This window comes from Marmota monax, unplaced genomic scaffold (genome assembly GCF_021218885.2).
Source record: "Marmota monax isolate L192 unplaced genomic scaffold, Marmota_monax_Labrador192_F-V1.1 WCK01_AAM20220418_F8-fsc00008, whole genome shotgun sequence".
NCBI lineage: Eukaryota > Metazoa > Chordata > Mammalia > Rodentia > Sciuridae > Marmota > Marmota monax.
This window is the reverse complement of record NW_026694432.1, coordinates 25,415,685-25,485,393: the sequence shown is the minus strand read 5'-3', so window position 1 is coordinate 25,485,393 and position 69,709 is coordinate 25,415,685. Positions and strand designations below refer to the sequence as shown.

General features: G+C 52.9%; 1 protein-coding gene and 2 long non-coding RNA genes across 6 annotated transcripts in view; 1 reads left to right on the top strand and 2 right to left on the bottom strand.

Moving 5' to 3' along the window:
• The first annotated feature begins 27,281 nt into the window (after positions 1-27,281).
• On the top strand, positions 27,282-60,452 carry Vwa5b1 (von Willebrand factor A domain containing 5B1). 4 transcript variants are annotated; one of them, XM_046469387.2, is made up of 19 exons: positions 27,282-27,542; positions 28,933-29,078; positions 29,869-30,000; positions 30,476-30,600; positions 34,541-34,717; positions 38,784-38,894; positions 40,570-40,772; positions 41,233-41,347; positions 42,767-42,952; positions 44,816-44,981; positions 46,216-46,406; positions 50,026-50,218; positions 50,620-50,934; positions 52,904-53,041; positions 55,140-55,262; positions 56,901-56,975; positions 57,577-57,646; positions 58,326-58,443; positions 59,945-60,452. In XM_046469387.2, the coding sequence occupies exons 1-19, from the start codon at positions 27,391-27,393 to the stop codon at positions 60,449-60,451; spliced, it is 3,243 nt and encodes a 1,080-aa protein (XP_046325343.1). In that variant the 5' UTR covers positions 27,282-27,390; the 3' UTR covers position 60,452. The 4 variants fall into 4 exon arrangements, with proteins under 4 accessions (XP_046325343.1, XP_046325345.1, XP_046325344.1 ...); XM_046469389.2 differs by lacking the exon at positions 27,282-27,542 and adding an exon at positions 28,403-28,550; XM_046469388.2 differs by lacking the exon at positions 27,282-27,542 and adding an exon at positions 28,557-28,757.
• Positions 44,766-50,946, bottom strand: LOC124110210 (uncharacterized). The gene is made up of 4 exons (XR_009224372.1): positions 46,700-50,946; positions 46,007-46,435; positions 45,786-45,891; positions 44,766-45,212 (listed from the first exon to the last, which is right to left on the bottom strand). It is a non-coding gene; the product is annotated as an uncharacterized LOC124110210 (long non-coding RNA).
• An 8,999-nt stretch (positions 60,453-69,451) lies between the features above and the next one.
• LOC131423187 (uncharacterized) overlaps positions 69,452-69,709 on the bottom strand; it is a 7,588-nt gene continuing 7,330 nt past the window's right edge. Inside the window, exon 3 of the long non-coding RNA XR_009224272.1 lies at positions 69,452-69,709. This exon is cut by the window's right edge and continues 456 nt beyond it. This is a non-coding gene — a long non-coding RNA (uncharacterized LOC131423187).

Below are 69,709 nucleotides of genomic sequence, written 5' to 3'. Positions count from 1 at the left end.
TCTATGCTCAGGATGGATACTCCCCCTCGGGTGCAGGGCACTCTTCCCCGGCAGAGGCTGGAACACCCCGTGGCTCAGCCAGGAGCAGAGCCCCGCCTGATAAACAGGTACATTCACACATGCCCCACGCAACGGGAAACAGGCCTTGCAGACCATTTCTAGGCCCATAGAGGCCAAGAGACTTACTCCAGGTCTCACAGCTACCATGAGTTTTAAAACCACAAATACAGTTTTATTGCCGTTAGATCGAATGTAGTAATTCCAAGCAGCATTACCTAAGAGCTATCCTCAGAGCATTTCTTTTAATAAATAGCTAAGAATTTATGTATTCAATAAACACATTAAGTTTCTATTATCCGTTGATGGGCATCAGTTGTCTGGTATCCCCCCGTTACAACGCAAAGCGCCCAGCCAGTCTCTGCAGTTAGGGAGATGAAATGAGAGAAGGTCCCCAATCCTTACAAAGCTTGAAGATGGGCAGATAGGTGTGGAGGGGGCCAGGGAGAGGAAGGGGTCAGAATATCTCCAAACCAAAGGACTGCGATGGAGTCAGAGATGCCACATGCTACAGGAAAGCAAAGCAAATTGTGTGTGAACTCATGGAACGTGTATCTGACCCAGAGCATATCATAGATACCTCTCAAGGATTTGAAAATAGTTCTCAGACTCCTTAGGTTTTTTTCCTCATCAGCACACTTTGCCAATTCATTTGGACCACTCACCAATGGAAGTTTCTGTGAGGCTAAGGTAAATGTCAACCCTGGCTCATACAAATAAATGGTCCCTGAGTCCAAAATGGTCACATGACTCTGTTCTGTGTATTCGTTTCTGGGTGGCCTTGCATCCTATAAGCTCTGTGAGGAAGGGGACTATGCCCCTGGTCTTTGCCTCTTCTCCCTTGGTCTATAATGATGACTTAGAAAATGCCACCAAGGGCCAGTTTGCAAGGTGCTGGGTAGTGAACAAGACAGGCCTGGTGCCTGCCCCTGTGGAGCCTGCAGCTGGTGTTCAGCCAGCTCTCAGCTCACAGGGGATCCTGATGGAGAATACTAATTACCACACACAGCTCTGTGCCTCCTGAATGGTATCTCCAGCTGGGTGTCCTCTGTGTTGTAACTCGTGAGCCAGCTACAAACTCTACCTCAATGTGTGCTTAACCATACACTTGTTAGGTCCCAAACAGATTTCTAGATTCCCACCAATGCCACCACCCAACCTGGCCATCCCCCTGCCTTACCCATCTCCACAATGGCACCTTCACCCTCCAACTGCACAATCCTATACCCTAGGACGCACCCTTGATTCTTCCCCTACCCTGCCACCCAACCACCCGCTGCTCTCACCACCGCCACCATCACCATTCCGCCATCTTTCCCCCACAGACCTCTCAGCCGATGTCCACTCTGGTGTGCTCTCGACACAGTGGCCAGGACGAGCTCATGAAACACAAACAAAGGCACATGTTTCTCCTTCTTATATGCTTTCAGTGACTGTCCATTGCTCCCCAAGTAAAACTCCAACTCTCCTGGTGACCCACACCCCTCCCCTGCACCTCTCACCTGCCCCTCTCCTCTGTGGACCACTCACTTTGGCCAATCTCGCCGCCTTTGTCTTTGGGGGTCTGCAGAGCCCTTTCCCATCCTTGGGCTTTTTGCTCCCTCTGCCTCCTTGGCCCTGTTCTTTGAAGAGCTGGGAGCTGGTTCTCCCACCATCCTTTATCTTTTACCTCCATGTCACCTCCTCTGACTCTTCAACCCAGCGTACCCCCCAGTGGCTCTGTAGCTTATCACCCAGATGACTCCCTGTAGAGCATTTATCAGACCTCTCACAGTCTCCCCGCTGTAGACTGTCGGGGTCATGATGGTGGAACACTGTCTAACCTGTTGACCACTGTGGCCCAGTGTCCAGAGCGGAGGAAACACTCTGATATTTGTTGAATTAAAACAAACAACAAAGTATAACCTTCCGGGGCTATTTTGAGGGTGGCAGGAGTCAGAGTGTCCTGTGCTGGGTACACGGTGGGTCCTAGGGCACTCGAGCTGTGCCCTGAGCTGGCTGAAGTCTTCGAGAACTGAAAATGCACATCCCTTCCTCTGGGGAAGAAAACAGGAGGGGTAAGAGGGCAAGAAGCAGAGGGAAGGGCTCCAACCACACTCGAAAGGATTGATTTTCCTTCTTTCCCTTTTGCAATGTGTCTATTTTTATGGAGCAGGAAGAGCATAGGACAAGATGGATCAGCCTCCAAGATCTGCCCTTCCCTGCCCCCTGAGAGGCCCTCCCCTGCCCACTCCCATTGCTCTCCAGAAGCCACCTGTTCCAAGGCACCTTCATCTGTTCCAGCCCCACCTCTTCTTGCCAGGAGAGCTGCATGGGGGACCTTGGCCAGGCTGTGTTCCTGTCCCCAGGAGAGTTTTGAAGTCTGGAGCTGTCACTGCCTATTTGTGCTAAAGCACCATGAAGAGCAGCAGATCACAAATAAGAAACGGGGACCCCGTGGCAGAACAGCCATTTCCCCACAGCACTGACCCCTGAAGCAGCCATCTGCGGCCCCGGGCAGCCTGCCTCCTGGAGAGAAAGCAAGGTGCAGCCAACAGGGCGCTGAGTTGGAGGCAGAGCCCGCTCAGCCCTTGGGTGTACCAGGAGCCAGGCCTGGCCCTGCCACGAAGCCAGGAAACCTGAAAGCCAGCACAGGCTTCTTTCCTAAGGCCATTGCAGCTGAAGGTGACAACAGCCCCCTCGGCACATGTCAGGTCCTCAGCCACAACCCTGAGGTGCTACAGTAGCCAACAAGACACCCAGCGGGAGGGCCACCGGAGCCAGAGGTGAAGCACATGAATTTGGGCAGCACACAGACTGAGCTGCCCTGGACGTGAGAATTTCTCAGTGACATTGTTTTAACTTACCAGTGTGTGGTGACAACAAAATACACACCGGCTTTTAGTCAGCTTGACTGTTTGTGCATTCTCCACGGACAATGTGTCTCTTGCTGCCTGGACCCAGAGCACGCAGAGCCCCTCACCCACATGGCCCAATCTGGCTTCCTACTTTTCCAGCTGTCCCAGGTGCCAATATCCCATCTCCCACTGCAACCTTCTCCAGGGGACAGTAGCTTGCCATGACTTTCTGGGGACACTGAGGTGATAGGGTCACGTGCTCATTTGTTCAGCAGATATTCATGAAGCCCCCTATGAATCAGAATCAGCACACCTGTGAAAACAGATGTGTGTGTTAGATGTGATGCTGCCCTTGAGTGATGCCTAGTCATTCATTCTCTCATTCACTTATTCAGCCAATGTTCTTTTAGCTGAGCACCTACTGCATGCCAGGCCTTGTGCTGAGCAGAGGATACTGTGGCCCCCTATCTAACTGGGGGTGGCCAGGCTTCCTGGAGGAGATGATACTGCAGCTGTCCTTCGCAGGACAAGTAGAAAATAACTAGATGGAGGAGGGAAGGGAGTCTTCAGGACCGAGGGGTCAGTGTGGATAAACTGCAGAGGTCTGAGACAACTTTTGATGCGGAGTGAAGAGTCCACTGGGGGATGGGCAGGAGCAGTGCCAAAGAAGGGACAGGGACAGATGTCCGCAGGCCTTGGATGCTATATTAATGAACATCCATGGGAGAGCCACTGAAGGATTTGGGGTGGGTTAAAAAGGGGGTCAGCAAATGGGGACAACTGTCACCAGTTACTACAGAGATCTGGGCACAGCTCCGGGGATGGATTAGAATTCATGAGACCAGAGACACCGAGGCCAGGCAGGAAACTGTTAGGAGGCTAAACAGAGGCCAGGGGATGAAGAGGAAGATGGACAAAAGTTATCGGGAAGGTGAGATCTACAAGAGGTGGCATCAGTTAGCTGTCACCAGAAAATGCTGAACTCCAAACCGCTCCAAACCCAGTAACTTAAAACAACAGTCGCTTATTCTGGATCTCTGGGTCCGCTGGGCACTGGCTGATCTTGGCTGGCTCCCCTGGGCTGGCTGGGCTGAAGCTGCCTATGCATCTGCGGTTGGCTGGTCTCAGCCAGGTCTGCTCTGAATACCTTACCCTCCTCCTGGGACCAGCGGCCAATCAGGCACAACCTTATGGCAACAGGGCCAGAGGCACAGGAGAACAAGCCCAATCGGGCAAGTGCTTTATCAACCCTGAGTTACACCATGCTCACCAATACACCATGAGTTAAGTCACATGGCTGGACCCAAGAAGTGCCAAGTCACCCAGCCAGGGGCATGGATGGTGTGTGTGTGTGTGTGTGTGTGTGTGTGTGTGAGAGAGATGAATCGGGGACTTTGATACAATTCCCTGCTCTAGATGAGGGATTGAAACAGGAAAGTAAAAAAAGAAAAAAAATTCATGAGGATTTGGGGGCCAAGAATGTGACATTTACCAGTTCACCTGTCCCCAAAGCCTGACTCTGGCCCATAGACCCTGCAGCCACACTCGGTGGGGCTCCTCTCCGGAACCGAGACTGGGACAGGGGTCCTCAGCTCTGATTCCTGTGCAGCCCTGCTCAGGATGTTCTGGGGAAGAGCTCCCCCCAGTCCCCGTGTCCCCTCTAGACCTTCCCTGATCTTGCCACCGGCCCTGGCTGGTTGGGTCCCTGGAGACAGGCCTTTGCTTCTCCCCCAGCCTGAGAGGCAGAAATAGTCCCTCAACCACTTCCGATCCTGCAAACAGAGGGTGAGTGGGAAAGAGGTGTGTGTCTCGGGGAGGGAGGAGGCATCACCTCTGTCCCCCAGGATCCCTGCTTACCCTCTGTGCCCACCTCCTCCACTCTTGCTGCCCCTCCAGACCACCTACCACCACCAACTGCAGAATAAATGGGAAGGAGACTTCATTTCCCCAGAGGGCAACTCTGGGAGGAAAGAAAGAGAAATAGCCTTGCACGCCCAACTGGGTGACCTGGGGGAACTCACTCGGCTTTGTGGATCTGTTTCCACACCTATGAAACAGTAATTCTGGTCCATTTCGTACTTTTTTTTTAGCAAACACTCAGGGTACTCACTAAGTGTCCTGCTATCTTATGTGCTTTACAAACATTAACTCATTTCATGATCATAGTACTCTTTCAAGGCATCGACATTTTAAAGAGGGGAGCCTGGGATCCAGAGAGGGCAAGCCATTTCCCCAAAGACACACAGAGTCATGGTTGGAATCCCAGAAATCCAGCACCAGAGTCTACATTTAACCACCAGATTATGGGGCTGCTTGTTTCCTGTCCCCTGCAGATGTCTACAAATCCAGCTATCTTATCTTCTTGGATTCATGCCTGTCCCATGTCATTTGTCTCCTTTGAATGGGTGTTATGGGTTGAATTTTGTCCCCCTAAAATGAGATCTTCAGGTCTTAACCCCTGGTACCTGTGAATGTGGACTTACTTGGAAGTAGGGCCTTTACAGTTCTCTGTTAGACAAGATCATGCTATGAGGATGGGTCCTGATTGACATCTTCATGACAGAAACGTAGCACAGATTTGGAGACAAACACCCAGGGACACAGGAAAGGAGATACACCTGAAAACAGAGGTGGAAATCGGCGCGGTGCATCTCCAAGCCAAGGAATGGCAAGGGTCGCTGGTGAACACCAGCAGACAGGAGGGACCAGGAGGGACTCTTTGGCAGAATCTTAGAAGGAGCTCTGCCCCCTGATGCCTGTGAGAGAGTAAATGCTCCCTGTCTGAGCACCCCGCTTGTGGTCCTCTGTTATGGCAGCCCCAGGAAATGAGCGTGCTGGGGTAAGAAAATCTCAGAGACTCCAAGAAGAGGCAGCTCTGGAAAACAGCTCCAAGCCAGCATCCTACCGTCGCCACCCAGTACCCCTCCCCAGTCCTCTCCACGGTCCTATAGCCACTCAAGCAGGCTGACATACTGTCCCACACAGTCCTGGTCCTAAAATGCAAACTCTGGGATGGTGGAGGAGAGAGGCCCATCAGTGGACGTGGAGCCTGGACGGAGGGCTGGTTGAGGATCAGAGATCTTGAACTTCTCAGGGTCTGAGGCTTTGGGAGCTTTGGGGTGGGGGAGGGCTTTTTTAAGAGGCTAGGTCTAAAATTCCTGGTCCCTTGCCTCCTGGGGCCTCTGAGCCCACAAGCTGCCCAGGCCTCCCTAGGGTGCATGAGGCCCTGCGACAGGCTTGCAAGGGCGCTGGACTTGGAGTCCAACCCACAGGCGATCAGGGTCGAAACCCAGCACTGTTCCTTCTTGGCTGTGATTTCATGTCAGACGCTGCACCTCTCAGTCTCGGTCCCTGTCCTCTGGACCTACCCCTCACACTGGGCGACAGTATGGTTGAATCAGAACTCAGGTCACGCTCTCGGCAAGACCTCCCAGAGTCCAGAGTCATGAGTGGAAGGAGGGCTGCCTCCCCCCTGTTCTCCCTGTTGCCACCCCACCCCCACCCCCACCCCCACCCCCGGGACTCAGCTCACTTTCCCAAGCTCTAACCTGAGCCTGGTTGGTGGCGGGTCACAGGAAGACCTGCCCGGAAGCAAGCTTTGCCCAGCGCCTTGCTCAGTCCCCTGAGAACAAGGGCAGCCTCCGTTCTCCGGACCCTGCGTTTCCACTCCTTCTCTGACAGCGAGTTTGCTTCTCTCTGGAAGCTGCTCCCACATCCCCCAGGCCCTCCCTCCAAGCCGCTCTCCAGAGTTCTGCCCCGACTTCCCTCCCAGCTGGCCGGCCCCTACAGAGACCTCAGGGCCTCAGCCCCCCACCCCGTGTTTAATGAAGGTCTGAGGTGCAGGTGGGGTGCGGGTACTTGAAACTGGAGGTGGGAATCCTCAGGTTGGCTCCCTAATGGTGGAATCATTTGTCTGTGGGCTTCTAGCTACGATCAGATCACATGTCGTCTGTCACCCCATGGGGGAGTTCTTGAACCCATGTACCACCTCAGCTCCTTTCCTGCTAGCATCCACACACTATCCCTAGCGTACCCTCAGTGTCCACCCTCTAGGAAGAGAAGCCAGAAAAGGGGTGGCTCATCCATCCTGGATATAGCCTGGAATATGGTGAAGGAGGCAGGATAGAGAGGTAGAGTCAGACGGACCAAGGTTGTTGAATCTTGGTTCTTCCACTTGCTGTGTGCCCTTGGACAAGTCACTTCACCCCTCTGAGTTCATTTGTAAAATAAGCAGATCACCTACTTCCTGGTGTTTGGTATAGAACAGTGGGAATGGAATATCTGGCACACAAGGGCCTCAATAAAAGGCGAAAGGGATAGAATGGACCCTGTCTAAGGTTGGAATCAGGTACCTGTGAGTTCAAATCCCTGCCGTGCTGTTGAGCAAGCCACTCCCCCTCTCTGAACTGCAATTCTCTGTAAACGTGGGATGACACCCTCTTCTTTTTTTTTGTTTTTGTTTTTAATAACGGTTGAGTGAGATGTGTAAGCAGCGGTCATTAGCCCCCTCCTGTACTCTGAGGCATCTGTCTTCTCAATCTTGAACACTCTTAGACTTCAGATTCAGGTTTGCGGCCCCACCTGTCTGGCCCTGTGCCTCCAAATGTACTTGTCCTTGATCATAGAAAGGCCCTGGGCAGGCTTCCAGGAGCTACTCCTAAACACCTAGACATTTCCCTTTCAACTTTGGCATGACTCGGGCAGCGAGCTGGGGTTGGGACTTGAAGTTTTGGCAGGCGTGGCCCAAGGAGGACCACCTGCTTGGCCGCATCATGACCTCTGGGGGGCGGGGAATGGATTGACAGCTTGGCTCAACAATGGACTTGCAGGGGAACAGGAGGAGCTGGTGGGGGAAGGAGGGGAGGACCCTGAGAGCCCTGCAGGGTGGGGATCACCTGGAGGCAGACCCATATCACAGGCGTGGCCCTGGCCATCCTTCCTATTCACTGGGCAGGAGTTAGCAGGGGCTGCTAGGTGACCTCGGCTTCCTCCTGTGCTCTGAGAGGGGGGAGGGGAGGGGGACAGACAGCACCAGTAGTGTGTGCGCAGGGGGTGATTGTCATGGTTACGCTCTGACAAAACAAATGTCTCTGCTTCCTGCAGGCCACCTCAGCAGCCATCGCAATGTGGGCATTGGTCAGGCCAGCCGGCAGGGCAGCGGCCTGGGCTTGGGCACTGGAGCCTGGCCCCTGGTGGCCCCTCCAGCAGCCCTGGGTGCAGGGAGGCGGCGCGGCTGTGCAGAGAGGGGGCACTGGCCCACACACATGTTGCTTCTGGGGCAAGGTAAGGGGAGGAGGGCTGGGCCCTGGGCTGTCCTGAGCTCCTGAGGATGTGTGTGAGCGTGCACGGTGCGGAGTTAGTGTGCTTCTGTATCCAAGTGTGTACACGGTGCGCTCACACCACGGGAGGGGCTGGGGATGCTCCAGCTACAAGTGGGAGAAGGCGACCACATGTTGCGCTCCCTCTCTCTTCCTCTCTTTCTCTCTCTCTCTCTCTCTCTCTCTCTCTCTCTCTCTCTCTCTCCCCCCCCTCCTTTCTGTCCCTCTTCCTCTGTTTGCTCTGTGAGTCTGTCTGCATCTTCTTCTCCGGGTGTCTCTCTGTCTCTCTCTCCTGTCTCTGCCTCCCTACTCCTCCCTCTCAGCCTCCCCTCCTGCCACCTGTTTCCATCATCTCCCTGTCCCCATCACCTCCGCTCGGTCCTCTGGGGCCCTGGGGGCGCTCAGGAGCTCTGTGGGCTGCCCACCCCAGCTGCCAGGCTCCTGCCGGCTGCCCTCCGGTGTCGGAGTGACGGTCTCCGAGCCTCTGGCTGAGCGCGCACTTCTCTCTGAGCCCCGCATCCCAGGCGCCCGCACGCACGGTAAGGAGGCTGGGCACCCACCGGGGTCCGCGGGCGGAGGGAAGTGGCGGGGGAAGGGGGACTTGGCGCCGGGCACAGTGTGGTGTCTGCTAACCTCGAGCCCCTGCTGGAAGTCCCGTCATAATGTCCCTGCGGCAGCCCCAACAGTTCCATCCCGGTGCTCCTGCCGGCCCGACGCAGGACCAGGCGCGGGAGGGGGCGGCGGCCAGAACCTTCCCTGCCCTCCTCCTCCACTCTGAGGAGCAATGGCCACCTTCCTGCTCGTTCTGCTCTGGGCTTTCCCCCCCCCCCCCCCCCCCCCGCTCCCCACCACAAGCCTGTCCCTGCGCCACACTCACAACCACCCTCCCGCGCCGACTTAGCAGACAGAGCCCCTCCTCACTTTTTCTGCCAGGACGGGAGCCTGTTCCCTGAGTTCACCTGCCTGAACCCAGCCAGGTCATGGGAACAGGGCAGAGGCCAAAGGGCACGGGTGAGCTGCAGGCTTATCCTGGCCCAGAGCTCAAGGGCACAAGGCTCCTGCGTTTGGCAGGGTTGGGAGTGAGAGCTGAACACACGTGTGTGCGCGTGTAGATGTGTTCTTGAGAAGTATATGGGGGCATCTGGGAGTGTCCCTAGAGGATAGTGTGACATATATGGAGCGGGTGGTAGGGGGCTGAGGTGCATGTATAGACACTTTTGCATGTTTGGGGATGCGTGGGATGCCCGTGACCTACCGACGGGCTTGCAGAGTGTGGGTGTACGCATGTGTGTGCCTGCATGTGTTATGTGTGCATACATGGACACCTGTGCAGAAGATTGTGGGTTGAAACTGACCCCAAGGCTGCCGGGTGAGGCCTGACATGTGACTGCAGTGTCACCCAGCCTTGGCTTGCCTCCACGTCCAGGGAGAGTGCTTTGGCCATTTCTAATCCTGCTCACGTGATGGTCCAGGGCCCAAGGTGGGGGACATTGTGCCAAGTTCCTGGACTGGGGATGGCTTGGGCTCTGAGCCTCCTCCCCAGCCCTAGCTTCAGGAGCTGAGAAGCTCAGGGGGCTGTGGCCTCCCAGAATGTGTGACAGCAGCCCAAACCTGGACCATGTAAAGCCGGCAGAAGGTTCTCCTCCAGCCATCAGCCGCCAGGTGGTTGCTAAAGTTGTCAGGGTTGGGGGGTGAGGGGTGAAAGACTGGGAGGCCTACCAGGACGATGACACAGGTGCCCTGCCCAGAGAGACTGGGGTGTCCACTTAGTGCTCCCCAACTAGCCTGACCACCCCTTGGGCCCAGGAACGAACCTCTGGCCCTCCCTGGCCCCACCCTGCTGCTTCTCCCTGAGCACCTTCCCCGCCGGCTGGCCTCTTGCTACCATGACCACTGGCTGAGGTTCTGTGCAGACTGGATGCTCGGGAGAGGGGACACGCTGGGGAAGAGGATCGCTGGAAGAGGCTCCCAGGGGCTCAGGGCAGGACCCTGGCCTTGGGCTCTTGCTCAACCCCTCCCTCTGACTCCCTCTACCTCAGCCTCCAGTTACCCCAGGCCTCGCTGGGCTGATTTGGTTTCTCCTGGTCTCATCCCTGCTCCAGGCAGACTGGGAAAGGGATGCGGGCATTGTCAACAGACATCCCAGGTGGCCGAGAGCAGCCCAGTGGGGTCAGTGGGCTGAGCATGACTCTGGGTCACCGGGGGTGCCCAGAGCCTCTCATCCCATTGTCTCCCTGTAAGTGAAAGTGACTGTTGTGTCCCTACCCAGAGCTCTCGCCCAGCAGCAGGGCCAACACACAAAACCCTCTGGGTTCTTGGATTTCTTAGGGAGAGGAGATTGAGATCAGGGTGTTCAGTGGCGAGCTGAGAAGGCTTCCCGGAGGAGGTGGTGTCAACCTGGAGACTTGGAGGAAACAGTGGATGCACGTGGCCATGGGGACGGACAGAAAGGAGCTGGGCCAGGCTGGGTGTGAGCACAGGCAGAGCGGGGAGGGACAAGAGGTCTTGGTCAGCAGGTGTCCAGCAAGTCAGTTGGACTGAAGAGATAGGCTGGGATGAACACCATGTGGTCACTGGGTGCCACTTGATGCCAGGCGCTGGGCAGGGTGTGTGGTCTGCCCTTGAGGAGCTTGCAGTCTCACGTGGGGCAGGACAGATGGGTTTCCAAGCTCATGCCAGCCAGTGCCCATGCGAAGGGCTATTGGATTTGAGATCCAAGAGGTGAGTGCCCAGGCTCTGAGATGGTCTGGGGCACAGAGGCGAGGGCCCCGCCAGAGGTTCACATTCACCAACCACCTGCCGGTGCACTGGGGCAGGGCGAGGGTAAACCACCTTGGGAGAGAGCAGAGAGTTGGCAGAGGAGGAAGTCTCAAGACGGACCCTGGAGTCCTGTCTCTTGTCTCTGAGGAAGTGATCAAAAACGCACAACTGGACAGGAACAAGAACCTGGTGTGTCCCCTGCCTTGTGCCTCCCCTTCCCATGGTGTTTACTTTAATCCCCACTCTACAGAAGACTAAGGGGCTCCTGGAGGTTGCCAAGAGCTAGGTTTAAGGGCACAGAGAGAACGGCAGAGCCCTTTCACCAGGGGACAAGGTAGACATGCTGGAAGGCTCTCCCAGCGTCCCCCAGCTACAGGAGAGGAGTGAAAACAAGAAGGACCTTTGTGGCTCCCCTAGAGGAGACAGTAGGCATTGCAGCTGGGCAAGGCTGAGTGACGCTCTGTCCCAGGGGCTCAGAGGACCCATCAGGAAAGACTCCAGGGAGTAGGCAAGACTTGAAAGGACACAGCAGAATAGGTAGGCCTGGGCACAGGGCGAGGGTGCAGGACGGCCTCGGCCAGGACAAGAAACGGGAGATCCCCGGGGGAGGGTGGGGTTGGGCTGCGAGAGTGGGCTGGGGTGGAGTCTGGCTCTAGTGAAGGCTCCCGGGGGTCCTGGAGCAGGGGGGCTGTCAGCACCCCAGGAAGACAAATCAGCGAGCCTGGGCAAGTTCAGCTCTTGCAACTTCCCTGGGGCCTGGGGAGTCTAGAGGGACCCCAATTCCATCTCCCATCTGAAAACCCTCTGCTAGAGCCTGGGCTATGAATGACAATACCAAGCTCTTCCCCACTTCCTAATGCCACCCTGGTACCACCAGCCAAGAGGCTCCTTACCTGGGACCACTATGGAGACAGTGACAGGCACAGGACCAAATCAGGCCCCTAGAGCACATGGTCCCAGAAAAGCCTAGAATGGGGCCATGGCTAGGAGCAGCTGCAGGGCAGGGTAGGTCCACCTGTTCACCCATGTACGCATCCTTGCTCGGCCCCTGGGCAGGGGTCTGCCTAGTCCATAGCAGGGCGGCACAGATGGGAGGCGGGAGGCTTTTCAAGTAGCCCCCAGGACAGAAGAACGTTAGTGAACTGGCCACTTATACAAGTGGTTCCCGCATAAATATCTGTTTGCTCAAGGCCAGTGCCAGTCCCGGCCGGTCACTCACCAGGGGTGTCCATTGCCCTCTCTGTGAATCCAAGTCAAAGAACTGCACGGTGGGACTGAAATCTTGTGAAAGTGGTGGGACTTAATGAGGCCACGCAAAGGGGACATTGGAGGGTTCCTTGGATCCCACTCCATGGCTTAGCTGAATGAGCACCTGGCCGCCAATCAATGAAACAAGAGGAAACTGACTACAGTGAGTTCGCGCTGGGCACTTCCGGCTCTAGGCTGTGATGGGGAAGAATGAAATTAAAAGTCCATCTTGCCAACATATAATTTTGTCCAAAAAAACCCATCCCCCCGCACCCTTCACCCAGTCCATACTCCACTTGTTCTTCGTTCATTGAAAGTCTTTGCCCGTGATTATTATTACAGTCTTATTCTGGTCCCATATAAGATTCTATCTTCATGGTTCTAGTTTCATGTTTTAAAATAAATTCCCAATTGAAAGCTTTTCTTCCCCATTTCCTGTGAAAATGGTTCCTGTCCTGATCCTGGGGCTCTCCCTAGAGTGTCCTTTGTCCACTCTAGTTATTGGAGGGAGATAGGCTGGGATGAACACTTCCAAGCACTGAGGGTTGAGTATTTGCAGTTCATAAAGGAGTGAGTGAGGAGTGGTCCTGGAGACCTTCAGGTCCCTTGCCTCTGCGGTGCCTCCCTCACCTCAGGTCATTCGTTCATTTATTCAACATTTAATGAGCACCTGTCAATTCTCAGGTGCTCTCCTGAGCTCTGGGATGAAATTGTTGGCAAACTATCCACCCGCCTCTGCCTCTGGGCAGCTTGTATTCTTGCGGACCACTGGCCAACCTCCCTTCGGCCACCTCTTGCTCTCCTCCTAGGATTGTGGCTCCTGCGGCCATCACCTTAGCTCAGAGAACCGAGCCTTCACGACTCTGCTAGCCAAGTTTGATTCTGCTGCAGTGACAATACAGCATCATTCCTGCCTGTGCTGCATGTCCCAGCAGGTCACCCACGTCATCATGTAACCCCATCGCTCTAGATCCAGGCCAACAGAGGCTCCTGGTGATGGTAGGCCTCGTCGCTGGGACGTTTCCTGTCACAGTGGTGGCAGGAAACAGAACAAGGCCAAGAACCCCTGCTTTTAAAACTTCCACCCATTTCAGTGGCTGAAGTAAGATACCCGTGAGGCCTTCAAGGGGACAGTGGCACGCAGCCCACTGTGTGCTCAGAGGAGAATCTGGGAAATCTAGCCAACAGCGTGGTGATGACATGCAGGCCTAATCAAGAGAGGGGCATCGAAGCCCTTATCAGAATATTAACAGGAAATAAGAGAGAGAAAAAAGGTCATCTTGGGTTCTGTCCCTGCCATGATCTCAGCCTCTAGCCCGGGCCGCCAGGACTTGGTTCCAAGCAGCAAATCAGAATCCCTTGTGGCCAGCAGACTCGCTCTGCCTCTCCCAAACCCCAGCTTAGCAAAGCAGCAGATTCGTTTTAACAGAGAAAGTTCTGGGAGCTCCGATCCCTTCGCTTCACTTCCCTCTGGGCCTCAACCTCCTGGTCCTTAAAATGGGGATGGCATTCTTTATCTGGCCCCTGCTCCTGAGCTCTGATTCATTCATGGGTGAAAGTGCCTCGGTCGTAAGTAGCTCTGTGCGAGGCCTGGGTGCTCCTTGTTCTTGCTTTGTGACGCATCGTGGACTTGAAAGCATTAATGGTCAGGGGCTCAGCCCCTCCCATGGCTTTTAACCCAGTTATTTTCCGTTCTTTGACTGTGCAAAGATATCGTGTTTCTAAGACAGTCCTCACAAGCCTTCTGGGAGGCCTGGCCTGACCAGCTTGGTCCCCAGCCCACATCCTCCCCTCAGGACAGAGCCGCCCACGCCCCTGTAAGTCAGCCAGGCCCGCCCCATTCATTGTGTGGTGCTGTGTGGCAGGAGCCACAGCTGTGCCCGTGTCATTCAGTGGCGCAAAGTGGAGCTTGGCCTTAAGCCTAACTCTGCTGGGGCTCCAGGGCCTGAGCAGGTGGCCTCTGCGGCAGCCTTCCCTCTCAGCCTACTTGTCCCTGCTTGCTTTAGGCTCTGTTGCTGACCCATTTATACCTGGGCCTCTCTGAGAGGCCTTTTCTCCTGCTCATGTGAATAAGAGGCAGTGCTGCTAGAGCACCATGGTACATGCAGAGGCACGGGAATGACACTGCCAGCCTTCAATTCCCAGGACAGCTTTCTTAAATAAAATGAAAATAAAAGTTTTGCTTATATGGTCCCGAGGAGTCAGTGTAGTACCCACAGGAACTGCTCAGCACCTGACTCCATGACAAAATCTGTCCAAAATATCGGGAGCCTCTCACTCCTAACGTGTTACCTCCTTGACCCCGATGGCAGAGGGCATTCGCATCCTGAAGGCAGCTGCTCTGGGGTCTCCCCTTTCTGATAAACCTTTGGCTGGCTCTGCACCAGCAAGGGGACACTGCAACCCTTGTCTGAGGTTTTCCTACAGATAAGGTTTTCCGTGCGCCATGACACCCTCTTTGAGGGCCTTTGTGTGCCCACCATGTTTCAGTCACCTCTTTGTTGAGACCATTTCCCAGTGGGGGTTACCCCTCATGGGCTCATTCTGAGGGAGAGCACCCGTGTGATGGCCACCTCTGCTGGACGCTCCTACCACCGCACCCCTCTTGTAAGATACAATGGAAGGACAGGAAGCAGGAGATGCAGAACCCTGGGGGTCACTCCAGCCAGTGTCAAGGGAAACGCCTCTAGCTCATAGGTGTACTGACTGAGTCTTGGCACCTGCACTGGCTGGAGGGAGCAGGCAGCAGATGACCATGTCACAGCCCAGGTTCTGGGGCCAGACTGTTTGTATCCAAATCCTGCCTTTACCAGCAGCTGGCCCTGTGGACGTGAGATTTTCCTAACCTCTCTGAGTCTTGGTTTTCTCCCCTATAAAGTGGGGATAATTGGTCCTAAATGGTCAGAGCAGTAATTAAATGAGATAATGTTCCTAGCTCTTCAGAACAGCGCCCCTCTGAGGGTAGACGAGGTAGTCAACATGCAGGCCCGTTACCATGGATGAGATGGGGAGCAGCCCCGGGCTGCGTTCTCAGGGTGTCTCTCTTGCATTCCCTTGGACCCTGGGCTGTTGGCTTCGGAGGGTGCAGTGGGTTCATCCTCCAGGCTCACCACCTCTGGTCATTAGGAAAAGATGCCAAGGCCCCATGCACAGCTGGGGAGTCACCCTCTCCCAGTCACTCATTGTGCATGTGGGTGGCAAAGGGCTCTGGACAGGAATTAAGGTCCCCAGGCCCGCCAACTCTGTCACCCATTCTATGTGGACCCCAGATTGATGCTAGAGCAGCACTACCCCTTATTCACATATAAACCTTGAGGGAACAACAGAGCCTGGAGTCTAACAGCTCCATATCTGAGTCCACTTGTGAGGTATCACACTAAGCCTCAGTTCCCCATCTGCAAAATGGGGGTATTAGTCATATATACTTCATAGGGCCGTCCTGAGGGCTGCCTGAACTAATTCATGAAGATTTAGGACAACAACTGGCATATAATAATTGCTTAATATATGTTAGCTTGTTTGAGGGTGGGGTTGTTTTGTAGCTGCCCTTAGGGCTTACACTCTCAGGGGCATTGGACAAACACTAACCCAGCAACTCACCCATCTCTAAGCCCCACTCTCTGTGCTGTGTGCCAGGCCTGAGAGGCAGGGGCACTGCAATATGTGTGATAGCAGGGTCCCAATCTGGAGTCCACATAGATTGGGTGGCAGACCTTAATTCCCTGTCCAGAGCCCTTTGCCACCCACATGGCCTCTCTGTGCCCTATGAAGGGACAGCATGTGAAGGGAACAGTCTCACAGCTTGGCACAAACAGATCCGAGGCCTAGAGGGAAGCTAAGGCAATGACCATATTCTTCTGCCGGCACCTGGGCTGGGGCCCTGGGGTGCCTGGGTGAAGATGTGAGGGCCTTGGGCAGCACCGGCACTCTGGGGAAATGCCAAAACCCCAGTGTCCAGATACTGCCTAAGTGAGGGGGAGAGGAAGACAGGAGGGCATCCCAAAGAGATGGGACAACAACGCAGCAGTCAGTGGCCACTGAGGACCAGACACGGGGCCCAGAGTCCCATGAGCAGCATGTCACCTGCAAGCTCCACAGTCACCTGTCAAAGAAGCCAACTTTGTACCTGCCCATTACCCAGAGGGTGAAACTGAGCTTCAGGGGCGTTCCCAGCACTGGAAAGGGAAGAGAAATGCAGGTTCCAGGAGCAGAAATCAGCTCTCCAATCTGCCATTGCCCAACATGGGGGCCTTAGGGGAGGACACAGGGCAAGGGTCACTCTTCAGTTCCCTAGGCACCCCAGCGTGCGAGGTCAGCTCTAGCCGCTGTTCCAGAATGGCCTCCGCCCCATCAGGCAGGGACGGGCCAGAGAAGGGACCAGGCTGGAAGCCACAAGGGGACTCCATCAGAGCCTTTCAAGAGGCTGCAGGGGTGCTGGCAGCTCAGCAGGTGAGGACCCCTTTAACGGCCCCTGGAAAGGGGAGTAAACGGAAGTCGCAGTGAATGGGTCCCGTTTCCCATCAACCTGTGGGATCATTGCTGAGAGCCCTTCATGAGCAGAGGCTCTGGAGTGTAGTGTCAGGGCGCCCACAGGGGACAGCAATCCTTCCCGCTGCCTGCCTGCACCCTTCATCTGCCCTCCCCAATCTGTAAACCAGAAGCCCTCCCCCGGCCCTCGTATGTGGGCCTATTCCTTCCTCCTCAGCAGGTCCCCATGAAGCTCTTAACTAGAAACCTCCGAAAACAGGGGCAGCCGAGGCCTCGACCTCCTTGGGGCGGACTGGACGTCTGCACTGGCCAAACTCCAGGTCTCCCAAGCAGCGTGGGGACACTGAACACTGAGCGGCCTGACCATTCCTCCAGCCCCACCCCCACTGCAGCCACCTCGGGGCTGAAATGGTGGGATCTCCCCACTTTTAGAGTCTTTTAATGAACCTAGAGCTAAAGCCTGTCCCCACCCCCTAACACGTTCCAGGCCATTCATTTGTTTGCTCATTTATTAACTCAACAAATAGGGCACATGCCATCCATTCGTTGTGGAGTGTAATGAGTCTGGGGAGGTGGAGCTGTAGAGGTGGGCAGGTGGGAAGCAGGACACAGGCCTGAGGGCAGGGGCCGTGTCCATCTTCCTCCCTGCTTAGCCCAGGCCCTGCATGGTGTCTGGCACGGCACCGTCGGACCATCCAGACACATCTGCTCACTGCTTGCTCTCTGACACCTGGGTAATGAGGAATGTGACTCGGCTAGTGGGGGGACCATCTATGCAATGCAAGACCCTGAGAAGGTTTCACAGTGCTGGTGGCCTTTGAGCTGAGCCTTGAAGGATGATGGGATTTCCCCCAGGGGAGAGCGGAGTTGGTGGGGGGAGCCCTCCCTCCCTACAAAGCCAGCAGCCTCAGAGGAGGTGGTTTAGAGGAAGAGCAGGAGGTCTTGATGGGCTGAAACGTGGGGTGGGATAAGCGGGTGGGGTGAGGGTCCAATCATGCATTTGTTACCCTCTTTGGCCGGATGCAGGCCTGGGGTGGGGAGATTTAGATCAAGGAGACCAGAATGTGAGGACCCCAGGATTCTAGAAGTTTAGAACAATCAAACCAGATCCAGAGAAACCTCAACTCTGCTCTACTACATTGGGAGTGTTGTTGTGTGTGTCTGGGTGGAGCCAGGACTCCCAGTGGGGCTGTGAAATCATGGACTTCCTAGAGAGGTTGGAGATGGGGAGGAGGACAGGACCCCAGCCTGAGGTAAATGGGTGCTCCACCTGCCCACACCACAGAATTGCATGGTGGGCTCGCAGTCTCTGTCTCACCCTTGCCTGGCTGAGCCCACTCGGCCAGGGGACCCCAAATCTTTGGACCCCAAATCTGAAGAGATCTGGCCAGGATGAGGGGGAGAGCCTTCCAAAATGACTTCCAGGTAGAGGGAGCAACACTTCCAGGTGTTGCACCTGGGACACAGTAGAGTGGAGGTGCAGCTCTAAGATCAGAGCCAGAGTCCAAAGGGTCACTGAGGTCCACTATTGGGCTCTGCAGATCTGGAGAAGCTGAATTTACTCAAGGCCACTCAATGTGTAAAGAGCACAGTGCAGCAAAAAAATAGGTCAGTTACTCTGGAAGTGGCTTTACTGGACCCTAACCCCAAGCAGAACTCCAGAGAATGGGACCTTGCTACCACCCCAAGCAAGTTTCCAGTCCCTGAAAAGCCAATGCCCCCTGGACACAACGCCCTTCTCTTTGGCCCCAAGAACCCTGACCCAGGCATCCCCAACCTTGTCACGATGGATGGCTGCGGACAGGCAGGCCCAGGAGCCCTCCCCCTGCTCCTCCCACACGTCTTGCCTCCCTGTGCTCAGCGCGGGCTGTGGAGCAGCCTGGGAAGGATCGGACTTTGGAGGTAGGGCAGGTTCCCATCTGGCGTGGCCACCGGACGGCTGTGTAACACTGGGTCTGACTTCCTGTGAAATGGGCAGGTGTGAGCACCGGCAACGACCATCACAAGGGCCTGGCAGGTGCCCCTTTAGAGCTCCTCCTCTGGACAGAAGCCTGCAGGGAGCTGGGACTTAGGCCAAGAGAGGCGTGACCAGCGCTGTCAGAACTCACAGCCCAGCTGGGGGGTAAAAGTCACTGTAGACGGTGGTCCCAGCCCTTCGAGATGTGGAACATGTAAAAGAGAGCCCACAGCCGTGGAAGCCCCAGGAGGGGGCATCTAGTGCATGGGGGCACTAGGAGGGCTCCATGGAGGAGGCAGCTGTAGAAATGGCCCTGGCGCAACGAGCAGGACTTTGAAAGGCAGAGAAGGAGGCAATGCTCACCCAGGAAAGGCCCCACGGTGGGAGAGAACCTGGCCTGTTCAGGGCGGGCCGAGAAGGCCAGGGTGTTTGGAGGGAGCTGAACATGCAGGTCGTGGCAGGAAGAGCCACTGGACAGAGAAGGAGACTCGATGGGAGGAACTGGAAGGCCACGCTGGAGTTTGGCTCGACCTGTTGGACAAAAGCAATGGAAGCCATTAAGTTCAGGGAGTTGGGGGTGGAGGAGTGTGTGTGTGCGCTTGCGTGCATGCCTGTGAGTAGTGTGTGTGCCTAGTGACAGAGGACCAGAAGAGAACAAATAGCCTGGAGGCTGAAGGACCAGTTAGGAGATGACAGGGACGTTCTACAGAAAGCAGTGGAGAAATGAGGAGGGAGTGAGGGGAACTTTCAACAGCAGAAGTTCAAGGGTGAGGAAAAAGTTTCTTGCCAGGGGCAGTGTGGCCCATGGTCAAGCACATGGACCCTGTGGTCCTTCTTGCTTGGGTTCAACCCCCTGCCCCATCACTTACTGGCTTTGTGACCGGGGGCAAGTTCCCTTATCTCTGTGAGCCTTGGTGTTTTTATCTATAAAATAGGTAAAACAAGAGGGCCTGCCTCTGACCCATGATTCAAAATTGTACATGCTAAGATGCTTGGGGTGGGGGCTCCTCCATTCAGCACACATTTATTGAGCATCTACTAAATGCCTGGCCCTATTCTGTGGGTAGCAGGCATAGTAGTGATCAAAGCAAAATAGAAGCCCTGCCCTCACGCAATTATAATCAAGATGGCTGGGGAGACCCATTCAACAAGATGCACACCCAAAATATGCATAATGTGGGTGGCGATCAGTGGTGAAGGGAAAGGAGAGGATAGGAAATGCTGGGAGACTGCAGTTCAAGGGTGAGTGAGCAGTTGTGAGGTAGGGCAGCCACTGATAGGGCGTGAAGTCCAGGGCATTACAGGGGAAATGAAGTCAAGGGAACTGACGTGCGGGGACCAGGGGCAAATGCCCAGGGAGCAGATGTGCTGTTCCTGCAGCTGAAAGGCACTGGGGCTCCCAGAAGGTGTGTCAGGGGGACAGAGGAGTAAGGATCTTAGCAGGAGCAGCAGCTAGGACCAAGAAGGGCACTCGCCCAACCCCAAGGGGTGACAGGAACCGGCGGCACTTCCTGGAGAAGGGAAGCAGGGACCCGGGCCAGGATGGAGAGCGTCTCAGACAGGCACAGGGTCCGGGGGTCCACTGGCTATGGACAGAGCAGTGGCTACAGGGGACACGGAGATTTGGCAAGACAATCAATGCCAGGGGCCAGCACAGGGGCCCAGAGGGGCAGAGCATCCCCATGGACTTTACCCTCAACAGTTCCTCTGACGAGTCCCTGGGCCTGATGGCCAGAGGACTTTCTCTCCCTTCACTGGACCAACCAATGGGAACCTCAGAAACCAACACTTCACAGTGTCATTATCACCAACTCTTAGTGCCAGCATGATTCAGGGCCCTTGGGATTTGCCAGGGAGAAAATCAGGCCCCAGGCCCTGCCCTGGTGGAGGGCAGGCGGTTGAGAAGCAGCAAATATTGATATATCATGCACTGGCAATAGGTGTGATGGAAAAAATGAAGGACAGGAAGGGGTAAGGGAGCAGGCCACGTGGACATCTGGGAAGAGCGTTCCCAACAGTGGGAACAGCCCGTGCAAATGACCTAAGGCAGAAGCATTAGAGAGGCGGCATCAAGGGGAGGGCAGCAGGAAAGCCACTCAGTAGGACCCCCAGGGACATGGAGAGCATCAGGGGGACTGAGCCATGGGGTCACATGACTGGATCCTTGCCTCCGGAGGATGGCTCTGCCTGCCCTATTTGAAACAGACGGTAGGGGAACGTTGGGGTGGCAGCTGTGGGGGTGACGTGAAGAGGTCAGATTCTGAACCTGCAGCTTTATTTGCTCTCTGTCTCTCACGCCGGTTTCTGTTCTCACACCTGCCCCCAGCACCAAATGTCCTTTAGTGTCCTTGGGAGCAGTGCGCATTCATTCATTCATTCATTTCACTTTATGAATATGTATAATATTCCCTTTATGAATATTTATAAATATAAATAACGTCTTGGCCAGAAGGACGCCTGTCACTTGGGAGTCACCGTTTCTAGGCCATCAGAAACCGCTGGTATTTAACAGGGACCCCGGGAACTCCTGCAGGCTGTGCAGCCCTCAGACCCAGATCAGCCCGCGATTCACCAGAGAAGCACAGGCCAGCGCCCCAGGTCGTCCTGCTCTTTCTATGGGCCTCAGAGAATATGGAACAGAAGCCAACCAGAGAGCCAAGACGCCCTTCTTAATAATCCTCCCTCCTGCTCTCCAGTCCTCCCAAGGTCACTCTAAGGCCTGGATCTTAAGCCCCCCTTTCTCAGCTTCCTCAGCCCCCTCACCCAGCCCCTGCCCCCCTTCATCCCCCTTTGGTCTCCCTCACCTCTCCAGCTGTTTGCCATCCTAAAAGTCAGGGATCTGGGCACACAGTTTGTGTGGCAGACCGCAGGAGGAGCTGGGGAAGGTAAATACATGATAGCGCTGCTCCTAACACCAGGCACCTGTCACCAGACACGGCCCTAGGCCCAGGCTGTGTCTCTCAGTGGCCTGCAGATGTGTGGCTGGCTCCAGGGCAGCCCCTGGAGTATCCTGTGGTCTTGGAGACCCTGGTGGGGAAGGAGCCGGAGGGGAGGACACTTCACATTATTGTTCTGGTCTCCCTCTCCCACAGGGGCAGCCCTGGATTCTTCCAGGGGAGAATCCTCCAGAAGCACCTATGAAACCTTTATACACCCCAAACTCACATCCAGAGCCGAACACATCTCTCGAGGCCTCACTGTCCCTGTCTACGGGAGAATAACCCTTGGGAAGGTTTCATGGGGCTGGGATGAGACAGTGTATGTACCTGGCACATTTTCATTATTTAATTAACTCCAGCTGCCGCGACTATTTCTTCCCCTACTCTCAAATTTCCTGTCGCTAGATTATAAACTCCCTGTGGTTGGGGCTCTGTTTTATCTTTGTATCTCCAGTGGCTACTTCTGGGCCTGCAATACAGTAGGCACTTATCAATGCTGGAAGAACTGATGGCAAATATACATGAATGAGACCCCCCAGGGTTTAAAGCTTACTCGTGCCAAGAGCTTCGGACATTTTTAAAGCACGGGCAAGAAGAGAAATCTGGCCTTTGTTATCAGACATCTCTCAGCCAAGCCCCACTCCCAGTGTGGGAGGACTGGGTTAGACAAGATGCCCCCCGGCAAGAACCCCTGAAGGACTGAAGCTTAAGTCCAAGTTCATTGCCCATCTGGGAGCTGATTCCCTGAGGGTGCATTCCCCAATTGGCATTCTGGTCAGCAGTGAGCCAAGGCAAGGAGGAGGAGAGAAGGAGGGCGGGTTTCAAGGGCTGTGGCTCAGTCAGGAAATGAACTCCGCCATCTTGTTCTGCAGTCGAGGTGCTCTGGTCTCCAGGACAGGAAACTCCTGAGAAGAGACACCGGGGATCCAGCGGCTCCCTCCTGGCTCTCGATCTTCCTCCAGATATCAGTCAGCCTGTCAGGAGATAAGCAAAGCTGAGAGCTGTCTGGGCTGGAGCCACAGGGAGAACACAATTAAAAAGATACTGCTGGGCTGGTGGGGGTTGGGGGGGCACCTCAGGATTTGTGCAGGACACAAAGAGGACCTAGAGGGAAAGAGCATCCTTCCTTGAGAAAGGGTAATCAGGGCTCCTTGAACAGCCTTGCAAATAGATGATAGCAGGCCACCAGCCCACGGGAACTCGCACACCAGAGAGAGAACCTGACCTTGAACTTGCATTCCAGGAGGTCCTTTGTGCGACTTTGATTCATACTCTCACCCCTCAAAGGCTTGTGTTTCCTGGGGCGGGCCTCTGGAGTCCAAGAGACCATTGGGACACTGGCCTGAGAAGCACTCTGAAGGCCTTCACATTGGACATATGAAAGCCACCCACTCCTTCACTCATTCAGTCAGCCCTGAGGATCCAGGGAGAAGCAAAATCAGACGGGCTCCATACCCACATGTGTACCACGTGCGCTGTGAAGGCCGTGACAAACGACAACCAAATAACCTCACGGAAAAAAAAAAAACGGAACATAAGAAATTGGTAGAAATATACGGCAGGAGAGAAAACTGCCCCCGGGAGAGGGACGCCCAAGGATGCTGGGCACAGGGGTCTCACCCTGCAGAGGGGACCCCCGATCACACTGGAGAATGAGGAGGTTACTAGAGAAAAGTCAGGTGTGGGGAGCCCTCCAGGAAGTAGCAAGCACAGAGCTGGAGAGAGCAGGAATGGAAGCGGTCAAGACCCACCCAGCACTGGGAACGAGGTTGTGCTGGCCAAGGAGGCAGGCAGCGGTGAGCACGCCAGGCCTGGGCCACCATGAGGGTCTTCATCTGTTTGAAGAGTTGTGGGTACCATCGGTGGGCAAAGAGGGTGGTGGTCATGCATCCACTATGTGTATTGGAATGTTCCCTCTGGACACTGGGTGGGGAGTGGACTCCAGAGGCAAGGAGCAGATTCAAGAGGCCAGTAGGAGCTGCGGTCTAGGCAGAAATGGTGGTAGCTTGGGACCAGGGTGCTGGTGATGAGAAGGAAAGGTATTGACCAAGGAAGGGCATCTCCAGAGAGAAATCACAGGCCCTGGTGATGGGTTTGGGGATGATAAGGAACAGGTGCCCCAGAGGCCTCCCAGGATTTTGGCCTGTGCACCTGGAGGGTCAGAGGCTACCTTCATCTGGGCGTCTTTAGGAGCGCTCCTCCCGCCCCCACCCCAGCCTAGCTGTCGCCTGTTATGGGCAGCTCCAGTGCAGTCGAGAAGCGGGGGGACTTGGTGGCCTTTTGCAGAGGAAAATCTGAGGCTCAGGGTCATGGGATTCACAAAGGGATGAGGTGGGGCTCCCAACCCAGCACAGATTACGGGGTGCTCCAGGTTGGACAGAAGCTACTTAGGCTGACTCTGAAAGAATCCTAGCGGGCCTCTCTTCTCTACCTGTGAAACGCAAGGGAGGAGAATGGCCACTCCTCCCAGGGGCCAAGTAATTACCCCGGGGCTCACTCCTGGGAGGCCTTGGGGGAAAGGAGAGGCGCGCTGAGTACCCGGGAGTCTGAGACCGGAACACTGGGTTGGGGAGGGTGGGGCCTCTCCCATCTCCTGCCTCCCCTGTCTCCTGCAGGCCCTGGAGGCTGAGTAGCTGGCGGGATGCCTGGCCTGCTGAACCGCCTAACCGGGGCAGCCCTGCCCCTCACCGCGTCTGATGTCACCTCCTTCGTCAGTGGTTACGCCCTGGGCCTGACCGCCTCACTCACCTATGGCAACCTGGAAGCTCAGCCCTTCCAGGGTAAGAACTCCCTCTGCGATGTCCCCGGGGCCACACCCACCTCCAGGTTGAGTCCCTGTCCTGACATTTACTAGATGATTGACATTGGGTACATCAGGCGACCTCCCTGAATCTCAGTTTCCTTGTCAATAAAATAGCCTTTCCAGTTCTGCTCTGCAGGCCACAAAGATAATCAAAAGAGGGTCCGGATTTGAGCTGAGGAGGTTTAGGCTCAGCCCCCAACAATTGTCCCAGTGCTCCTTGTGTCCCTCACGACACGCTCACTGCAACTTCTCCAGGAAACTCCCCCAGGAAGAGTCAAGATTCGGCCCAAGCCAGGAGCCTAGTTCTAGGCATGGCTCTGGGTCCTAGGACCTTGGGGAAGCCCAAGGTCCGCCCCCAACTCAGCATGCTCCTCTCTGCCTGTCCAGACGCCAGGGGTTGTGGGGAGGGGAATCATCAGTGTGGCCAGTCAGGGTGTGGACAGACGCATCGTTCCTTGGAAATCACATGCCTCTCCCTCTGTGGAGGAAGGGCGTGGTGAGTTAGCTAACTGTGGCCAGGGAGGCTAACTGTGGCCAGGATTCCCTCCTTAGTCATGGTGACGGAGCCTCCCAACCACAAACTGAACTCCGGTCCCCACTGAGGTTCTGGAATTATTTCACTGCTGCCCTGGGGACCAACAGGAATTATCAGGGAAACTTTCTTCTCAAAAATCCAGGCAAAGCAGATGGCCCTGCTCCTCTATTTGGGGGAATCCAGAGAAGGAGACCTAAAACAAGTCCCCCGCCTCGGGGACCTGGGAGACTAAACAACTGTGAGGCAGCCCCCTAGCTTTCCACGTGCAGGAGGAACAAGTGCCCCCATTTTATAGATGAGGAACCTGAGGCCAGGAGGGACAGCCAGTGAGAGTTTGCGCAGGGTTCACCGCAGACACAGCCCTGACTTTCCAGCATTGCAAGGTAGAGGAAGTGAACCCTCCTTAAATGCAACAGGTCTCCTAAACCTGCACCTGCACCTTAACAAGACTCCCAGGTCATTCTCAAAGTTTGAGAAGCACTAAGATGTAAAAATACAGGACACACAGTTTAGTAAGTGGCGGCTATTTTTTTTGCCACGGCAGTCCTGCAAGTTGGCTTCATCATCTGCATCTTGCAGGCGGGGCCACGAGGCTCAGAGATGCTAAATATCTTTTCTGGGGTCACTGGCCAGGAAATGAGCAAGGTCTGGATTCAAACCTCCAAGGCCCCAGCCCCCAGTGCAGCATGGCAAACTGGTGGCCAAAGACCAAATTTACCACCCAAATGTGTTCCATTAGACCGACGTGACAGGTCACCTACAAATCCAGGTCCACGCTCTTTGAAAATCAGAACTTCTGGCCACACCAGGCTTGCCCGCTTGCACAGTAAGAGCAGGCCAGAGCCAGGCGCAGCTGCCCCTGCCCACACAGGCCGGGCCCCTACTCTCACCCACCAGGCCCCACCCATGGGGCAGGCCAAAGGCTCCCTTTCCAGAACTGGGGTGTGCAGGGGTGCCGGGCACCCCACAATGCTGGCCCCACTCCGGCAGGCCTCTTCGTGTACCCTCTGGATGAGTACACCACAGTGATCGGCTTCGAGGCAGTCATTGCTGACCGCATCGTAACGGTACAGATCAAGGACAAAGCCAAGCTGGAGAGTGGTCACTTGGACACCTCCCGCATCAGATCCTCAACTGTCACAGGTAAGGAGACCCGAAGGGCTGTGGCAGGGCCTGGGCCTGGCTGGAGGGTTCCTGGGTCAGAGCCTCGGGCAGATGGCAAGGGCAGCGTTGGCACAGGGCAGGGAGGGCAGGAATCCCCAGGTGGCGTCCTGTGTGACCTTGAGCCAATAATTCAGTTCTCTGAACTTCCCGCTTCATTGTCTATAAACAGGTTACTGTTCCTGTTCTCTCCTCCAAAGCGGGGTGGGAATCAAAGGAGGGCAGGGAAGAAAAGGGGTTTTGAGGCATCTCTGGAGGACAGAAGAGCAACTCATTCCATCTCAGAGGCTTAGAGTGACTCATACCGAGCTCTGACTCTACCCTATTGCTCATGAGGGGTGTGAGCTTAGATAAGAAATTGTAACTTCATGTGTAAGTGGAATAAATAATTAAAGCCACCCAGTGCTTCACCAAATCACTTACACCCCAGAAAGTACTCAAAGCTTGGCCACTGATTCTTGCTATTGAGGAAACTGAGACTCAGAGAAAGATAGTGACTGGCTCAAAGTCACACAGCAGGTTAATGGCAGAGCCAGGGCTTGAACCCAGACCAGTCATCATATGATGGAAGAGATTCTGACCAGGGACTCTATGACTGAGGTCAAGATTGAGGACATCAAGATGTTCAAGAATCTTTTAAGGAGCACTCATTATGGGCCACGCTCAAAGTGCCCTTGAGTTGAGTTCTCGTGACCTGGAAGTTGAGACATGCCCAGGAGTTACCATGATTTGGAACATCCAAAGTGGCTGTGCCAAGAAAGGTCTTGGGTAACATTAGAGGAGGGAAAGAGAGGTCAAGGGTGACCAGGGTGGTTCTCATGGAGAGGTTGGTGGATGGGTGAGACTGGCTAAGAAGAGATGAGGGACCAGACCTTTCAGATAAAGGAAATGGTGAGCAACAGCATGGATCCCAAAGATGAGGCACTTCTGTTTGGTTCTGGATGGGGGAATAGGATGGGTGGGATGGCAGTGTGACCTTCAGCAAGGTGAAGTGGGAAGTACAGCCCTGGGTCAGTTATTGGCTGAGTAACTTAAACAAATCGCACTTCCACACTGGGCCTCAGTCTTGCCATCAGCAAAACGGGGCTGCTCAAACCTACCATGCAGCCAGCTTAGATTGGATCAGAGCCAATACATGCACAGCCCCTGACGCCAGCCTGGCACTTAGGGAACATTCTTCCAGAGGGGGTTTCCATCACCCCTCATTCCTGCACACCGGGAAAGGTGGCCTTGGATGAGGATTTGGAGCGGATCCTGTTCGTGGTCAACCTGGGGACCATCGCCCCCATGGAGAACATCACCGTCTTCATCAGCACCTCCTCCGAGCTTCCGACCCTGCCCAGCGGGGCTGTGAGGGTTCTTCTGCCTGCCGTCTGCACCCCGACCGTGCCTCAGTTCTGTTCCAAGAGCACCAGCCCCTCCAACCAGCAGGCCCAGGGGTAAGGAGGCCACGCCCAGATCACGCCAGTGGGGCGGGGGCAGCAGAGTCCATCAGATGGACGCAGCCGGGCACAGGACAGGGACACGGCAGAAGGTGAGGCTCTGCCTGAGAATAATTTGCTCCTGACTCTCAGGGCACTTAAGAGTCTCCCTGAAATGTCCCTGTGTTGGTCCCAGCAGAATTGGGATCAGAACTTCCAGGGTTTATTTTTAAACTCGCTTAAGAGGCATTTTCTGAGCAGCTACTGTGTGCTAGACACTGGGCCAGATGTTAGGGATAGAGAGGGACGGACACCAACATGATTTCTGCCATTTAGAAACTTGGAGGAAGAGTTCAGATCATTATGTAAATAATTATTTACATCCTTGAAGACATAATGAATTATGTAATGAGTGCAATGAGGGAGAAGTTCATTGGGCTAAAGGTAGAAAAGAGGGACCCGACCTGGATGTCCAAAGACCAAACCAGGCTTTGCTGAGAGCTGACCATGAGGAGGACGTAGGCACAGAGAAGGGTATTCCTTGACTGGAGAATCGCAGAGGCAGCAAGGACACGGCCCTAGAGAGGAGCTGAAGCCCAGGTGGCTTTTGATGAAACTGCAAGGCCTGAGATGCCCTTGGCCCCGGCAAAGACTTTGCCCTTCTCCCCAAAGCGAGGAAGCATTAAAAGGGTTTCCAGTAGGCAAGAGGAGAAAGGACAAGCCCAGGACCCAGACAGTCCTCTGTACTCCCCTGGAGGAGTAGGAGGGTAAAGGAGGGGGTCATGGCCTTGGGCGTCTACAGCAGAGGTCATTTTCTAGGAAAGTGTCCCTGTGTTGGTCCCAGCAGAATTGGGATCAGAAAAACTGGGTGGGGTGGGTGCTGGTTTAGTTAGAAGAGAGAAGGATTAAGCAACATCTGAGGCTGAACTTGAATAAAGGGAGCAAGCCATGGAAATATTCTAAGGGAAGAACATTTGGGACAGAGAGAGCACTGAGTACAAAGGCCCCGGGGCAGCAGCGGGTTCGGTGTGTTTGAGCAGCAGCGGAAAGGCTAAGATGGCTACTACAGAGGGGTGGCCAGTATGGCTACAGCAGGGTGGGAGAGGAAGGGAGAGAAGTCAGCGGGCATAATGGCCAGGTTGAGGATGCCCGGCACACAGAGAATCTGTGGCACAAGCCAGTCTCAAGCAAGGGAACGCCAGCCTATGGATCATCTGCAATTGGCCTGTGCATGTAAATGGCAGGGCCTCCCTGGGGTCAGCTGAGAAGGGAGAACAGGGTCTGGGGTGGAGGAAGCCCTTCAGCCCCTTCGGCCAGCGGGGCTGCCTGGGACTCACCGTCTTCTCACGCTGGCCCTGCCTTACCCTGTGCCCCCCCCTGCCACCGCCTGCACTTGTTACCTCCCTAGCAAAGACCGGCCTTGCTTTGGCACCCGGACCATGGACTCCTGGAACAGGCTGTGCCTGGCCACTCTCCTGGACACCGAGGCGTCCAACCCCATGGAATATGACTTCAACTTCCAGCTAGAGATCCGGGGGCCATGTCTGCTCGCAGGTGAGAGAGTTGCCCCACTGGGGTGGGGTCCTGCTGGGGTGGGGCCCAAAGGGGCCCCAGAAGGGAGAGGATGAGAGGAACTGGAGGGCAGGAGCCAGCTGGCCCAGACAGGTGACCAGCTGCAGCACACGGAGCTGCCTGGAGCCCACTGTCCCATTCCCCCAACCAGCAGCTCAAAGTCAAATCCTTCATAGGACAGCTTTCAGGGCCACCACCTGTCACCCCAAGGCATCTCCAGGGCAAATGTCCATCAGGGAACAGCATCCTCGATCCTCTCCTGGAGGCCACATACAATGGCCTATTCACCAGGCGGAGGTCCCAGGGTCCATCCTGGGTGTGGAATATTCAAAAGCTTCCCAGGTGGTTCTAATGTGCATTCAGGGCCGGGAACCTCGGCTCCAGTGACTCTCTGCCCCTGTGCACATGGGGTTTTGGAGGATGCTGGGACGAGGTTTCTTGTCATTCCACTGCAAAATGCAAAAAGCACCCACCCAGTGAGCTTTGAGCTCTTCCTATCAGCTCAGCAGCATGCTGGGTGCTTGGTGCACCGGAAGGGGAAGCAGCTTCTCTGGCCCCTACTGGACCCTGTGGCCAGTGTGGGAAGGGCCTTTAGACACCACCTATCTAAGCCCATATTTTACAGATGGGGAAAGCGAGGTGGCCCATCCATGGCCACATAGCAAACCAGGAGCCATCTCTGGCCTGGGTCTCTGTGTCCCCCACTGAGTTTCCATGTATTCTGGGGCTCCTGAACCTGTTCCCACCCTCTCTGCCTTCCTGTGCCGTTCAGGGGTGGAGAGTCCCACACATGAGATCCGCGCCGATGCCGCCCCCTCTGCCCGCTCAGCCAAGAGCATCATCATCACGCTGGCCAACAAGCACACCTTCGACCGCCCCGTGGAGATCCTCATCCACCCCAGCGGTAGGCTGCCCACCCCCCGCCCCGGGGCAGAGCGTTGACCCTGTGGAACCTAGCCAAGGGAAGGGTGGGGGTAGGACCAGCCACTTGGCTCCCGGGACTCTTAGCTCTAGATGGCAGAATTAAGCTGTTCCAGAGGCCTGGGGTCTCATCTGTCCACTGGGACCTTTGTCACCAGGTGAGCGGATCAAAGGATTTTTGAAATTCTAAGCTTAGTGGAGACTCTGATCCCAGCCTCAATCCATCTTGCAAATGGGTCAACTGAGGCCTAGACAGGGTGGTGAGTCGTTTGTGGCCACCAGGCTGTCCTGCCTTTCAGCTCAGGCATTCTCCCCAGCCCCATGCGGCTTCAGGCGGCCAAGGAGCTGGAGTCCTGCTCCAAGAAGGATCTGCCCCGGGAAGATCTGGTCCCCTAAACCAAGCCTCTGGCCTTCCCCGCACCCCATACAAGTTCTGAGAGTTGATCTCATCTCTGCAGAACCCTACATGCCACATGTCCTCATGGAGAAAGGGGACATGACCCTGGGAGAGTTTGACCAGCACTTGAAGGGAAGAACCGATTTCATTAAAGGGACAAAGAAGGACAGCAGTGCGGAGCGGAAGGTGAGCCCACGGCGGCAGGGCTGAGGGGGGAGGGGTGTTGGCAACAGTCTCCGCTGGACCCATGAGGGAGGAACACCGAGTCTAAGTGAGGGAGGTGAAAGCCCCCACATCCCCCGTCACACGGTCAGCTGTTGTGGCAAAGCCTGAACAGGAAGCATTTCCTAATGGGGGCTGGTGGGCCATGGAAGGACGGTGGAAATGGACTTTAGGTGCAGCCACCACCCTGTCCATCCTCCTGCTCCTGCCAGGTGGACGTCGAGTACCACCAAGGTGCCTAAGCCAGGCAAAACCCACAGCGAGTGGCAGAAACAGTCTGGGCCCTCCAGGCCTCCCCAGCCCTCCAGCCGGGCACCTCCCAGCTCCCTCTCTACCTCCTGGGCCTCCCTGTTCCTGTCTGCTGGATGGTCCCTTGCTCTTCCTCCCACTTGCTATTACGTGAAGGGTAAAGGCAGAGCTGAGAAACCCGGGGACAGAGCCTTCCTTCCCCTCTGCCGTCCCCCGACTCATGAAGCTAAAGGTGAAGGGGGCGCTGGCAGGGGGAGGGGGAGAGGCTGGGGGCGCAGGCCCAGCTCTGCCTCATGTGCCCTGCACACGAGCCGCATCCCGAATGCTAAGGTTAAAACCCAGGGCGCTCCCTTCTACTGAACCCTTCGTAGATGAGGAAACTGAGCCTTTGCACCCAAAGATAACCAGGGAGCTGGAGCTGGGGTCAGAATCTCAGGAGGTAGACTTAGTGACAATGAGGCTAAGGAATTAGACTGAATCATGGGGGACCGTGTAGCTGGACTTAACAACTCCTCCACCACCTCCCTGTTGGCCTAGCCGGCCCAGGGGGACAGTGAGGAGGGAAGTGACAGCAAAGTGCGGATAGCTTACTGCTCCTGTCATCCCCATTATTGGAGACGCCGCTGGAAGCACATGCCAGGTGGAGGACAGGAGGGACAGCACAGGGACAACGTAGGTGGCTCTATGCCCATCATCTCCTCCCTGTATTTAGAGCCGCCCCAGGAAGCACCTGCCTCCCTCGATGGAGAAGGTGAAGCCCGGCTCTCAGAGTGGGCTGTGGCCATGCCAGGGTTGCCACAGACCTCTGAGAACTGCAGCGTGTGGGCAAGGGGGCGGGCAGTGGGCCCCCCAGGACTGGGGCCTGCTGTCCTGCCTGCCAAATCTTAAATCAATTAGTGCTGGGACTGCCACGGCAGAGGAGAATTAATTTGCCACCTTGGGTTGGTTATGCAAATGCCCTGTATTCTCCTGGGCTCGGGGGATGACAGGGATCGACCTTGCTAAGAAGTGACGAGTTTATTGTAATTGGATAATGGCAGCTTGAAGAGACTTCAGAGAATCCTGGGCCAAAGCACCCACGCGTCCCTCTGAATGGCAGAAATCAGGTTCCTGGAGGTGGCTTTGGCAAAGGGGCTCTATATGAGACAGAGAACAAGATCCCTAGGCAGGAAAGAAGTCAGTTGGGGGTACCCAGAGGGCAGATATTACTCAGGAAGTGTGGGAGAGATAAGCTGTCAAAACCGTAATTTAGAAAGGAGAGAGCAAATAATACCAAGAGATGCTACGGACAGGAGACAGAGACGCAGAGACAGAGACTAGAAGATGCACATGAAAGTCAGTGGCAGGGACAGAAAAGACCCACACAGATGTGTTCTCTCATTTATTCATTCAACAAACATTCAGTGCCCAATAGATGTCAGGCTCTGTCCTGGGCATTCAGGACAACACTGAAAATGACACATGACACTCTCCTTGTCCTCATGGAACTGATTCTAGAAGAGGGAGATAGATCTGAAGTGACCAGGCAGCAAGATGAGTCTGGGGGAGGGCTGGGGCCATGGAGAAATACAGCGGGATGGAATGATGATGAGCGATTGGTCCTGGGTGCTCTTAAGCAAGGTGTTTAACAAGTGCCTGTCTAAGAAGGTGAATGGTGAATGGCCGCCACGAGTGGTGTGGACAGAGAGCACAATACTTGCAAAGAACTAGTAGATGGGGAGCAGTTTGGAAAACAGAAAGATGGCTAATATGGATGAGATGTACAGAGCAGAGCAGGTAGGGAGGAGGTGGACAGTGGGCAGGGGTCAGGCCAGCTAGGGCTTCAGACACCATGGTGCCAAGTATGAGGGAAGAAGAGATGACCCTGTCCTGACCCTGGTGATGGCGATGGAGACAGACAGCACAGGACGAGTTCAGGATGTGTTTTTTGCTCAACCACCCATGATCCTTTGTGAAGAATGAGATGGGGGCTGAGGAAAAGAGGGACAACTTCTAGGTCTATGATTTGAACAATGGGGTGGGTGGTGATATGGAGAGACCTGTGGGGGGGGAGAGACAGAGAGAGAGAGAGAGAACAACAAGTAAGGGTGGAGGAAATAAGGTTCTGTATGGAGTGAGGTGAATGGAGAGTCGGGAAGAGAGTCTACAGCAACATGAGCAAGATGTGGCTTCAGGGACAGCTGTGATGACACATTAAAAAAAATAGAGATGCCAGGCATGGTGGCACTTGCCTGTTATCTCAGCAACTCAGGAGGATGAGGCAGGAGGATTGCAAGTTCAAAGACAGCTTGGCAATTCAGTGAGACCCTTCTTTATAATAGAAAATAAACTGGGCACATGGGCGCACATCTGTAATCCCAATGTCTCGGGAGGCTGACACAGAAGGATCACAAGTGCAAGGTCAGCCTCAGCAACTTAGCAAGGCCCTAAGCAACTTAGCAAGACCCTGTCTGAGAAAATAAAGTCTTGGGAATGTAGCTCAGTGGGAAAGTATCCCTGGATTCAAACGCCCAGTACTGCAAATAAGAAGAAGGAGGAGGAGAAAGAGGAGAAGGAGGAGGAGGGGGGGAGGGGGAGGGGGAGGGGAAGGGGAGGGGAGGAGGAGGAGGAGGAGGGGGGGGGAGGGGGAGGGGAAGGGGAGGGGAGGAGGAGGAGGAGGAGGAGGAGGAAGGGGAGGGGGAGGGGAGGGGAGGGGAGGGGAGGGGGAGGGGAGGAGGAGGAAGGGGAGGGGAGGGGGGGAGGGGAGGAGGAGGAGGGAGGGGAGGGGAGGGGGAGGGGGGAGGAGGAGGAGGAGGAGGAGGAGGAGGAGATGATGTCCTTCCTTTTATGTTTATGGATCCATCTCCAAAACAGACACTATATTAAGTCTGAAGACCTGAGAGAGACTAAGGTGCGACCTGCCTTCCAGTAGTATAAAAGCTCAAGGCGAGACAGAGATAAGAGCAAAAACCTTCATTCCTTGTACAAACTGCCTAGATCTCCAGGACAAATGACAGCATCATAGCAAGGGCAATGGTGGCGGTTACTCTCTGGCAGGCAGCGGGCTCACAGGTGTGGCATTTAATCCATACCAGCCGTGCAGTATGTCCTCTCGTCCTCATTTCATAGATGAAGAAACTAAGCGAGGAAGTCCACCTGGAGGTGGGGAAAAGCCTTCCAAACGAATGAAATTTGAAGGATAAGTAGGAATTTATCAGCAGGAGAGAATCAGTAAACCAGGAAAACCAAGTTCACAGCCAAGATGAGCCAGAGAGAGGTTCATGAAATGCGTGTAAAACAAAAGAGAAGATCATGCCATGGAGGGGGGCCATCCAGGAGCTACCTCAGTTTATCCTGGCCATCACCCAGAGAAGTGGACGTATTAGCCCCATTTTGCAAATGAGGAGACACCGAAAGGAAGGATTGTCCCAAGATTCCATGTCTAGATTTTGACAGAGCTGGGATTCAAACCCACGACTTGCTGCCTGCAATGTCCAAGCTTATGGTTGTAACCAGTGAATGTCTAACGAACAGAGGAGCCCGGGGCAGTCAGCCTGCGAGTCTTTGGTGCAGAGTAGAAGTGGGATCTAGCAGGTGATGGGGGACCAGCAAGGGTCCCTAGAGGTGTCTTGGGACCCCTTGATTGCCCAAGTCAGAGTCGCCCTTTCTCTTCCAGACAGAAATCATCCGGAAACGCCTCCACAAAGACATCCTCCACCACTCAGTCATCATGCTCAACTTCTGCCCTGACCTCCAGTCTATGCAGACCAACCTGAGAAAGACCAACGGGGAGTTCATCTTCCTCATCGACAGGAGCGGCAGCATGAGCAGGACCAACATCTACCGTGTCAAGGTACCTGCTAGGAGGGCCCCGCCCCGGGCCGGCCTGCGCTCTGCTCTGCTCCCCTGACCTGGCTCCCTCAGCACTTTCTGTTCTCAGAAGCAACTTATTTTGAAAAGTCATTTTAAACAGAGACAACCAAACTTAATTTGCTCCCAAAATAAAACCCTGAAGTGATATAAGCAGAGGCAGAATTGTTGGTGTACAAGGGATGAAGTCATCAATAGCTGCCCTTGATATTCTGCACACTTTTGTTGTATGCCTGCTCTGTCTCGAACACCTCACCAAGTCCTGAGAGAGAAGGGGCACAGGGAACAGAGGCCAGAGGCTGACACTGGCTGAGGGCCTGCCCTATGCCAGCTGCAGTGCTTGCCACTTAAGTAAAGTTTGGTGTTTAATCCAGATCCTAATCCTATGAGGTGGGTCCATTTTCCAAATGGAAAAACCAATCTTCAGTCACCCACCCAAGGTCACATGGCTAGTGTGGCCTACTGCCTGACTGTTCCCACCACCTTACATCAGAGACTCACGGGAAACAGCCCTGGTCATCGAGGAGGAATCAGGAAAAAATAATAATAATTGGTTCCTTTTTTTTTTCTCAAATGCCTAATGTGTGCAAAGCCCTTTGCTTGGTCATCAGGAAAATCACCTGTCAAGTGAGGGACACAGGCCTGCTAAACAGTCAGATTGCTTGAGAGCTAGGTCTCCCTGCTGAGGAGAGCTCCCTCCAGGGGAGTATGAGAAAGAGTGGTGGGACCCACCCCTTGCCCATCCAGAAGCTTCCTCCCCCCAAGAGATTATTCATCTTGATTCTGTTATTATCCAAAGCCCCCTTGTATTTTGACTTCTGCAGGTGTGTGTAGCCCCCTCTGGAGTCACAAACTCATCAAGGAAAGGGCCAGATCTTTCTTACCTCTCTCCCCTTGTGGGGCATAAAATGCTCCCAGTCTGCTGGTTGAGCTGAGTAAACTATAGTTCAGGAGAATCAAAGATGAGGAACAAAAAGAGAGTGGGGGCTCTGCTGTCACCTGAAATTTCACCCCTCCTGCCCTAGTTCGTCCCTGGAGCAAGCTCTTGTTTCCTAGGTGGAATCGGGGAGGCCAGCTAGCTCCCCAGGCTTGCTGTGCCTGGGCTCTGTCCTGAGGTTTGACAGAGGAATCATAGATGAGACCCAGGGTCCTATCTGTGGCATCTTGACCCTAGGATGCCCGCAGGACTGGTTGGTACCTTCTCACCCCACCTACCTCCAAAGGCAACCATGAGAACAGGGAGCTGTCCGAGGTGCTGGAGGACCGAAGCCACACTCCAGGACCTCACGGCTCTCCATGTTCCGTGCCACAGCCATGTGGATGCATAAGACATCCTCAGTTACCTTAGGGCATCACAGGAGAGTAAACGGAAAACACCCCCTAGGGAGTGATTCATCCCTTTTCCCTCTGTTTACCAGGTAAGGAAACTGAGGACCCAAGAAGCTAAGTGGTTTTCCCAGCATCGCAGGGTTCTTGAGGAAGACTGAGCCATCTGTATCTTGCCTCGGTGCTCATCTTTCTCACACTGCTGATGGGGAATTATACATGCACTTCCGTTTTAAAAAAGAAAAAAAAAGCTTTCTTCTCTGATTATGTCATTTCTGCTGTGTGGCCTTGTAGAAAGAGCAATGCCTGGGGGCCAGGATCGATTCTGCCACTGAGTTGCTATGTGGCTCTGGACAAATTGATTCTCAACTGTAGCTTTCATTTGTCCTTTCCATAACATGAGGAGGAAGGGAGGGCCCCTGTATGTCACATGTCCCTCTGCTCCCCTCTCCCAGGAAGACATCAGTAATTGATCATGTCATTTTCTTTTCCTGCTAAGCCTAGACTCAGTCTCTATATCCCCCCCTCATCCCCGTGTTCCAGGAAGTTACTTTCATTAAATGGAATCAGTTTATAAGTGGAAATCCACTTCCTGAACTAAAGCCCTCTCCAGCCTTTGCTCTCTGACAATGAATTTCCCTGGCTCTCCCTTCAGTTCCTTTCCCTCTTGGAGTCTCCCTTGCTCTTTTCCAGCTCAGCTCACTGGGTCCAAGGTCACCCCTTTGCAAATGGCTTTGCATTGGTGCAATCATGTTCTGCTAAACATGACCCTGTCAGAGAAAGGCTCAGAAAGGGCCACACTCCCTTTCCCCCACTGAGGTTGCCTGAGTCATTCAGTGTGGCCCACTGAGCCAATGTTTCAGGGTGAACTAGGCTTAGGGAGGAGGGAGAGAGTAGAAATCCGAACAGCCAATGCCAAAGGAGAAAGTTCAGCCAATTTAATTTCCTGCAGCTGGTCTCATTCTTCAGCTGCCACTTGCTGCCAAAAACATAGATTTAAAAATTCTAATAGGTGTGAGCAGAGACAATCTGTATGAATCAGCAGAGTCTCCTGCTAGCAGGAATAGACATTAGTGGCTAATGAAAAGAGCAGATCTTGAGTTCTTTTGCTGAGACACAAAATGCATTGGCACAAGCAATGAAGAGGCTGAGAGGATGCTAGTGTTTGCAGAGGGGGATGGGAGAGGGTCCTGGGTCTGCAGAGCCTGGAAGGAGGTGAACATTGACAGAATCCACTGGCAGCTGTCTCTCTCTGGATTCTGGAGTAAGATGGCTTGTTGCTCTGAGATCCATGGGGTGCCATCCATAAAGTATGTGGGGGAGAAAGGGAGACCTTCATTCCTGCACTCTGTGCCATGGCAGAACTCACACAAACAAGGTCTTCAGAGGTATGTTTTGAAAACCATGGTCATATTCTTGGCTTTGGTGATCCAGTGCAATTTCTTAACCATTCTGAGCCTCGGATTCCTTATCCATAAAATGTAGGTATGAATCCTAATATATAACTCATTGGGTTGCTTGTGATGACCATTAGCTGGATCTTTACTTTGCACCTCACTGAGTCTTCTAAGGGTGACATAAGTAGCCCAAGGTCAAGTTAATAATGGTAATGGTGATATTCACACCCAGATCGGTTGAACTTTGAAGCGTATCACCTCAGCCACTATGCTATAACATACATTAGAGCGATTAAATTGATTATAACTTGAAGTGCTAATCACAGTGACTGGTACACAGGAATTGCTTGATGTTTATCATTGCACTTATCATCGTCTTCACATCCACGGCCACCTTTGTCACTATTTTTTCAATATAACTTTACAAGGCCTCCTAGTGCTAGATAGCTCCAGAGGTATAGACTCTGCCCTGTGCACAGCCTTTGGAGACAAGGTGACTCATGTTTTGTTTTGTTTGTTTGTTTATTTATTTATTTATTTATTTTGTAGTTGTAGATGAACAGCATGCCTTTATTTTGTTCGTTTATGTGTGTTGCTAAGGATCGAACCCAATGCTGCATACGTGCTAGGCAAGCGCTCTGCCGCTGAGGTACAGCCCCAAGCCCCAAGGTGACTCATGTTTGAATCCTGGCTGTGCTGTTTACTTACTGGATGTTCACCAACAAGTCACTTGACTTCTCTGGGCCTCAATCTTCTATTGTATAAATTGGGGATAATAATGTGCCCAGCTCCAAGGGCAACTCTGAAGATTAGTGAGGTAATGTGCCTAAGTACCTCCTTTGCATTTAACAAATAGGAGCTAGAAAGACTGTCCCTAGGAATTTGTCCCTGGTTCATGATAAGTTAAGTCTGATGCAGAGGCCTTGGATGAGGGCCAGAAACCATTCCATCCACAGTGTGACCTGGACCAGCCACTTTCTTCCTCTGGATGTCGATTTTGCTTTGGCAGAGGGAGTGGGTACTCCCTGTTCTCTCTGCCTCTCCGGGTCACTGAGAGGTGAAATGGAGCTGGCCAGCTATTATAGAGTGGCTTTGAGAAGTCAGACCTGCTGCATGGATGAGAAGTTTTATGATGGTGGCTCTGGTCCAGCCTCTGGTCAGAATCAGCAAGTATTGTGACATGAGGGAGAAGGAGGTGATGGGTGCAAAAGGGTGACAGGCTCCGTTGGAGGCAGCTCCTGTGCTGGGAATGGCAGTACTGGTGTGTGATGGCAGAGTGGCCGTAGCCCCGGCCTGAATCCTGAATACCCCTTTCTCTCCTACCAGGAGGCCATGCTGGTGGCCCTGAAGAGCCTCTTGCCAACCTGCCTCTTCAATGTCATTGGGTTTGGATCCACATTTAAGACCCTCTTCCCTTCCAGCCAGACCTACAGTGAGGTAAAGAGGGGGAAGCTGGAGCCAGGAGGGCAGTAGGTGGTGGAGAACAGAGGGAAGGAGGGAAAGGGAAGGAGGAGGTAACCCTGCGGCCAGACTCCACCTGCCCACTCACAGACAGCCCAGGCAGGGGCAGAAAATGAAGGAGAAGCCATCTTTGCTTAGGCAGTTCCTGACATTTCAGCCTTCTGACATCTTTCCTCCTCAAAATAAAATAATGCACTGGGCAAAGTATGTGAATGCACAGAGGTGGAGTCCAGGGAAGGCAGAGAGAGAACATGTCTGTGGCCTGCCACTCACTGAGGCTTGCCTCAGGAGGACGATGGGTTGGACGGGAGGAGCCAAAGGGCTGGACAGTGAGGGTGGAGAGTGAACGGGGTGTGGCCATGGGGGCTGCAGATGGAGCTCACAGGCCCAAGCTGCCATCTGAAACAGGAGCCTGGCCCCACAGCACACCCAAAATTGCAGCCTCTACCCAGAGCTAAGAAAAGGGAGGAGGTGAAGAAGGAAGGAGGTGAAGAAGGAAGGAGGTGAAGAAGAATGGAAGCATGGAAGGAAGGGAGGGGGGAAAGAAGAAAAGACATATTGGCTACTCTTCTACTAAGAGTAACTTTGAGTTTTGAAAATACGAGGCTAATTCGCATTGATTGTCCCATAATTTTTAAATATCATCAAAAATCAGTCATTTTCGATCTCCTACGATTCATCTCTCAGATAAAAGAACAGGAGAAAACACTGTTAAGAGCCTCATCTCGATCCCCCCAGACCTCGTTCTATGCATTCACAATCAAGATGGGATTAGATCTTCCATACAGTTCCATAAGCGACTTTCCTCGTCTATCATGAACATATTTTTGTGCCAGAAAGTATTAATCTAGCATAACTTTAAGGCTGCCTGTCATCGCACAGATGCCCTGAGACCTATTTCACGGAACCCTGTTGTCAGCCATTCATGTCATTTCCATTTTTTCCAGCTCCCTCGTCTCTGTATGGTAGGGTTTGCATGCATGCTTCATGGTTCCCTTGGGAGGAATTTCTAGTGTTGCTTCTTCAAAGCCTCCACACCCATCATAAGGCTTTGGATACAGGCTGTTGCTAAGAAGTCCCCTCCCAAGCACGAAGGTTGGGAGAGCATCTTCCTGAGCCGGGGACAGGAGGACAATGTGTCCTGGGGGAATCCACTCTTACTGTAGATATCCACCTTGTGTCCCTAATCCTGGCCAATTGGGTCCCACAGTGTTGGTCCAGAAGGGAGGAAATCTGAAGCCCAGTTGGGGAAACAGTCTCCTTTTCAAAGTGTCATAGGGAGTTGGTGCCAGGGTCAGGTTCAGTACCCAAGTCTGATGATTCCCAGTCTAGTGTTCCCTCCCCCATAGGGCCTGCTTTCCTCATCAGAAAAGGGAACGTCCTTCATGCTGAGGAATTAGAGGTTTAGCACACCACGTTTTTCAAGGGAGGGGCTCTTATTTTTAAAGTGGAGCCCAGAAAGGACAACACTGAGAGAACAGACTACAAACGGTGGCACTTCAGACATTGGTGGAGGGCGGCTTACAGAAAATAAGTGGCCACCTCTTCTTCCTGAGGCTGAAACAAAGGCCTCATCCTGGAGGTGGCTCAGTCTCCATGCCACACAGTGACCCTGGGGACTGTCTGTCCCTGCCATGGTCCTTCCCTGCAGGAGAGTCTGGCCTTGGCCTGCGATAACATCCAGAGGATGCGGGCTGACATGGGCGGCACCAACATCCTCTCCCCTCTCAAGTGGATCCTCCGGCAGCCGGTGCACCAAGGCCACCCACGACTCCTCTTCCTGATCACGGACGGAGCCGTCAGCAACACGGGGAAGGTGCTGGAGCTGGTGCGAAACCACGCCTTCTCCACCAGGTCAGCCAGGCTGCCGGGGGTGGGGGCCAGACTCAGGAGAAAATGTGCAAAATGCTAGAGGAAGAAGATAGGCCCATGGGTCCCACAGTGCTTGACTTCGAGGAGGGGGTGGGCGCTGGCTTTCAAATTGGCCTTTTCCTCTCAGAAGTTCAGGAGGGTCAAGTTGCCCACACCTCTGTATGTGAGCCCCAGGGAGCAGCCTAGAAGGAGGTGGCCTTGACTCTGTGCTGACCGTGCAGCACTGATGAGCTGTGTGTGTGTGTGTGTGTGTGTGTGAGAGAGAGAGAGAGAGAGAGAGAGAGAGAGAGCACACTGTGGCACTGTGGATGGTCCTTCCTCCTCCTCCCTTGCCTCTGCCCCAAGATAGGACCAGCTCTGAGTTGGCTCTGTCTCTTTCCCCATCAGAGGCAAAGATCCAGAGGGCCTGGCAAGTAGCAGCCTCTCTGTCCCTGTCCCCCAGGTGCTATAGCTTTGGAATTGGACCCAACGTCTGCCACCGTCTGGTGAAAGGCCTGGCATCTGTGTCCAAGGGCAGCTCTGAGTTCCTGATAGAGGGGGAGCGGCTGCAACCAAAGGTAGGTAGAGGGGCCTCCCAGCCTCCTCCGGGGCTGGAATCTCAGAGACCCAGGCAACTCAGTGGGATTTCACCCCAAATCTGAGCTTTGCCCCAGGCCACACCACTCCCCAGTGGGAGCCTCAGAGGCAACAGCCACAGAGCAGGCAACTCTTGCAGCAGCCCCAGGACACTAGGCCTCCTGGTCTCCAGCCACTGGATCACATGCTTCATCCACTGGCCAGGCAGGATTGAGGCTCCTGAAGGAGCCGCCACCTTTATAGATTTGGAGCTGAGCTTGGAGTCATTTCTGGCCACACTTCTGATGCTGACCACAGTGGTTCAGAAGACTCTAAAGGACTCAGAGATTAGGAAGGCTGCCATCTTCTCTTCCTTCTTGCACATTTGTCACAAATAACCCAACCCTTAGGAAATCTAGGAGAAGGGACAGAATGGATTATTCTGGGGTTGCATCTCTGAAAGATAGGAGAGGGGGAAGCAAGAGTGAATTCATCCATTAGTGAATTAATCCACTGATTAAATTATAGCTCTTATAATCTAATTATTTCACCTCTGAACATGCCTACACTGTCTCACACATGAACTTTCAGGGGACCTCTCAAATCCAAACCCTAACACTGAGGCAGATCCACCATCTGTGAAAGGAAATGCGGGGGAAGCAGATTGGGCAGGAGCTTCCAATTGTGATGTTCTGGAAAAGTCTTAGGCAACTCAACGGAGCTCTGGAGCAAAGACTGCCCAGGCACTAGAATCTCTGCAATCATTGGTCTAGGGCTTCCAAGGAGAGGTGTGTTCTTGGCTCAAAAGCTAAAGCACTGGATCTGGAAGCTGTCACCAAACTACCTACATCCCTTGCAGCAAAAATGACATGGTCTTTCTGGAAAGAAGATTTGAGGATGTATCTACAGCCACCACAACCCCTAAATCATGTTCTCTGGGAAAGGGAATCAGTTTAGGGGATACTAACCCACAGTTGTCATCCATTGAACACCTGGCACATGGCAGACACTTCAAATCTGGTGTCTCTTAGAGCCCTCCAGCTACCACCTCCCACTTCAATGCAAGGGAAAACTGAGGCCCTGAGAGGTAAACTAACTTTCCCAAGATCCCTATCCAGTTCATGCTTTGATCAAAACCTTCCATGTTCCCTTGAGCTAGCCATAGCCAGACTTTGAGCCTCAGACTTTCTCCTTTTTATAAAATGTTCACCTTAGAGAAGATGAGAGCAAATATCCATCCCAATCCCAACAGTCCAGGAGTCTAAAAGGCTCAGAGGTGTGTCTATTGCTGAACAAGCCACCCTAGGCCTGCTGTCACTTCCTCCTTGCTGACACCCCCTCAAGCTCATGTCCACACAGTCTTTTTGTCCCTTGTCTGCACAACCCCTGCCCACACATCCATCCCACCTGTGTTCCAACAGATGGTCAAATCCTTGAAGAAGGCCATGGCCCCAGTCCTGAGCGACGTGACTGTGGAGTGGGTCTTCCCTGAGACCACGGAGGTCCTGATCTCACCTGTCAGCACCAGTTCCCTCTTCCCTGGAGAACGGTTGGTGGGGTATGGCATTGTGTGTGATGCCTCCTTGTACATCTCCAATCCCAGATCTGTAAGTATTCTAGAAATTTCCAGGGAGCCAGTGAGAGTCCAGAACCCATGCCCACAGATAACACTAGTGGCTAAGACTATTCATGTCATCTAGGAACTAACTGGAACAGGGTTCAAGTTGTAGGTATAGCTGCGAGGCCATGGGCATTTGATCATGATGACACTGATTAGTTGGGCGCCACCATGTCCAAGTGAACAACTTGAGGAACTTGTTTAAAATGCAGAGCTCAAGCCCAACCCAAGACTATTGAATAAGAATAACTGAGGGTCTGGTCAAGGAATCTGCATTTGACATCACCTCCCCTAAATGATACAATGGACGCTTCCACTCAAGAACAACTACACTCAAGTTTCTTTGAACATTTAGCAATTCGTATCTCCTTAGATGAGCTTGTGTTTTATTTATTTATGGATAATTCCCTTGTATTTGGTGGCAGAAGTGGGATAAAAGCAAAGAACTTCTCAAAGGGAAGTGAAAATTTGTGCTAAAATGTGGGAGATTGGCTGATAAGCTCTTTTCTCACTTACCTACCTTCTTTAGTGGGTCTCTCCATTACCCTTTAAAGAACTTCTCATCTTGATTGAAGGAGTTACAAACCCAATGCCTAGGGTGATTGGGCAGGTATAAATTGGATTTGTTGTAAAAATAAAAGGGACAAATGATATAATGGACAGCAGTCATCACTGAACTCACAGTTGGAGAGGCAATAAGGAATGGTGAGAACTATGGTAAACCGGGTAGCCCTGTCTAATCTGGGCAGCTCCTACTCAGCTCTAACAAACTGCTGCCATGCAGGACCTGTATGTGGGCCTGTATTAAATGTGTTTCCAAGAGAAATTGGAACTTTATGTGAAATCTCCAAATTTTTGCATGTTATAGAAATTCTTAAGAGCCATTGTCAGGGCAAATGTTAACGTGTTGCGAGGAGCAAATTGTTCAACTGCAGGGAAAAAATGCTAGACAAGATGCTATCCAAGTCTCTGTGCAACCCAGGCCATCCTTGGAGGTCTGAAAGACAGCAGAGCATCATCAGACCCTCCCACCTGATGGAACCCAATAAAGTCATCAAATTCATTCTTCCTTTGTACCCATGACATTGGCAGATGTTGGATAAAGAGTACCCTCACCTGTCGGTGTCAACATGACCTGCCACAAACTTCATGGAAAGCAACCTAGAAATAACTAATGAAATTAAAAATAGATAAACCTCTCAACCCATGAATCCCACTCCTGGAACTCTAACTCAGAGAAATGAAAGAGATTTAATGGATTTGTGACCACCTATTTTTATGGTGGCAAAAATAAACATTCACAAAGTGAATGATTAACAATAAAGATGGTGGAATGTGGTACCATCGAATATTAAAGAGAATGTTTGATATGCAGGATTTCCAAAATGTTTTAAGTGCAAAGGTCAAGATACTGATAAATATAAGTGATATGGTCCAGTTTTCATGAAACACCAAAATGACCCTCAAAGCCAATATGTTTTACAACACACACACACAAACACACACACACACACACATTTATACCATGAAGAATGAAATTAAGGAACATTTGTTCATTTCGGTTATCTATTAGGAGATAGGAATGACATTTAGAATTACATTTTTAAAGTTTTTAATGAACAAAGTCAATAATTTAAAACATCAGCAACATAAATGATATGAAAAGATAGTCCCATTCTCCAGCTCTTGAACAGAAGTTTGCCTCAATTCCTTAAGCAAAAAAGTTTTCCTATTCCAGTGGCTCCTCAGAGGTGAAACCCCACCCTCACTCCCACCCATACCCCTTGCCACCCAGTGGAAGTTCTTCCTGACATCTAGCCTCGCTTGGCCCTTTTTCCTCTTCTCCCTCCAGGACAAGAAGCGAAGGTACAGCATGCTGCACTCCCAGGAATCCAGCAGCTCTGTCTTCTACCAGTCTCAGGAGGAGGGACTTGGCCCAGACAGCCGAGACAGTGCCAAGAGTGTAGGGAAAACCAGAGAGACCAGGCCCTTCAGTGGTGACTCCACCTCTAGTCGCGGTATGCTCCCTTTTTCATAATGATGGCCACCTCAGTGTTTCGGTCAGCTTTTTAGCCACTGATCCCCAAAGACTTGACAGGAATAATTTTAGAAGGAAAAGTTTATTTGGGGCCTCACAGTTTCAGAGGTCTTAGTCCATAGATGGCTGACTCTTCTGCTCTGGGTCCAAGAGGAAGCAGGACATCAGGGTGGAAGGGCGTGGCAGAGGACAGGAGCTCAGGACCTGACCACTGGGAAGGAGAAAGACTGTTCTTCACCAGGGGCAAAATACATACCCCAAAGGCATGCCCCAGTGACCCACCTCCTCCAGCGCACGCGACCTGCCTACGGTTATCCACTCAGTTAATCTCTCTCAGGAGATGAATGCACTGATTAAGGCTCTCATAACCTAACGATTTCACCTCTAAACTTTACTTTCTTTTTGAGTCCAAGTTTTCTTGGGACACCTCATATAACACTTATAACTTACTAGCTGCAAAGCACTTTATAAAAACCATCTCAATGAATAATTAGCAGCCTGCAGAGGGAGGTACCATTATACCTATTTCACTGATGCAGACACTGAGATTTGGGGAATTAAAGCAATGTGGCTAAGTTCTCAGAGCGTGAAGGAGGTAGACAGAGCACAGATTGAGTCTAGACTTATCTCTTAAGTCCCTTTTCAGCTTTTGTTTCCATTCAAAGGTCATTTACCGATTACTCAATAAGGTTAGGCGGTAAGCACAAGATGAAGGCACAGGGGACACAAACATGGTACCGTCCTCCAGGACTACCTCTCCATCTGTGAGAGAGATACCACTGACCTTTGCTCTGATGGAAGCACAGCAACAGGGGCCACATCTCTGGGCATCCAAGGAGAGAAGAGAACATTCCCTCGAGTATAAAAAAGACTGCACGTGGGGACTGGTTCTTAGAAGTGAATAAAGAGAGAAGGTTCCAGAAACTTCCTGGATAAAGATGTGGAGGTGTGATACTTAAAAAGGGATACAGGTTGGCTTCTTATACAGTTTGGAGCGCACTGTACCTTCAAAACGAGACAGAAGCGAGCGTCATTGGGAGGACAGATGAAGGCTAGATGAGGCAAGGCTTTGGATGCCAGGGAGGCACCTGCAGGTACAGCAATAGAGAACTTAGGAACTTGGAATGTTTCCTAATAGGAAAGGGGTATCCAAGCCCCTCTCTTTCCCCTCTGTCCTCCACCCTGACAGCTCCCTTCTCGCTGCCCCTGCCCAGGTACGGACCCCTCCCAGAGACGGAGAGCATACAGCACCAACCAGATCTCCAACCACAAGACCTGCCCAAGGACCACCACAGCCAGCGACCCCACAATTTCAGCCAGGAGACATCCACTGCGAAAAGCCAAGCTGCAGGATCTCACCAATCAGACCAGTCCCGATGCCCAGAAGTGGCAGGTTGATTTGCAGGTACTCCAGCATGGCAGGTTGGTGAGGGACTAGGAGGGACCATGAGTGGGGAGAGCTGAGCCACAAGGAGAGGGCCTGTCTATCACATAGGTAGATGATGGATGGATGGATGGATGGATAGAACACAGAGTCCAGATCTATCTGAATTTACATCATTAAGTTTCCATTTAAAAGATAATTACCAATTACCTACAAGGACTAGGTAGCCACCAGCTTAGGGAGTGAGCCATTTCCTCCTATTTTTCAACTGTCCTACCCCTTAATGACACCGTCTAATAATGATGCTCACTTACCAATGAGATCGCCTGCCCTCTGCACACAGCACTTCCCAGTTGGCAAGGCACATTTATCTGCATCTATTCTGTCATTAGATTTTATAGCACATCTGGAAGAGGAGGCAGTTTGGGGTCCAATCACTCCCACTCAGTGCACACACAGAAATTGAGGCTAGAGAGGTAAAGCAACTTACCCAGAGTGATGCAACCTGTCAGGGAACTGTAACCCAGGACCCTCTGTCTTCAAAGCTCCACTTTCCCCCCTGCTGCTCTTCCAGTCCCAGCAGCTGGAAATTCACCCAGGACAGAGGGGATTTCAAGTCAGGGCTGGGTAGAAAGGTCACCTGGTGTTTCATGAAATCAGGTTTCTCACCTCAGCACCATGGCCGTGATAATTCTTTGCTGGGGAAGAGGGACAATCCTGGGCATGATAGAAGGTTTAGTAGCACCCTTGGCCTCTGCCCACTGGAAACCAACAACATCCCCAGTCATGACAACCACAAATGTCCTCAGACATTGCCACATGTCCCCTGGAGCTACATCAGTTGAGAACCACTGTATTAAACCAAAGTGTGGTTTAACCCATTTCCTTGAGAATGGACTTCATGTCAACGTGCATGAGCTTGTGGTACCATAGAACCAGGCATGAACTCTCCCCAGTGTCCCTTCCCCATCCCAGATGCCACCTCAACCCTCCTTGCCTCCATAGATACCTACTGCCACCTTGTCTCCCTGGGAGCTCTCCTCAGTGCTTAGCCAGGGACCACCCCATGCAACCAGAAGGCACTGGCCTAGGAGTCAGGCAGACACTTCCTCACCTGCATCACTTAGCCTCTCTAAGCCCCAACTACCTCATCAGTGAGAGGGAGAGAGTAGCTATGTGGGTGATGGAGTCACCACCAACAACAGATATTTTGGGGGAGCCAACTCCAAGTGGAGGACTCTTCCAGCCATTGGCTGGTGGAGGATACAGTGCTGACCAGCCCCCAGCACGCAGTGGGCATCCGATGGCAGCTTTACTTGGCGAGAGCTGGGGCAGGTTGACTTCCCTTGACTTCTCTTCACTTGCTCCCAAGCTCTTGTGGCCCACCTTTGCTCATCTCTTCCCCTTCCCACCTCTACCCACCCCAGACTTCTCTCCCAATCTGATTCTCCCCAACTGACTTGCACACATGTGCATTCTCTTTCTCTCTCTCTCTCTCTCTCTCTCTCACACACACACACACACACACACACACACACACACTCCCTGCAGCCTCTGGCCTGTGAAGAACTGGATCTTAGATTCATCTGTTGCCGTGGAAACTATAGTAACTTGGGTTTCCCTCTAACCCAGTGCGGATGACGGTGAGGGCAGGGGTCTGACCCAGCATGGATCATGGTGAAGGCAAAGGAAGGAGGAGGAATCCCAAATCTCGGAAGGGGATGGGGTTAAGGATCCCTTGAGATCCAACAGTCATGGCCAGGTACCAGCTTCCATGGAGGCCATTCTAAAAGTGGCCAATCTCCTCCTCCCACAGTCTAGTGCTATACCTAGAACCTCTGGTCCAGAAGCAGGAATGTCACCCCCATTTAATGGGGAGGCACATTCCCCCTCCCAATAAATATTTAATAGGAAAAAGCCCCATGGTTAATGGTTGACCTAAAAAAATTTCTGTTACACATAGTGAGTGCCTTTGTTTTCCTCAGTTCCACTACCAGGGGATGTATGAGGTCCCAGAATTTTGAAATTCATTTAATATTCTTCAGTTACGAAAATAAGACACACTCATCACTTGCAATAAAAATTCTCAGATAGAAAAAAAAAATTCTCAGATAGTTCATTCAGGAATAAAGTACAAATAAATGTCCCCATTCCCTAGTCTAGACCACTTGATTTTGAGTGTCTCACACATGCACAACACACACATATATTTTTAACAATTACACATACAAACTCCTCTCCAACTTACATTTTAAACATCTTTTCATTCACTTTTTATATACAGTAAAATTACTCTTTCTGTAGAACAGTTCTGTGAGATTTAGCAAAAGACTTTTATGGTCACCACAATTCACCACAATTAAAATACAGAACTGTCACAACTTAATATTTAAAAATTAGTTTTATCTTGGACATCTTTCCACATTGGTATGAAGAAATCTCTTTTTGCTCAGTGTTGTGAGGTTCCCTTGTACAGATGTAACATACCCTATTCACCCTCCCCTGCCGATGGATCGGTAGCTTCCAGATTTTTACTTTTACAAATTATGCTGCAACAAATATTCAGTGCTTGTACATAGATACTTATGCCTTTGTGGATTTCTAGAGGACTGAATTCCTAAAAGTGGAATTGCTGGATCTCAGGGATTTGTTCATTTTAATTGTTGCTAAATAATTGCTTAATTGTTCTCCCACCGTGTGTACCAATTTGCACTCAAACCTACAACCCAGGAGAGACTCTGGGTCTCTCCTGTATTTGTCAATCTGCTAGACTGTTTTAATTTCCATTGCTCTACTTTTTCAGGAGGCTAAGCTTCTTTATGGGTTTATTGGATCGTTTTGCTATAAACTGCTTATGAACACCCTTAACCCATGATTCTATTAAGCTTGTCTTTTTTCCTCCAGTGATTTATAAGAGCATTTTCTTAAAAATGATCTTTGTCATGCATCTTGTAAATGTTATTTCCCAGTTTACCACTTTCCTTTTGATGTGTGTACCAGCACAAGAATAGATAGATTAAATCATCAAAATGGAACAGAAAGCTCATAAATAAGTCCAAATGGGCATCTGTGTTGGGAGAGAGGTGGGGAACTGATAAACTGTAGGGACTCAATGGATAAACTATTCAGTAAACAGTGTTGAGGTTTGTACCATTTGGAAAATCAAGAAAAATCTGGTTTCTGTCTCTAAAGTAAAACAAATTTCATGTGATTCAAAGATTTAAACATACAAACAAAAATAAAAATTCTAGAATATTGTTGCGTGGGAAAGACCTTTTAAGCATGACATATGGGAAGACATAAGGAAAAGGGTTGACAAATTTTAACCACACACATAAAAAATGTTAAACTTTATGCCCCCCCCCAAAAAAATGGGTTTAGAATTATTCATGGTATGTGATTTTTCATGGTTGTTTTGGTTTTGGGTTATGTTTGTTTGTTTTAGTTTTTAGCTTAGAATTTATCCATCATTTGGTTGATATTTTTCATGAGTAATAGTTACTGGGTCCTGGATAAGGCAGTGCCTCAGGGGAGTTGCAGTGCCCAGGGAAAGAACCATCATTGGGGCAGGAGGGTCCTCCACCACTGGTTCGGGTTCCTCCTCCTCCTCCTCCTCCTCTTCCTCTTCTTGTGCCCATAGTCCTTCCCGAACAATGGCCAGGAACTCAGCCGGGGCCCCAAACTTCATGGCCCAGGGGCCCGCAGGCCCTCTCTGCTGCCCCAAGGCTGCCAGCCCTTCCTGCTCTTGGGCCAGGAGCCCCAGGCCTGGGGACTCACGGATCCTGGGTCTAGCCTGAAGCCTGTTCGGGACAGTCGCAGCCCAGGGGACTTGGGTAAGTGTAGGAAGGTCCAGAACCTGGCTAGGGACGAGGAGGAATCCTTGGCTGTGATTCCCCAGAGGGCCAATGCCTATCTGTCCCCTGAGGGTTTGTTGTGGCCCACACTGCCCTGAGGACCTCACCGATCCCACCTTCTCCAATCAACCTTACCTTTCTTTGTGCAGCCTGATCCATCCTCTGCCCAAGTGCCCCTACCGGGCCCCCTCAGGTCCTGGCTTCCTGGGAAGTGGATCTGTCCCTTTCTGGGAGACAAGCTCATTCCACCTAGTTGTCCTAGAAAAGAAGTTGTCTGCCCCCTGGGAAGGGAGACTGGGTTCTACTTGCATAGGGATGACTTGCACCAGGGGGAAGGATATATCCTCTGGGGGGTGACCATCTTGTCCCTGGGCCCACAGAACCATCCCATCACCCCTCCGCCTTCGAGACAGAGCTATCCTCGGACTGGGAGCCCACGGCCGAGTCTGAGGAGCTGGGCAGCTCCAGCAGGCCCACCACCCCAGGCCTGATGCTGGGCAAGGCTCTGGTCAAAGGCCTGCAAGAGAGCCAACGCTTGCAGTGGGAAGTGATCTTCGAGCTGGGGCCCCCCGGCCCGGAGCGGGGCAGCGCGCGCGACGCCGACCTGTGGAGCGAGACCTTCCACCACCTGGCAGCCCGCGCCATCATCCGCGACTTCGAGCAGCTGGCTGAGCGCGAGCGCGAGATCGAGCAAGGTGAGCCCACGCCCTTGCATCCTAGCCCCGCCCAGTGCTCCGCCCACTCCAAGACCCCGCCTCCTGTAGCCCCGCCCAGCGCCCGCCCACTTCCCTCCACGATCCACCCTCCCTCAGCGGGCCTCCAGGCCCCACCCCTTCCTTATCTCCCCGCCCTCCCACGGCTCCACCCACCCTCCTCCCGCCTCCGGCCCTGCCCCTCCGCATTTTGCTCCAAGCCTGGTTTCAGCCCTGCTCTTAGCTCTTAGCTCCCTCAGTCTCCCCACCGCCTCCCTCTGCCTGTGCTCCATCTCTGCCTCCCACCGCTGCCTCCAGGTGCCTCCCCTCACCACCCACCCGGGGCTCCACCCGCTCCTGGATCAGCCAGCGCCCGCCTACCTCCAGGTCTCCCTGCCACGATCCCTGGGCTCCTCCCAGCCCCATGGGTTGATCCATTCTCTTCAGCCTCCTTCCCATCTCCTAGGCCCCCAGTACCCTATCACGGCAGTGCTTCTCCCCTGCAGTGTCCCCTGTAGAGCTCCGGAGACAGAAAAACGTGATAAACATTGGAATAGCCTGTGCTCTCCTCTGGGACAGTCCTTTCCCACAGGGCCCTAGACCTGTTTCCACACACTTACTGAGAATCAGCCAGGGCCGGAGCAGGGTTTGGACCCTGTAGACTCAGCTACTCAGCAAAGGGAGCAAAAGAGATTCCACCCTTCCCCACCAAGGAGGGCTTGACACAGGCTAGCAGAGAGGTGGACATTAATCAAACAGTTACACAATACGTGATTATTTTGTAAACAATAGAGTTTTGTACAAATAAAAAGTTATGCAACTTCCAAGCTATCACTCCAACAAAGACATTTATCCAACTAAACATCTTTAAAAGTATCCTAACAATGTACAAATGCATTCACAACAGAATCTACTGATTAAAACACTCCAACAAAGAACCTACAACAGAATTTCCAGATGCCTACAATAGTTTGTAGATTTGTTTGGTTTACAGTTGCATATATTGCCTTGTTTTAAGAAATGTCATTAATACAAATGTATGATTTATAATATCCCCATTATGGCAAGAAAGAAAAATACATTCATAAAATAAAATGTCTTTCAGGTATTTATGATGCCAAGTATTTAAATGATTATTCTTACTATGACATAAAATAATACTCATTTAGTAATAAAAGATAAGAACAAATACGTACTTGAGTGCATTTTTCCTAAGTGCTATTAAGAAGAAACCCAGGGATGAAGCCACTGTACAATAGAAATGGACTGAGGGGAGTTCATTTAGTCCAGAAATTGGGGCATTTTTCTTCCAAGTAGTATCTTTAGGATCTTGATGGAGCACACTTGGAGAACAAAAGGAGATTATAGAGTTGTATGATTTCTTTGACTGAAGTTTATGTTTTATTTACATAATGTTGTTTATACTTTATTTATATTTGAATAATGCCTGTTAGTTTTTGCTTCTGTGGGCACTTCTTACAGTTTACCAAGCACATTTCACACAGCCAGAATCTCAGGTTCCATTACTAATCTGCTGGGTGACCCAGCATTCTCACCCTCCCTCTCTGATTTTCAATCTTCTTGGCAGTTTAATGGGTCAGGTAGGTGGCTCCCACCCACCCCTATGAAGTCCTGTGGCAAGGTTTCCATTCGACATCTGCAAAATTAAAATATAAAAACAGACAATATCGTTTATTTAAGAATTAACACTGAACTTATTTAAGGGAATTAGCTCTCTTCTCAGCTAATGGGTTTACTTTTTACATGAAAACATCCTTTATTTTGTGAAATGAAATGATGGTCGTTTTCTTAACATCTTTGATGAGCAAGTGGGCGACCCCTTGATTTTCAAGGCCTGTTTCATCCCAAAGATGGGGACCACCGTGGAGGAGCCCTCTTTTTAGCTTGCAGAGCTTCTCTGTCCTGCAGGACTTCCCAAGACCAAGCAGTGACTCCGGTTCCTCCCCTGCAGGGTCCCATCGTCGCTACCAAGTGAACGCTGTGCACACCAGCAGGGCCTGCAATGTCATCAGCAAATACACAGCCTTCGTGCCCGTGGACGTGAGCAAGAGCCGGTACCTGCCCCTGGGAGTGGAGTATCCCAATTCCGGTAAGGTGGCTGGCGGCCAGGCACTGCTGAGGCCACCCAGCCCCAGGGACTGGAGGAGGGGTTGAGGCACAAAGGAGCACGGACCTGCAGGGAGACGCAGGGCGGGGCCTAGAAGCAGGAAGCACCCAGCACCCATGGTCCACCCTCCACGGGGCAGGGGACACATCAGTCTCCATCCTACTCACTTTTCCCACCAAATGAAAATTACTTTACTGGGTTTCCCCCCCTCCCCAAAAAAAGGGGCAGGGGCAATGCTATGTTGTTCTTGTAGAAAATTCCCAAGTATAGAAAGATAAAATAACTTTCTCTTGACGGGTATCTACACATAGAGAAATCAAAAGACAGATAATGTTACAATGATGGGAACATTTTGATATGTGCTGTCGTTTACCAAAGCTGGGTATGTAAAAATCTATCGACGAAGGGGAATCTAGGTGCTCATTTAATAGTCGTAGCATATTCTACAGCAGAAGAATGTGATTTGATGATCAGCTATCATCCAAATAGCCAATTAGGGGGTGGGGCTGTGGCTCAGTGGTAGAGCACTTGCCTAGCACATGTGAGGCACTGGGTTTGATCCTCAGCACCACATTAAATTAATAAAGTTATTACATCCATCTAAAATTTAAAAATATATATTTTAAAATAACAGCTAATCAGAAAGCATCCCAAAGTGCTTTGTATATATTCTAAATCATTTAACTCTCAAAAAAATAATTCCGCAGAGTAATTGTATTACGAGCATTTTATAGATGGGACACAGGGGCAGGGGGTGGTTAAGGAACTTGCCTGAGGTCACACAGAGTGACAAGCAAAGCCAGGCTTTGAATCCAATGCCCTGGCTCCAGAGTCTCTTCTCACTGCCTTTTAAGATTTGTCACATTTTGAGCCTATTTAGACCTGTGGTTGACTTCTCATTTGGTGACTGGAAATTCTGCTGCAAAGAACATCTTGGTGCACCTGTCTGAGAAGTAGGCCTTCCGTGGCAAGGGCGCGCCCATCTAAAATCCCGGTGCACGTTCCACACTGCCCCTCGCCCTCCGGGTTCCTTCCCACCCCTCCTCTCCAGCACTGAGTACTGCTTACCTTTCTAAACTCTGCCCACCTAGTAGAGGAGAAAAGACTCTCTCTGGGGCATTCCTTTAATTGTTTTATGAGATACTTTACGTATCTCTGAACTCTGTGCTGCTTCTTTACTGGATTTCATTTTCCTGTTCTTTGCAGTTCCTTTTTTTTTTTTTTAACACAGAACTGCAAAAAAAAAAAAAAAGTGTTTGAAACAAAATGGGCCCTTTCTCCCCGCTCCTGTCCCCATCCCCTTTTCTCATCTGTGGTACCTAAATGATCAGTCACCCTTCCCTCCATCACTGCTGATTGCTGCCATCTCAGGCGTGGGCCAGCAGCCGCGGATGGCAGGCTGTGGCCACTGCATGTCCCTTCATGTTGCTAGGACGCCTCTCCCTCCCGCCCGTCTCCCGCTGTCTGCTAACATGCGAGGTGCACCCCGAAGGTCGAGGACCTGGCCCGCATCTTAACCCAAGTCCCAGAGCTCCCTAGGCCTGGACCAGCACCTCCCCACGTGTGTGTGTTCTGAAAAATTCAAACTCTAGTTTCTCGTCCTGCGAATATCCATTTGACCCAAAAATGGGAAGTCCCAGGTCAGGAAGTATATTTAGTGACCAAGAACATTCTCTGCGGCAGAACCTCTGAGAGCCCTTAGTATGCTCATGGACTGCGGTGGGAGGAGGAGAATGGTGTGGTCTGGAGAAAACCAGCCCTTTAACTTCCTGGAAACCTTGCTGTTTCACCCACATCATGTCAGCAGTGGTATCCACCTGGCCACGCAGAGATGGTTATTCCCATTCTCCAAGGTAGGGAATCTAAGGGTCAGAGTGGACCACATCCCATCTGGCTAGGAAGGGCTGAGGTTCCAACCCAGGTCATTTTATTGCTCCAGAGCTTATGGTTTGGCCTTGTACTCTGCTCTCCTGCTTTGGGATCATTGTGAGTGGAAGCCAGAGTTGTTTCTGCAGCCTTTGGGAAGGAGACAGGACAGGCACATGTGCACCACTGATCCTTCTCCTTGTGCTCCATGAAGGTGCCCCGTTGCGGATGATCAGCCTTTCCCGACAGTGGAGAGGCGCTTCTACTGGCCTCGGACAGTCCCAGATCACACTCAAAGAAGACTCGGCCGCCGGAGACTGCAAATTTCAGACCCTAAGTAAGAGCCACGTGGGGTATGTTCAGAAGCCCAGGACCCTGAAGTTCCTGCACCCCCACGTCTGAGGCCCCAGAGGCTTCTCTGAGTCTGTGCTCTGAACTCCTTAAGCAGGGCCAGCACCAGGCCAGGCCTTCCAGGGCTGTCTGAGGCCTAAGATGGGCAGAGGGCCTTCACATGGGTCAAGCACGGCGCCATTGACATGGCTCTGTCTTTGGGGAGGCAGCTGCAGGGTGCCCAGGAGCAACAGGGCCTCCCTGCACGACTCCCCTTCCCATGTGCACTAACCCCAGGGGCTGGTCCACCCTCCAGGCTCCGAGGCTGCCCCCAGGCTCTAAATGCCAGGAAACCTAATAGACAGATAGGCAGCCTGAGCCAGCCCTAACCCTCTCCGTGGCAGCCTCACATGCACAGTGAGGAGGCCCTGCCTTCCGCCATGCATGAGGAGGACATCAGAGGTCCCCTGTGGCCACCAGCTCAGTCGTCCACACTGTGAGAATGTTTTATCCACACTGTATGAGGTGGCAGAAACCCAAAGCTGCTCTTCCAAATTAAAGCATTCTGCCCAGTGCTTGGCCCCTGTGGCTTCCAAATCCCAGGGGCACCTGCTCCACCCTAGAGCCAGGCTGAACCTCCAGGGAATTTCCCATCTACCCCTTCCTTCTCCACAGTTCATCTCTTGGTGGCCAGAGGCTTTGACCAAAATCACAAATCCCTTTCTTTCCATTGTCCCTCTATTTATACCCTTCAAACTCTGAACTCTTATCTACCCCACCTCCCCTCTCTCCCTAAGGAAGGTGATGGCTAACATTGAGAGTTTTCTATGCACTGGACACTGTTACTATCCAGGTCTCCTCATAACCATATTGAGAAGGATCTTTTTCGTTTGTTTGTTTCCCAATTAAGATATGAGGAAACTGAGGTTCAGAGAGGTTAGGTGACTCACTTGAGATCACACAGCTGAGATGTGAAGGAACCAAGATTTGAACCCAGTGTTTGGCCCAGAGGCCATGAGGTTGAGCATCATCCTATTTGCCTCCTGGTCCCCTCAGTGAGTCAGCCATTAGTCTCTAGTTCACTCTTGTGCTGGTTTCTCAGGGTCACCCACAAAACTCTACCTGGGTCCTTATAGTGTGAACAGTCTCATTTGGGGAGACAGAAGCTTTGCTGCACATATTTGTCCATGTAGCTTTTCTGTCACCGGGATACTCCCTTAGAGTGGATGGTCCAGTTCATTAACCCTTGCAATGGCAATTATAAGACTAATCACCTTAACTGTGTGTTTTTGAAAATAGTCTGTGCAGTTGTTACCCCCATTTTACAGGTGAGGAACTGGGACTCAGAGCCCCTCAGGAAGTCCGTGCCATGTTCTGGCGCCTCCTCAGGGAGGCACAGCCCTGGGAGGAGATGCCCACCTCTGCCCCCAGCCACTAAGCCCCCGTCCCTGTTGGGTGGGCAGCTGAGCACTTAGCCAGGCACTAGCATGAGCTGCGTGCCATCTCCTTCAATCCTCACGATGACACTGTGACTTGGGTTAGCTCCAATTGCAACCAAACTTATAAAGAAAGTGACTGGGCCAAGTGACTAGTCCATGGGGGAGTCAGGATTTTCACCCAGGCTCACTGGCTTCCTGCATTGTAGCCAAGGAGGAAAACCCCTCTGCGTCCCTTGGAGAGATCCTGTGTCCCAGTCAGGATAAGCATGCTGCTTCGGAAGGTGAGTGAGCAGCCGGGACTGGCTCTCCTAATTAAGACGGTGACCGTGGTGGGTCCTGGGATCAGAAGGAGACCTCAGCACCAACACAGTGCTGGGGACTTTAGTGATTCTTCAAAAACCCTTGTAAGAGCAGAAGAGGATTATCCCCAGTTTAAAGATGGGGAAACTGAGGCTTGAACAGGTGAAGCCCAAGGTTACACAGCAAGTTGGTGACAGAGCTAGGCCTGGAGTCAGGCCTCCCAATTCCAGCTGAGGGGCCACTGTACCACCCCACTCTGCCCAGTACGCTCCAGCAGTGTGCAGGGCAGAGTGTCAACCCACTGTTCCCCATTTGGTATGTTGATGTGAAGCTTTCCCAGCTCCCAGAATAGGCCAGGGTCCACCCCTCAAGGACGTTTGGAGGTCAGTTTCTTATATATTCCAGGCTTCTCTTCACCAGCTGGCTCAGAAGCACCTGCCTAGTGGTTAGCTCAGATCTCTCGAGGCACAGGGATAGAGGCAAGTCCCTTCCCCTCTCTGGGCCTCTATTTCCCCAGCTGAGCAGTGAGCAGTTGGACAGGTCACCTACCGGGCCTCAGTCTGTCATTCTGTGGCTCCCCAGGTCCCCTGCACAACCTGTCCACCACTGCTCTTTCCTCCTTGAAGGCCTCAGAAACTGTCTTTGGGTCCAGGTAAGTGGAATTTCTAACGGGGAAATGGTGGGGGCTCTACTGCACCCTCTTTTCCTGGGGTTGGCCCTGGCTGCAAAGAACAAAGGCAGGTCCAGCCAGACACTGAGATAGTGGGGTCGCTGTCTTCCAGGGCTCATGCTGCCTCAACACCCCCGACTCAGCCACTGTTACCGCGTCGCTCACATTTCCCATGGTCTCTCCGAGTGCCCGTGTCCCTGGGAGGGCTGGCCTGGGATTCTTCTGGTCAGTGGGCTGGTCATGGATACAGCATCAAAAGAGGGTCACACGCCGGGCGTGTGGCACACGCCTGTAATCCCAGTGGCTCAGGAGGCTGAGGCAGGAGGATCATGGGTTCAAAGCCAGCCTCAGCAACAGTGAGGCACTAAGCAACTCAGACCTTGTCTCGAAATAAAATACAAAATAGGGGGATGTGGCTCAGTGGTTGAGTGCCCCTGAGTTCAATCCCTGGTACCCCCCAAAAAACAAAAAGAGGGTCATATAAGAACTTGAACCTGTTCTTGTGCTGCCACTAACTCACTGAGGCCTCCGTTTCCCCAGCTGTCAAGTGAGGGAGGCTGGAGGAGGCCATCTGTCGGATCCTTCTGCCTCTGGCTTTCACAGGCTTCTGGGGGGCCCTGGGGGCTGGGATGGCCGGGGACACTTGCCTTTACCCACACAGGCTGACTCTCAACAATTCCAGGCTGCTGAGCCGAGCAGCCAAGGGCTTCCTGAGAAAGCCACTGGTCAAGACTCCAGAGGCCAGCCTGGGGAGCCAGAGTTTTGACTACTTGCCACTGGTGAGTACCCCCACCCTGCCTCAGAGCCCCTCCAGCCCCGCCTGTGAGTCTCCACCATCCTTCCCCTACCCAGAGGGAAGGAGACCTTGTCTTAGAGTTCAGATCCCGAGTTCTGGAGCCTACTAGAGAGCCGCATCCAAGCAGCCAGCAGGACAGAGGGAGTTAGAATGAGTCCCCCCATCCAGGTGGTGGGGTGGTCTGGGGTGTCGCTAGAGGCCAGTGCTGGCATCATGAAAACTTCTATGCAATCTGCTATCTTCACCCTAAAAATTCACAGGAATTTTGCATTCTACTTACCATCTATGTGTGTCTGTTTTTCAGTACATAAAAATAAGTCTTGAAATGACTCACAAGTGAGTAAAATTAACACCCCAGGGACACGCACCACGTTTAGCACATGGCTCTGCAGATGCCCCACATGCTGCAGTGGGTGAGGAGCCCAGGTCTGGGGTGGGCTATCTGGGCCTCTAGGACTTGGGGGAATCACAGGGTGTTCAAAGGAGGAGCACAGTTTACACCTTGCTGCCCGGCACTTGTCTCTGTACACCCAAGGGCACAGTGTCATTTTGAATCCCTCAAAATGCATTCATGCACTCAGCAGTGAGCCAGGCTACTGTGAGGCCCTGGAGAGACAGCCGTGAACTAGATAAATGCAACTAGGTAAACTAGTTTCCTGGGACTGCATGGCTGAGAGTCCCGTGGGACCCAGACGAGAAGCCAGGCATTTTGGTGGTGGGAAATACAGGGGGTAACAACCCAGGCCTGAGAGGGGGGCAGTGCCAAGATCAAGCATGACTTCCCAGAAAAGGTCATGGCTAAGCCAAGCCCAAAGAATGAGGAGCTGCAGCCTGCGTACGGCCTGGAGAGGAGAGAGCGAGCTTGGCGGCCAGGGAAGGGAGAGGAGCGGGGGATGAAAGCCCAGGGCCAACAGGGGCAGGTCGCACGGGGCTTTGTGAATCATCTCCTGAACTTACTTTAATAGAAAATTGAAAACATGGAACTGAGTATTCAAAAATGCGCTCTCTATGCCTTCTGAAGGTTTCCCCTGGGTGCAGGGCAGATGGATTGAGGAAGGAAGGGGAAAGAGGAGAGAGGGGCGCATCAGGAAGCAGAGGGTGCACGGCAGAGCCATTCAGAAGGTAGACTCCTCTTGGGATTGGAAACTGATCGGTGTGCAGGGTCGGAGAGGGAGGAGGAGGCCAGAGTCCCCTGGATGTCCTGGACAGTCAAAGTGGCCAAGCTGGGCCGGCCCACCCACCCAGATCAGGAGGCAGGTTTAGCAGGAAGACATTGAATTGGCCTTAGAAAGAGATCAGTCTGCGGCCCCTGTGGGAACTGGTGTGGGGATGCTCAGTGGGCCTGAGTTTCCCAAATATCCCCCGGGGCCACAGGGTGAGGAGGCAGGACAGGAGCAGGGAGCTAGGAGGAGCGGGACTTTTGCGTGGCCGGGGGGCTCCATGGGCTGACAAGTTTGAGGCCCACTGAGGGCTTCCCCACACAGGTGTCTCTGCAGCTGGCCTGCGGAGCCTTCCTGCTCAACCAAGCCTTCTGCGAGGCTATCAACATCCCCATGGAGAAGCTCAAGTGGACCTCGCCCTTCAACTGCCACCGAATGTCCCTCACTGCCCGCCAGCCCGAATCTAAGACTCTGAGTCCCCAGCTGTGCAACAGCCCCTCGCCTCGACACCTGTCCTGCAACAGTGTCTCCCTGGAGCCTCTGGCAGACAGCAGGCTGAGCTTGGAGTCCAAGGTGCTGATAGAGCACGCGGGGAAGCTGTGGGCCACTGTGGTGGGGCTGGCCTGGCTGGAGCACAGCTCGGCCTCCTACTTCATTGAGTGGGAGTTGGTGGCGGCCAAGGCCAATTCCTGGCTGGAGCAGCAGGAAGTACCTGAGGGCCGTACGCGGGGCACACTCAAGGCCGCAGCCCGCCAGCTGTTCGTACTCCTGCGGCACTGGGATGAGAACCTGGAGTTCAATATGCTTTGCTATAACCCAAATTATGTGTAGTGGGGGGAGGGGGCGGGGTGCAGGGGGGCGTGGGCCGTTTCCGCCCAGTGGGGAACTTTTTGAACCTGTAGCCAATATACTACTTGCTAGAAAGAGCCCTGGACTGGCAGTCAGGAGGCCTGAGTTCAATCCCCAACTTTGCCACCACCTACCTTTGTAAGTACAGGCCAGTCCCTGCCCGCTGCCTGGGCCTCAGTTTCCTCATCTATAAAATAAGAGGGTGAGATGAGGCATCTGGATTAGATCTTTAAAAATGGTTCAATGCTACTTGCTGCCCAGACATTCAGGCAGTGCTGGGGGGATAGCAAGAGGCAATGCAATTAAACCTGAGTTTTTTTCTGGAGGAAGACCATGTGGGCACAGAGCAGAAACAGCAGTGCCCCCCTCAAATAAAAGGAGAGATGAGAGAAGCCAGCAACATATAACCAGACCTACCATCTGCATCTAGGCACGGAGAGGCCTCCTCTGTCTATGCTGTGGGATAGGCTCTTGTCTCCATGGTGACAGTCTAGGACCCCACTTCCAAGCCAACTGGAGAAACAGCTCTCCCAAGACTGCAAAAGAGTTGCTTGAGGGCCTTTTCTTTGGGTGAAGCTCCCTCTGTACATTTCAATACTGGTTTGCTGATCATTTGTGACTTCCTGTCTAAGAAGAGGTGTTGGGCAGCACCAAGGGAGGTTATCTGTGAGCCAAAATATTAGACTGAAGCTTCAATCTGTGCAGAAATAGTTCAAGAAGGACAGATGTGCTGACAGCGATCAGTGAAGAAGCTAAGGCAGCACCTGAAATAATTTACACACTTGCAGGAGTTGGAGAAAGTGAAGTCCATCCCCTGTGCTGAGCAGCTAGAGAGGCATCTCCAAGTGCACTACAACCCGGGATAGTGGGTCCCTCTCTAACCACTGTGGAGGAGGGGGGCCTACTTTGCAAACCCATGCTTAGTTGTAGTGCATTTGGGCATGGCAGCTTGGGCTAGGAGGCATGATTTATTTGGTGAAATAATAGGACCTTGAAGGCTCCCCCACCCCAGGCCCACCATGGGATAGCCATGGATTGGTGTTCCCCAGCCTCAAAGTCCCTCATGACTGGTGTCAATCACAGCCACTCCCACAGACTCCCCAGAAGGTGGGTCTCAACCTCACCAAGGAACCCCCATTAGCATGACCCCAGGCTGAATTCATCCATCCTATAACCCACATATTTCCAAGCTTTAGTCTCTCATCAAATTCCTCACCCAGGGTGGCTCCCAGGGGCCTGGCGTGAAGCCCTATAGACATCCCTCTGCGGAGAGACCTTAAAGTCACCCATGGGGAGCCTTGTGGCTCTGGCATAAGTCCCAGCCTCATGACGAGTCAAGGGGTGGCCAGTGTGTAACCGAGGTTGGTGGGGGGAATCTCAGCAGAGTGCCCCTGGTGTGAAGGGGGAACAGGCAGGCCCACAGGACATGGTGCCCCACTACAGCCAGCCCTTCTCTGTGTGCCCCGCCCTGCCATGCTGCAGCATCCCCCAAGAGGGACCCTCTCCGCCCTTGCAGCCACAGAGGAGGATAAAGGCTCTAGGTTGTCTTGCTCGAGGCCCTGAGGAGTGAGGCAAGCTGGGTCACCTCTCTGCAGTCCCCCTCCCTGCTTCCTTAGCTGCCCTAGCTTCTGGGCAAGGCGAGGGGGTGGCAGCCACATGGAGGCTTAGCATGAATGTGCAAGTGGGAACACCCAGACTCAGGTCTCAGCTTTGATTCTAGTTTGGGCAGTGGTTTCCCTGGAGCTGGGGGATCTTCCTCCTCCTCTGACATTCCAGATTTTCTGACTGCAAGATGCTTCCACCTAGTGAACATGGATTGGCTATACTCTCTACGTGGCCTTGAACTAGTGGTATGTGCACCCTGGGCCTCTTTCCTCCTCTAACATGACCAGGTTGGAAACCCCTGCCGTGAGACTGAGTTGGGTCTGCGGGCCTTGGTGTGGACAACGACCAGGGCTGGGAGCAGGCCAGCCACTGCCCAGTATGGAACTAATACCATGAGATGCTTGGAAGGAATAACTCAGAAACCCAGCAAGGCAGTGGGCACACCACCCTCCTCCCCAGTGAGCCCCTTAGACCCTGCCCCTGCAGCGACCACCAGAGCACTTCTGCAACACAGCAAAGTGCTGATCTCTGCAACCCTTGCCACCACATGCGCAGGGGAGCGAATCCCTTGGTTTAAAGCAACCCAAGGGCTGCAGGGGACATCTGGACAGGAGTTTCTGAAAGGTCTACAGTGTTGTTGAGATTTCTCGCAGCCTCAGGAAACCGCTCCACCGTTGTCAAGCAGAGGATCAAGAGACCAGCTTTAAGGAAAAGACGAGAACGTAGGGGATGTGCGCCCGCAGGGAGGCTCAGGAGGCTGCAAAGGTCCCCTAGCTGAAAACACTGCCCCTGTGATCTGGGTTATTGGATTAATCTGGTTTGGTTCATTAAATTAGCCCCTGCTTCTTAGGTCACACCAAGGGAGGAAATGCCCAATGTCTGCGTCCAGCTCAGCCCCCACCCACGCTGCCTTCAGTGGGACTGAGCCAAGAACTGGGGCACTTAAGGGTTAGTCCCACTCCCATGATCAGGGTGCTGTGTGACTTTTGGCAAATTGCTTGCTTCCTCTGTGGCCATATGTCACCTGTAACGACCCCACGGCAAAGGGATGAGTGAGATGTGAATAAGAGAGGCCATTCTGTGGGCAAGTGGAAACACTTCTTTAGGTTGGATGTGAAGTTCATGTGCACCATTTCCAATGAGGTGACCCAGCATGCAGGTCTCCCAGAGTACTCAGCTGGTCTAGAACCCCCCAGGGTCCTTTGGCATTGACATTCAAAAGCCTTTGTGGAGTGCTTGCTGTTTGCCAGGCATAGAGGGTACTGTGGGCATTCCAGATGCTGTCACCATCCCTTTAGAGCTGCACAAGAAGCATTTGAAGAGACTCCTCCATGGAGCACGGTCCCCCCACCCTGGTGTTCCAGGCGGGTTGTCTAGACAGACCATGCTCCCAGCCCCGAGGTCCCCCCATGTGTGGGTACAGCCTTAGACTAGCACTGCCCAAGCACCTGGCACTGACAGCCAGCCCACCGAGTCTCAGACACTCCCTGATGGCCATGGCATTGGGCGACCAAGTAGAACTCCTGCTGCAGGCCCTCGTGTCCAGGTCGGGCAGGTCCCCGAAGCAGAGCCCTGAACCTGAGGCCCCTCAGCTGAGGAGACCAATTCCAGATCCCGGGAACTCTGGCCCCATGCCTAGGAAGGCTGATGCCACTGTACAGAAGCCGCTCGGTTTCCAGCCTTCGCCTGTTTCCCAGCCAGTGCCCCCGTGAGAGCAAAATGGACGGTGTCCACTGTCCCGCTTGACCCGCTTTGGAACTTACTCTGGCTGATGAATGGAGAAGCTGGAGTCATCACAGGATCCTGGGGGTTTCCACCTGCTCTTCAGTTATATGAAAAAGGGTTCCTCCCCTCGCTCTCCTAGGGCAGTAAAGGTTTCTGGAAGTTTCCTCTAACTCCTGCTTGCACCCTGCTGATCCCTACCCTTATCTGGGAGCCAAGCTTCCTCCTGTTTTCCTGTCTCTCCTTCATCAGGGTCTCCCAAGGAAAAGGAGTAAAGAAAGGGGCCTTCCCCCATCTGGGTGCCTCCCCCTCCCTGGTGATTGGCGGCCCCGTCACCCACCTAGGTGGAACTGCATGACACCCCAGCATTCGCCATTTAGGGCTCCCACTGCTGCCTCTCACGACTGGCACATTGTGACATCTCCAGGTGACCCCAGACCCAAAGACATTCCATATCCTTAGTACCCTGGGGACGGAAAGGGAAGGGATTGGCTCCCCGGGAACAGGGCATGTGTTCGTGGTTGTGACTCTTGGAAGAGGGCTTTTCCCCCCAGAAGGGACTAGAGAAGTCGACCAAAAAAAGAGGATGCATTGCTCAGCTGTGAACAGCACCCTCCGCCACGCCAGAGTAAAAATAGCCAGGGCAGGGTTATGGCATTCTGCAGCTGGGGTAGTCTGAGCTGCAGAGATCAGTCCCCCCCCACCCCATCTGGGGCTCAGCAGCAGCACCCGGCCAGGCTTCCAGCCTCCTGCTACAGAGCACCCTGACTCGTGTGTCCGGCCCTGCCCCAACCCATTGCCTGTCGCTCAACAGCACCTCCTTCCTGGGGTACCTGATGGTGGGACTTCCCGCTCAGGTCTCCTTGGCTCGGGGCCAGCTGTCTTGACCTTACAGCTGTTTCCAAGCCAAAGCGCCTCGCCTCAATGCGCTGACCGTGGCGACACGTCATATGGTTTCACTCTTTGCCCAGGTCCGTGGCATGGCTGGTGCTTGTCCCTGGCAGAGCCTCAAGTGCCTCTAATATGCTGCCCACCCCTTCGCCTGCTCACCTGTAATGACCCCACAGTGCCTGTAACACGTCGTCCTTCTTGGGATCTGCATCACCTTCTCGCCCAGTAACCAATTACATTATAGATGTTGCAAAGGTCCTGGGATCGGCCCTGGGCATCAGTCCTGGGCCCTGGGCATCCACCACACTTAGAAAATCCTGCCCTGAGGTTATGCGTGCGTCTGTTCTCAAAGGAATGCCTTCTTGTACCTGGTGGCTACTGTTCTCCTGTAGGCCTTGAGCACATAAAAACCATCCATATGGCAAAATTATACTTGTGTCTTCTCTTTTGTTCTCAAAGCCCATAATCCTTGGCTTCCAAACAGTTCAGGGGTCTGCTTGCCTCGCTTAGTGAATCATCTCTCTTTTGTTTGGGTTCCTCCTAAGGTGACCAATGGTCCCAGTTTGCCCAGGACTGATGCCTGGAGGGAGGGAGGGTGCCAGGAAAGTTTTAAGCCTGGAACAGTCCTGGACAAACCAGGACAAGTTGGTCATGGTGGTTTTCCCAGAAGCAGAGCCTGAGAGAAGGATTCAGTGCAAACAGTCTACTTGGAGATCTCAGGAAATGCCCTTAGGGAAGGAAACACTGACCCAAGGAAAGTTAGTAAGCTGGTTAGTGCTGTGGGCAGGGAGCCTCCTCCAATAGGAGCTCTAAGAGTCCAGGTAGAAGCACATCTCAAGGCTCACAGAGGAGTGGGGCATGTGCGCACCAACCCCACTCAGTCACTGGCCGTGAGCCACTCAGGGGCATCGATTCCTTGGTGCTTCTGGCCTGCCACCGGTGCACAAGGTGAGCAGGTCCCTGCAGCCTGAGTGAGCTGCCAGGTGAATGAATCCAATAGATCAGAAACATTTCTGTGATATGCTAAGAGCCCCTAACAGGGCTGATGAAAAATGCCAACGGGCTGAGATTTAAAGGGTCAGTAGAACCCTGCTCCCCGCCATGGCCTGGTGGAGATCAGCAGGGCAACGGGCTCATCCTAAGATAGACAGCCTTTTTACTGTTCCCATTGGTGCTCCAGGCTACAGGGAGACTTGAAGGGCCCCTGGCACCTACCTGACTTGTGAGCCAGACACCGCCTCTGACTCTGGGAGAAAATGTGCTTCTTTGCTCTCATCCCCCATTGTGCCTCCTGTAAAAGCCAGGTGTGTGTGTGTGTGTGTGTGTGTGTGTGTGTCTGGAATAGCAGTAAGGGGCTCCTCACCCCTCACCCTGGGAAATACATGCCAAGGAAAGCAGGGGTTCAGGCCTCCTGGGTTCACTCCAGGAAGTCTGAGGGGGAGAATGAAGAGAGCCCGGTGGCTGGGTTTCTGGGTCTCCTAGGTCCTCTCTCCTGTGGCAGCCGTTTGCCCCCAAGGCACTGTTGACCCTCCTAGGAAACCTGAGCTCCCCTGGGCTCAGTTCATCTTTATTCTGGTCTGATCAGGGGAGAAAATACCGAGTTGATCCCCAGCCCCGCTCTGCCAGCTCTCTTGTTCTGCATTGAGACACAGTTGCTCTCATTCCCTCGGAATACCACCTGGAATTTCCCAGTCATGAATCCCTCCCGGAAGCATCCAGAGCACCCACACCCAAAGTTCATCTGCCCCAGATCCAGGGCCTTAGAGGAAGAAGGGGCACACCTCCTCCATGATACACCGAAACACGGGGGAGCATCTAGGGTGACACCTGCTGGGAAGGGTTCTTCCCTAGCCTGGGGGAGGTGATACCTAGGACTTTGACCTAATCCCCAATCAGATGGCTGCAGGACTAGTTCAGCCATCCTAAACTGAACAATTCTCAGGGTCCCAGATCCTCCAGATGGCAGATAGGACCCTCCCAGGCACTGACCCAATCTCTGCCTACCCTGCATTGGGGGCTTCAGATTCTGGGGCTTCCCCAGGGCAGGAAAGCAGGAGCTATTTGCTTGGATGGATTAGGCTGGCACTCAAGGGCACAGTGCGGCTCTGCCTCTCCAGCAGAGGGCGCTGTGGGTGTGCTCTGCCTTCCACACCCAGGGTCCCTCACAGCAGAAGTGGGGAACCAGGAGCACAAGAAGGAGAGGCTTTGGAAGCTATTCCTGTCCCCTGCCAACAGTCTTTTTTCTTTGCTAAAAACGGGTGCTTCATGATGGCCAAGAAGCCCACTGAAAGGCTGTCACATATTCGGCGTGTGTCCAGACACCCAGGCTGGCTCACCTGTCTAGAAAAGTGAAGGTGACCATTTGGTCCTTCCCTGCTTGGCTCCTCCCTGCTCCTCCTCCTCTCTGCCATTTGGCACACACCCCAAAACCTCATGCAAAACCCACTTCTTTCAGGAAGTCTTCCCAGACCTCCACGACGTGGCAACTTCTTGTGGCATATTTTACTAATGCGTGCATCTGTGGTCCGTCTCCCCAGCACACCGAGCGGGTGCTCTTAATTGCACTTGCAGGTCCCACCCCCACCAGACTGGAGGTTCTCCAAAGTCAGAGATCTTACCTCCTCCCTCAGACAGGGGTTTTCCCAAATAGGGCTCTGCCTCCTCCATCTGCACCCTTGAGGGCAGCCCTTCTAGAGCACTGTGCATGATTGGTTTGGGGACAGCCCCTTTTCCCACCCTCCCACAAGGGTATCTGATATGACCCCAGATACTGTGAGCTTTGCATACCAGGTGAGAGAGAGGTGAGGTTTGGTCAGGCAGAGGTCACCAGCCATCCCGGACAGGAAGAGAAAGTGTGCAGGGGAGACCTGTAAGGGAATGAAGCCTTCCAACTCCCCTCCCCACACCACCCTTTGCTTAGCAGGTCTCCTTCCATTTGCACTGTCGTCACCCTGTCCTCGTCACAGCTCTCTTGTACTGTTTAACCCCTGCCCTGTCCTCCCTGCCTCCAAGTGGGCCTCTGCACCTCCAGGGGAACCCTCTAAAATACCTCCAGGGGCTCCTCACTGCCTGCCTGCCTCCCAAACTTGGCTTGACATGTCAGATTTTTTTCACCATTTTGCCCAAACTGGATTTTCAGGTTCCTTCTTTCTCTTCCTCCATGTCACGCCAATATCCATTCCTTCGAGAGCTCTGAGCAGAGTTACTTCTAAACCCCAGGCCTTGTTCTAGACTCTGGGATGCAACAAAGAACAAATCAAAGTCTCTGCCTGTATTCATCTGCTAGGGTTCCTATAACAAAGGACCAGAGGCTTATAAACGGTAGGCATTTATTGTCTCACAGTTCCAGAGGCCCGAAGTTCAAGATCAAGGTGTTGCCAGGTTCCTTCTGAAGGCTGTGAGAGAGGCATCTGTGCTAGGCCTCTCTCCCAGCCTCTGGTAGCTCCTTGGCCTGTGGCAGCAGGTCTCTGGTCTTCATGTGGCCTCCTCCCCATGTTCATGCCTGACTCCAAATCTCCCCCTTTTTATAAGGACATCAGTCCTATTTAGTTAGGGCTACCCCGATGGCCTTATTTTAGCTTCACTACCTCTTTAAACAATCCATCTCCAAATAAGGTCACATTCAGAGGACCTGAAGGCTAGAATTGCAACGTATTTGCTCGGGGGAACAAGATTGGCCCCACTACACTGCCCTCGTGGGGCTGATGTTCTAGTAGAGAGAGAAACACCAACTTAGGGCCAACATCAGGCCAAGATGACAGGCAGAAAACCTGAAGCAGTGATAGGGAGAGGGAGTGAGGGTGGACAGGGTGCTGTTAATCCAGGGCGAGGAGAGAGCACCTCCTGACAAGGTGACACAGGAGCACAGACTACATTTCAGTGTCCCCTAGACAAGCAGTTCAAGTCTCTGCATCATTCTTTCCCTAGGGGGGGCATTCCCCAAGGGCAAACTCCTGTGTCCTTCCAAGTACAGTTACAGTCCACCTCTTTCAGGAAGCTCCCCTGACCTTCCCCTCCAGAGCAGATTGGTCCTGTCCAGACTCTGCTCCCGTGGCCCCTATGTACTCTCGATAATGGCTACCGGGAGGCCATTCAGTGCTATTTCAGGGCTGTGTGGCTGTGCATCTCCTCCATCAGATTATGAGAGGCCAGAGAGCAGAGACGGAGTCTCCCTCATCTCTAGGCCATCTGCAGTGCCTGGAACACCTTAGATGCTCAGAAAATGTATGCCCCAGTGCACGGTTAGAGGCTGATCCAGCCATTCTATCTTTAGTAAAAATAACCAAAAGTTACCATTGGAGGAGTCCTAAATGTCAGACCGGATTCTAAGGCCTTTCCATTGATTCCTCTCATTTCCTCCTCACAACTCTTCAAGTATCATTTGGGTGGGACAGATAGGGAACCTGAAGTTCAAAGACATCAAGCAATCTGCCCAAGGTCACCAGCTAGAAACTGGTGGGGGAGGACTCAAACCCAGGTCCCTTTACTTCAAGGCATTCTCCATTCATTCACTCTGTCTGTGACTCACTCCACACCTACTGTGTGCTGGGTACTCCCAGGAGAGGCTAATGGGGCCAAGGAGGGAAGGGAAGGGGAGCTTCAAGGACTGAGCTTTTCATTTTTTGCCTGAGTTAAAGAAAGAACTTCTCTTCCCTGCTCAGCTGCTGGGCCTGCAGGCTCGCTCTCCCCTTGCCCAAGTCCCCCCTCCCCACCCCATCCCAAGAAGACAAATATAGCCCTACTCTTCCTGTCCCTCCCCAGGAAGGCAGCTGGAGACTAGGATGCTTAGGACACACGAGGAGAATCAGTGACAAATCTTCCTGTCTTTCGGCTGCTCACTGGGGCCCAGTACTGCTCCCACTGCTGCCCCAAGCAGAGGGAGCAGCAGATGGGCCCTGGCCTAGAGGACCCACGAACCAGCTGTGGGCAGTCCCTAGATGTCAGAGCTGGAAAGGATGCTTAGAAACCTCCAAATGCCCCACCCCACCTCCACCTTACAGCTGGAGATGCTGAGGCCCAGGG

Bases quoted from the DNA above. Each gene is read 5' to 3' on its own strand.
- Vwa5b1 (XM_046469387.2), top strand. From the start codon at position 27,391: ATGGAGAACATCACCGTCTTCATCAGCACCTCCTCCGAGCTTCCGACC. The intron at 30,001-30,475 runs GTAGGCTGCCCA...TCATCTCTGCAG, and splicing joins GATCCTCATCCACCCCAGCG to AACCCTACATGCCACATGTC. The intron at 44,982-46,215 runs GTATGCTCCCTT...GCCCCTGCCCAG, and splicing joins TGACTCCACCTCTAGTCGCG to GTACGGACCCCTCCCAGAGA.